At 36.4% G+C, this 72,089-nt stretch overlaps 5 protein-coding genes across 6 annotated transcripts; 2 read left to right on the top strand and 3 right to left on the bottom strand.

Moving 5' to 3' along the window:
- The first annotated feature begins 12,513 nt into the window (after nt 1–12,513).
- LOC101897165 (retinal homeobox protein Rx-B) lies at nt 12,514–20,550 on the top strand. Its single transcript, XM_005181966.4, has 3 exons — nt 12,514–12,840; nt 19,754–19,871; nt 19,931–20,550. The coding sequence occupies exons 1-3, from the start codon at nt 12,634–12,636 to the stop codon at nt 20,476–20,478; spliced, it is 873 nt and encodes a 290-aa protein (XP_005182023.2). The 5' UTR covers nt 12,514–12,633; the 3' UTR covers nt 20,479–20,550.
- Nucleotides 20,551–25,656: 5,106 nt separating this feature from the next.
- Nucleotides 25,657–42,704, bottom strand: LOC101896338 (vesicle-associated membrane protein-associated protein B/C). 2 transcript variants are annotated; one of them, XM_005181961.4, is made up of 7 exons: nt 42,581–42,704; nt 41,947–42,419; nt 28,828–28,980; nt 28,632–28,747; nt 28,395–28,550; nt 26,054–26,161; nt 25,657–25,986 (listed from the first exon to the last, which is right to left on the bottom strand). In XM_005181961.4, the coding sequence occupies exons 2-7, from the start codon at nt 42,017–42,019 to the stop codon at nt 25,831–25,833; spliced, it is 762 nt and encodes a 253-aa protein (XP_005182018.2). In that variant the 5' UTR covers nt 42,020–42,419; nt 42,581–42,704; the 3' UTR covers nt 25,657–25,830. The 2 variants fall into 2 exon arrangements, with proteins under 2 accessions (XP_005182018.2, XP_058977884.1); XM_059121901.1 differs by having other exon boundaries at nt 41,947–42,610.
- Nucleotides 42,705–44,054: 1,350 nt separating this feature from the next.
- Nucleotides 44,055–48,569, bottom strand: LOC101896167 (uncharacterized). Its single transcript, XM_005181960.4, has 4 exons — nt 48,270–48,569; nt 46,193–48,211; nt 44,801–44,967; nt 44,055–44,740 (listed from the first exon to the last, which is right to left on the bottom strand). Exons 1-4 carry the CDS (start codon nt 48,409–48,411, stop codon nt 44,291–44,293), a joined length of 2,778 nt encoding a protein of 925 aa, XP_005182017.3. The 5' UTR covers nt 48,412–48,569; the 3' UTR covers nt 44,055–44,290.
- A 2,601-nt stretch (nt 48,570–51,170) lies between these two features.
- On the top strand, nt 51,171–61,003 carry LOC101896007 (N-acetylneuraminate 9-O-acetyltransferase). Its single transcript, XM_005181959.4, has 4 exons — nt 51,171–51,686; nt 51,763–51,859; nt 54,268–55,020; nt 57,410–61,003. Exons 1-4 carry the CDS (start codon nt 51,419–51,421, stop codon nt 58,890–58,892), a joined length of 2,601 nt encoding a protein of 866 aa, XP_005182016.2. The 5' UTR covers nt 51,171–51,418; the 3' UTR covers nt 58,893–61,003.
- A 1,502-nt stretch (nt 61,004–62,505) lies between these two features.
- LOC131802207 (uncharacterized) lies at nt 62,506–67,381 on the bottom strand. Its single transcript, XM_059121900.1, has 2 exons — nt 65,850–67,381; nt 62,506–62,596 (listed from the first exon to the last, which is right to left on the bottom strand). The coding sequence occupies exons 1-2, from the start codon at nt 66,355–66,357 to the stop codon at nt 62,592–62,594; spliced, it is 513 nt and encodes a 170-aa protein (XP_058977883.1). The 5' UTR covers nt 66,358–67,381; the 3' UTR covers nt 62,506–62,591.
- Nucleotides 67,382–72,089: the final 4,708 nt, after the last annotated feature.

Below are 72,089 nucleotides of genomic sequence, written 5' to 3'. Positions count from 1 at the left end.
AAATTTCAAACTTTTACAACATTGGTTCGCTGGGAAATGACAAGGAAGGCAATGACAAGAACAAATTACAATGTTTGTCATACATACATATACACCTGTCAACTGGCGTTGTTGTGGATGGGTATAATATCGTTGTTGCTTCAGTTAACTTTTGTTGAAGAAAACAGTGATTTTCATAGCGGATTCCAATGTCAACCAAACAGAAGTGATCCAACTTGCATTAAGAATCCTTGTTTGGATCATGAGAGCTCATATTTGATATTCATATAAAATTAAATAATTATTCAAATTCGTAACTCATTTCACCACTGTGCAAATATGATGTGATATACATTAAAATGTGCAACATGAACAGCAACGACAACAACAGCACATGTTGAGGTGTGTGTTTGTGTACTTTTTCCATTGGATTGGTGGGACAATGTAAATGTAAATTAAAATACATTTACACCAGAACAAAACGAAAACAAGAATGTTCATGTATGTTGGTGTGTGTGTGTGTGCTTGAGAGTGATTACAAATCACATAACATCATCATCTTAACATTAACAAGAGTAACAACAATAAGGACGACACCAAACGACACAAATGCCAACAATGGGCCAACTCACGGTGGAGCGCTAATTTCAGCACATCAGCCATACATATTTCAAATCAAAGAGCTAGGCAGCCCGACTGACTGACAGACAGACTGACTTGGATTTGGTTTGGTTGTTGAACATCACCACCTTCCTTATCCACCAAAATGCTTGCTCTGCTTTTCCCACTTGTCACTGGAGAACATTGAAATGGTTGTTACTTACACTCAAGGATGTGGGTATTTTTTGTGACGCCATCATAATGCAGTGAATGTCCTCGCTCCTCTCTCTCTCTCGTAAATGGTTCACGATAATCATGATACTGTTAATGCAACAGCAGTAAGCCGCTTGAATTGTGCATGATTATCTCATGATACTTATTGTCGTGATTCGAGTTGTGTCTGTGTGTATATGCGTGTTACAAGACGATGAGCCAGAAGAATGTCATCGTCATTAGAATAAAAAACGCCTTCGGGCATTCATATGGGGTTAAGTAGAAAGAATAACATTTTTTGTGCTGAGCTCGCGAAGCCTAAAGCAGCCAAATCGAATGCCATAAGCAGCAAAATTAATCTTTCGTTGGTTGCTGCTGCTACTGATTATTTGTTGACTTGTAACTTCTCCTTCTACCATCACCTTTGCACTATTATCTCGCAGATGGAAGATTGTGAGACGATGGAGGATGGATATTGTTTGTAATAACTTTTGTTCTTTTGGAAAAGTAATGAAACTTTTTTAGAGAAAAATTAATAAAATACAACAAAATGCAGAAGGTATATATCATTTGAAACGGCCAATTTGGACAAATTATTTGAGTCGATATGGCTGGTGCACATGATAACTCTCGAAGATAATATCCCATTTTTTTTCAAATTTTTCACATCGTAATATTATTATCAAGCTTACATCGAGTTCAGAGATGGGCAACATGCGTCCACTCCTTTCGGTACCTCCTCCACAAAAAATCTAAATTCTCTCAGAAAATAATTTGCCTCATATAAAAACAAGTAAGCAAAGGCTATAGTCGTGCGGGGCCGACTATGTGATACCCTACAACACCACAATATGATAGAAGCCCCCTTATGTCCAAATCCATTTTGGGAGATTTCGTTTTTGAAATTATGCTGTTAGTTGTTGTCGTCCATTTACAGCTGAATATAATCCAATGGTCATCCACAATGCTAGACTTGTTTCTTGTCCTTAACTCTCTTCTCAGGCGTGTCGATTTGCTTCAATTGTATGATCAGGAACATCTTTCTGTTTTGGTTCATTTGAACCCCTAAATATTTTGCGATCATCTCCAAAAGCAAGAGGCCCCTCTGTTTCTCCAAATCTAGACTAGTCTATATGATTTTCTTGTCTACGATATTTGGCTATATTCGTCCACGAAATCAGCATAAAAAAGCCAGAAGTTCGCCTTTTGTGTATTTCGAGTATCGCCTGTAAGTAATGTTGGTATTTTTTCACACAAAAGTACCGCTGTCTACCCGCTGTCCTAAACTTTAACTTCATGCGAGATTTCGTGTTCTTTGGTTTATATTTGTGACCTTAATAACGGCTGCAAAATCAGGAATATTGTTAATTGTGGGTCCATTTCAACCTCTAAATATATAGCGGACATCTTTTAAATAGACAATATCTTTTGTGTTAAAAGAATTCAATATTTTTCATTAAACCGCGAATATTTTAAATCCCGGCGAAATCACGAAGCCATGATAAGGTTACTTCTGACCTTTACATTGATGTTAACATCCAACAAATCGGATATATAGCAAAATATGTGCGATATATATGTCTATCAAAGAAGATATGCTTGAAAGATCTCTTATATGTCGAGAACGGCTGAACTGATTTCGACAGTTCTCATTAATTCAGAATGGCCACTAGGCAGGAAACATAAAACGTCTAAAAAAACGCATAAAAATATCTCTCTAAAGATGAAAATATTGATTTTGTAAAATTTTCTCATATTTTTTTCAATTTTGTCATATTTTTGGCATATTTTCATTTTGAATTAAACATTTGGTAATATTTCTACAGCTAACAAAACTAAGTAGTTGGGATATCAGGCTATCATATACAGATCGCATTTATGGCCCGATCCTTACGAAATTTTGCATTTTGCTTTTTGGAGATGATCGTCATATATTTAGGGGTTGAAATGGACCTAAAAACTGCAAAATTGTCAGGAGGTCGTAATTATCGCCCGATCCTCACGCACATTTGAATGGAGGTTACCGGACATTGCAAAAGCCAAGCAGTTTGGGATGGCCATCCAAAAATATTCAATGTGTGAAGGAGTTTGCCAACTTTTGTAGACAAAATACGAAAATTCCATTCCAGTGACTTTTTGGAGAATTAACAAATACAGGAAAGACGCACTTCTGACTATTTCGTTAACACTGATTTCGCTGAAGAATATAGTCAAATGTCTGTATCTCATATAGATGCGTTTCAGTCAAAAACCAATAATAAATGTTAATCTTTTGCCACTTCTGAGAGATTATTGGTCTTTGGGAAATATTGGTTCCAGATCTAGGAAGACCATTTACGTGCAACATCTACCAATAAATTGGAAATTAGCAAATTAGTTTAAGTTGCTATTATTCGAAAATTAGAGAACGAAACGAAACCATCAAATTTTCTTTTATTATTTGTCACAATATCTTGTGGAATTCTTTTGAGTATCTCGCCTATGTAAACTGTATCGTGTTGTAGGGTATTCAACGGTCGGCCCCGCTCGACTGTAGCCTTTGCTTACTTGTTTTCTATACTTTTCTTCAAAAAAAAAAATAAATAAATAAATAAAATAAAATCCGTTAAAAATTCTGTTAAAATCTTAAAAATACCGAATGTAGCCGTTATATTAGCGTCTATAAGACGACGTGGACCTGTATAGGCAACTTTTGTCATAAGCCATTACACGTACAATATTCAAATGCGAAACTTGTAAAAAAATTCAGGCAAATAATGTCGCTAAAATAATCAAAAAATCGGGAGGTGCCGTTATATGGGGGCCATACTTTGTGGGGTCTAAAATGTATATTTCGAGGCGACATACTATGGTGGAAGTTATAAAAGTGCTATATCTAAACATGAAAAGTCGCTTTAACTATGACTCAAACATGACCTGTAAACTAGCCTTTAATGGCTAATTTGTTTCAATACATTAATTTTTGTACTAAAACGAAGTCAGTGGTATTTATTTTATTTTGAAATTACATTTTAAATATGTTATTACTTTTTCTAATTTGAATTTCCTCAATTTACATATTAAAAGATGAATATCCATTTAAATATCTCTTCCACTTTGTTACTCAAGGATCTAATTCCACCATATTCACAATCACCATTATGAGAGCTTATTAAGTGATGAGATTGAAATGTCCACACCCCTTGGGATTTTAGGGGAGGAGTGTGTAACAATTAAAAATGGAGTTTCTTTGCAAAGGCAAAACAAAACAAAAAAGCAGGATGACAGTTGTCGACAGTGTTGTGAGCAAAGTTAATAAAAAGAAAGAATCTTGTAATGAATTCGTAACAATAGTAATACGACAGCAACAACAACAGCAACACGAAAACATCATGGAAGCGAAATGAAAAATATGAAGCCACCAATGAGATTTCCATCCACTTTGTAACACAGGGACATACACACACATACAAACAAACAAATAGGCAAACACATACAGTAACAAAACGAAATATAAGAACAGCAACAACAACAACGTATAATGAAATCTGAAAATATATAACTCAAAACACAGGTAGAACAATGGCAAAATATTCGAAACAATGCCTGTTAGTGAGGATGGTTATGCTGAGGATGATGACGTCTTTTCCCTTTGCATTCTCTTGATTCGCATAGACAGTGTTTTTAAGACGGATGAATAATGCAGCCAATTTTTTATAAAAAATATCTTCCGAAAGTCTCTTGAAAGGAGGCTTTTCTCCACATAGAAGATCGTCATTAAATGTTCTTTACAAAACAGACTTTCTGGAGACATTCTCTCTTAGAAGACGGTCTATATAAAACAGATTCTGAAAGTCTTCTTTAAAACAAGGTTTTTTATTCATAAGAATACTCGGATTAGAGGTTTACTATACATATAATATTCCCTGGGAGTCTTTTCTCTCAATAAAACCTTTTCTGGAAGATTTCCTTACATGGAAGACGTACTGGAGGCCTTTCTTTACGTAAAAGACTTTCTGCGGATTTACTCAACACAGAATACTTCCCGGAGACCTTCTTTACATAGAGGTCTTCTCTATATAAAACACTATTTAGAGATCTTTCCTAGGTGAAAGACTTTCTTGGAGGTTTCTTTACCCAGAAGATCTTATTCTTCTTCGTCTTCTTCTTCGCCTTCTCTAAATAAAAGACTTTATGAAACCCTTTTTATATCCTCCACCATACAAGGTATATTATACACATACCAAAGTATATATTCTTGATCAGGGCAACATTCTAAGACGATTTAGCCCTGTCCGTTTGTTGTAATCACACTAGAGTCAAATCGAATAAAGATAGGAAGGTACAATTTTGGAAGACAATTGTCTATATAGGTCCACGATATCGTATAGCCCCCATACAACGGTACCCACCGATATTCGGTATTTTTATTATTTTAGGGACATTATTCGCCGGAGTTGTTTTAAATTATTTATAGTTCGTAAGGGGAACTACAGTCTATGATAGAAACTTGTGTATACAGGTCAAAGTCTTCGTATAAGCCCCATATATCGGTACCTCCATCTGTTCGGTATTTTGACGGTTTTAGGTCGAATATTCACCGAAATTGTTTAAAATATCTTATATGTGTATATATGTTCCTAATAGGTACCAAAGCCTGTGACATTAAATTGTCTATGCAGGTACAGGTCTTCTTAGAGCCCCCACGTAACGGTACCTTCCTATATTCTGTATTTTGATGATTTTGCGACATTATTAAGTGGAATTGTTTCATATTTCGTATTTGAAGTTTCTAATGGGTACTACAGTCTATGCCAGAAAATTGTCTATGCAGGCCCACGTTCAGGTATAGCCCCCCCCCATTATTGGTACCTTCCTATATGCCGTATTTTGATGATTTTAGCTATATTATTTACAGGATTTTTTTCAAGTTTCGTATTTGAATATTGCAACGACCTATGACGAAAATTGCCTATGAGGGTCCACGTGTTCGTGTAGACCCCAACGGCTATATTTGGTATTTTTAAGATTTGAACAGAATTTTTAACGAATTTTATTTTTTGAAAATTATGAAATGGTGGAGACTATTCAAAGTTCGGCCCGTTTTACTTCTTTAAATAGAAGACCTTCTGGAGTTCTTAAATACAAAAGGAACCTTTTGGAAATCTTTTCTGCATAAAATACTTTCTGAAGCTCTGTAAAAATGTCTGTTCTACTTAGAAGGTCTTGTAATGGTTTTCTCTACACTGAAGACCTCCTATAGATCTTTATAGGAGACCTTTTGGAGATATTTTCTACATAAAAGGCCTTCTGGATTTCTTTTCTACATGAGATACCTTTTAAAGGTATTTTCTATATAGAAGACCTTCTGGAGGTCTTTCTTTGAGCTTCTCTACACAGAAAACCTATTGGGGGTTTTCAGTATACATAAGACGTTCTGGATTCAGAGAAGATCTTCAGGAAACCATTTGGATATTTTCTTTACATTGAAGACCTTCTGAAGGCATCCTGCACATATGTATAATACATTCTAAATGTCTTTTTAAGGTTAAATATCTTCTGTTGGTCTTCTTCTCTATATGAGACACATTTTTGAAGTCTTTCCTAGGTTTTAAAACTTCAGGACATTTACTCTACATAGAAGACATCTCTACTTCAGCCGACGTTCTGTACATAGAACTTTCTATAGGCCTTCTTCACATAGAGGACCCTCTAGAGTTTTCCCTACATTAAAGACATTCTGTAGGTATTTTTTACTTGAAGATCTGATTTTCTCTATATAGAATGCCTCATGGAGGTCTTTTCTATACAGGACATCTTTTGGAGATATAGGAGATTTCCACATAGAAGACCTTTTGGGAGATCTTGTGTACACAGAAGATCTTCTGGAGGCAGAGAAGTTCCCCGGGAAACTTTCTGGAGGCAGAAAAAACTGTCTTTGCCTCTGAAGATTTTCTCTACATAGAAGACCTTCTAAGGGTCTCCTGAACAAAGAAGGCCTTTTTCAGGTTGAATGTTTTCTGGTGGTATTATCTACGTAAAAAATCTTCCGAAGGACTTCTCTACAAAAAATATCTGTTAGAGGTTTTCTCTACATAGAATACTTTCTGGATATAACATAATCTGGAGGTCTTTTGCTGGATAGAAGGCCTTTTGGATATCTTTTCCATATTAATGATATTTTATATATCTTCTCTACATAAAATACCTTCTTGAGATATTACCTACATAAAGTCCTCAAATATAGAATACATTCGAGATGTATTCTCTAAATAGGTCTTCTCTTCATAATTGATATTCTGAAGTTCCTCTCTGCTTCGAAGATCTTCTTTGCTTGGGAAGCAATTTTATATATTTTCTACATAGAACAAACGTTAGAGGTCCTGTCTGAAGAACTTCTCTAAATAGAAAATCTTCCCAATACAGAAAATCGTCAGAGGGTCTTCAATCCATAGAATATGCTCTGGAGGACTATTTATGAAATTCCACTTCATTTTATGTAAACAGATCCTTAGGCTAAAACCTGTTTTGAGCAAGTGTTCTACAATGTACCATTACTTTTTTATTTTCAATATTATCTTCTTCAATTCACAGTACACTGTTGCATATCCGACTCTCATAAATTTCTGCCACTGATTTTCTGTGATTGTTGTTGCATCTACTGTTGCTGTGCTCTGCTCTGTTTTGTTTTGTGAGCATTGTATTGTTGTGTTGTTATTAAACGAATGAAGGGATGTAATTTTCTCATTTGCACGTTGACTATAGATTTTCACAACCCCTTGCCAAGCCAACCACCACGACCACCACCACTCCTCTTCTTTTAACACTAACTAACACCAACAAAATGTTTGCACTCACACTCAGGCATTTCGTATGGCAGCTGGGATGAATATGTTATCCTTGTATTGTTGTCAAGGCTTCATAGCTTTCGGAAGGGTGGTGGGTGGTAGCGCTTGCGCTAAAATTATATTTATTTATTATTTTAAGAGCAGCAGCAACAACATCCTCAGCCATGGCAAACAAGCCAGCCATCCAGCCAGCTAACCATTCATCATCGTTCTCATCGTCGTCGTCAACGTCATCATCGGGTTGTTTTGTTTTTGTATTATTCTTTTAGCTGATTCCATTTAAAAAGTAGAATAGGCGGAGCGGTGTCTCTGCCTGCTGCTGCTGTTGTTGTTGCTGCTGTTGTGTAGATTTATGCTTTTATACATTTATAAGTAAAGCCAATCATAACTGAGTAAAAACAAAATTATAAACGAACAAACAAAATACCAGCAGCAGCAACAACAACAACTACAGCTAGGACTAAATGGATGAAGGTGGGTATAAAGTAAAATGAAAAGAAATAGGAAGAAAAAGCATGGGCTAAAGGATTTTAAAGGAAAGGGAGTATAGGGAAAGAAAGGATGGTCGGATATAGTCACAACAACAAAACAAATATTTTTAATGTTCCTGTGTTGCAGTTATTGTTGTTGTTAAATTATCATTATTGTTCTTGTGTGTTGTTGTAGAAAATACCTTATTTGTATTATTAGTTTTTTGTGTTTATTTCATATATTATTATGTCATTGTTGTTGCTTGGATGTTCTGATTAAATGTGGAAGCATCATCATATTGCAAAAAAACATAAGTCACGGACGGGATGAAAAATATTTTCCAAGAGGACATATTTCACTTTCAGTGAATGTTTATACATTTTGAAAATCTGTGAATATTTTCTATAAGAGGACTTTTGACATATAATATATTCTGTAGAATTTCTCTACATGACCGGATGACCCTCAGTAGGACATCTCGAAAAGCGACACTGATTGAGATCTTTTCTATATAGAGATTCCCCTGGAGATTTTCTCTACAAAGAAGATATTCTGGAGGTCTTCTTTATTTAGAAAACCTTCTGTAGATCTTCTCTACAAAGTAGACCTTCTAAAGTTCTTCTCTGGAATTTTTAAAGTTATTTCTATTTCATAGAAGCCCCTCTAAATATTAATTTCTAAATAAAATACTTTCTTGGAGTTTCCCAACATAGCAGATCCCCTTTATACAGACTACATTGTAGATATCTTCTTGAGAGGACTTCTGGAGGTCGTTATTTACAAAAAAGATTTTCAAAATCTACAAATAAAGTCAATAAATCTGAAAGACCTGTGAATATTTTCTTCAAGAGGACCTTATTAAGAGAAATAACTTCAGGTCTTCCTTATGAAACTCATTTTCTTTATGGATAAAAATAAGGTCCCCTATTTGGGGTCTTCTGTAAAAATACCTTCAAGACATATGGAATGTCATAAAAAGTAGTTTAGCCTTCAAAAAGAAGACCTTCCTCTTTAAAATAGTAATACATCTGGGTTTAATATAAGAAGTCATCTGGGTATATGATCCATCTGGATGTATTTGTGGGAGCATTTGACCATAAGAAGATCTTCAGGGTTTCTTCAATAAAATTCTTAAACTTTTTTATATATCGGTCCACTCCTTGTAGTACCTCCACCACAACCGGTCAACATTTTGAATAATTATAATTCCGATAAAATGTCAGATAAGAGTACGATTGTCTTCAAGTTTTGTACATCTCACTATTTTAATCAACACAAGATCTGGTATGCAGATGAAATACATCGAACAGTTCCTTCTGGTACCACCCCATAAAGGGTCATAATTTTAAATAATTACAGGGTGAGATAAAAAACTGCAACAAAGTCAAACGCAATATTTTTTAATTTTTTTTTTAAATTTTATCAAATAAAAGCATAAATTCATCAGAATTTAGAATAAGTTTAGATTAGTTCGAATTGTTCAACTTTGGTACGAATTATGGCCTTCAAACTGCCAATGAAACCGTTACACGCTGCCCGAATGTTGCTCTGCGGTATTTTGGCCCATTCCCTGCGAAGGGCTTGCTTGAAGTGATCGACACTTTGGAATTTGTTAGTGCCAACCTTGCTTTCCAAAATACTCCAGACACAATAGTCCAACGGATTGGTATCAGGAGATTTTAGTGGCCATTGTGCTCTGGAAATTAAGCGAGGAACCTCATTTTGTAAACATTCTTGTGTGGCGCGTGCTGAGTTCGATGGTGCTGAATCCTGTTGGAATGTCCAAGGTATGCGGCCAAAATGTTTGCTTGCCTAAGGCTTTAATCCACCCTCCAGAATATTTTCGCGATAATATTCAGCATTTATTGTGATGCCACGGTCGATTAGTACGAGCGGAGAGCGACCATCGGCTGTTATGGCGGCCCACACCATCACCATGGCCGGCGCTTGAGTTCTGGTGGGCAACCGATGGTGCTCATTTTCAGCTGACATCATTGGTAAGTAAACACGATAATTTTATTTGTTTACAAACTGCTGGACAACGAATGTTTTCTCATCGAAGAGAACAAAATTCGGCAGTTTACCACTTTCGGCCAAGCGGGAATTCTTTAGCTCTTTTGTTCTATTGCTCTATTTTCTTTCTGTTGCAGTGTAAGTTCTTTCGCTTTTTGGAATATCAATGGCTTTACCCCGAGCTCATTTTTCAATATTTGCCGAATGAAATATTCTGATATGTTCAGCTCACAAGCCATTTTTCGGCCACTGCGACGCGGGTTTCGATCAAGTCGATTCTTTATAAAATTCTCACAAAAATGCTTTTTTTATAATTTTTAACAGCTGTCGGACTGGTTGCAGTTGTTTCATCCCACCGTGCATTATATAAAAAGAGGTTCGGATGTTCCATGAGATCTTCTATAAAAAAACCGTCGAATCTTCACTAAGAAGACCTTTATGATCTTCAAGATATTGGGCCTTCTACAAGGAAATTACTTTTAAGACTACCTTTCAGCTATCCATCAGAAAGTCATCCAATCTTAAATTAGCAATCCTTTGGAGCTTGTACAAAAAGATAATCGGGCCTTTTAAAAGAAAAATAAGAAATCTTTGGGACTTCTATATTTATATATTTCGAGTTGCCTGTAAAAAAAACCTATCTGGTCTTCTGCAGCAAGGAAAATTGTGGAGCTTCTATGGAAGACCTTTATGTCTTTTCTTTCCAGTCTTTGTCGGATCTCTACAAGAAAACCTTTGGACCTTTTATCACAAACCTTTCCGGTGTCCTACAAAGCATAGTTCATAGAAACGTCTTCTATAAAAAGTTTTCTGTATGGTGTCCAAATGGCCTTTTTAGAAAGAAAAAATAGTGTTCTGAAGGGCGATCGTTGGTCTTGTATAGAATGGCAAATAATTTTCTATTGGAAGACCTTATGAGAAAGTAAGCCATATTTGTATTCTATAGCAAGTAATTTAGTATTCTATAGGAGAAAAATCATCTGATCTTCTATAGAAAGACCACCTGGTATTCTAAAGAACAACCAAAGAAAAATCATCAAGTCTTCCAGAGGAAGACTACCGGTTATTTTATAGGACGACCGCCTGATGTTCTAGGAGAAGACTACCTGGTATTTAAAAAATAACCACTTGGTCTAAGACCATGGAAAACCCTTGGTACGTATTCTATGGAAGGTCTTTTCGTCTTCTGTGGGAACATAGTTGTATCTCCTATTTGCAGGTCCTTTTATATATAACTCGAACTAAGATTCCTTGGAATCTTCGAATTTTGTTATATAGTGTCTGATAACAATACGAGAATTACTTTGGTCAAAAATTGTAACCCTCAAGCGAGTCATCAAAGAGGTCTTTTTGGTCCATTTATTTCAAAATATGGTAAGAAAAACTCACTTAAACTGGATCTTAACACTTCGATACTGAAAGAAAATAATTTGTAATAAAATTCCACTATAGGTCTTCAAGTCTCGTACAGATAGGAGTCGACTGTATGTTATTTTTTAATGGAATATCTTCTTTTATTTCGCGTCAACAGCTCCTTTCATAGACTGAAACCCCTGCAAGGTCTTCTATATGTATATGGGTGTCTTCCACAATAAAACTTTTAATTCTGTTTCATATCGGAAATCCGACTGGTCTTCTGTAGAAAGCACCCGGTATTCCTTGACAATTCTTCCTTGTACTCTACAATGGAAAAAAATTTAATATCATTCATTCATACTTAAAAGAGAGCCTCATGTCACTGCTGCAGAGAAAAATATGAGAGAACGGGAGAGAAGTAAGCAAAGAAGGATGCGGGGCGCAAATTTTAATTGGTTGCAAAATAAAATGAGCAAAACAAAAATACTGTCAAGCAACGTGGAAGGCAAATGAAAACAGAGAACACACAACATCATGCTCAGCCATGCATCTACCTAGTTAAACCTTCCATCCATCCAACCAACCGGCCACCCACCCGGCCAGTCAACCAGGCAGGAAAGCAGCTACCCAGCCAGCCACCTCAGACAAGAGGATAACAGAATAAATTTGCATATGGCGCGCAAATTCTAAAGGCCTGAATTGCTTTGTAATCGTTCATTGTTCGTGTGCATTTCGGAATGCGGTTGCTGCGCTGCTGCCGCTGTTGCTGACTAAAGCTCATGATGATACCACTACTGCTACTAATAATCACATACACGAAGCCAAAAGCCCATCAGAGCAAGGACAATAGCCGAACAATAACAGAAAACCCGAAAGGACGACGACGACAACAACAACGATGATGATGATGATGATGAGGTTCTTGTTGTTGTTGGCTCTGGCATATGCAAATACAAACACGACTGGAACAAAACGACATCGTCGTCGTCGTCATAATATTAGCAAAATAATAAAAAGGCAAACCATATTAAGGCCTAAGAACAGTTACGTGGCGAGCGTGTCAAGTGTTAGATGTCGTAAAAGGAACGGTTGAAGCGCCAACACAAACACGGGAAGAAACGTCTAACTGAGAATAGTTAATAAAAAAACTAAGAATTTTTTTTAGTCACTTACCATGGCTGGACCATTTCTATCACCTTTACCCGGTGATCTTTTAACGGAATATATGTTCGGTCGGCGACGACAACGGCGTAATCGCACAACTTTTACCCCGCAACAGTTACAAGAATTGGAAGCGCTATTTCAAAAGACCCACTATCCGGATGTATTTTTACGCGAAGAAGTCGCTTTGCGTATTAGTTTAAGTGAAGCTCGTGTTCAGGTGATTGTCTTTCTTCTGTGTTTTTGAAATATACAATTAAAATAAAAAAATGAAACAATCGACAATGTCTATTTTGTTTTCAAGTGAAGTCAGACCATCGATCCACAGCTACAGCCATTGTTTCATCTTCGAAAATAAAAATAGGATCCCGAGAAAAATCCATTATATTAACCCGAAACAGTGTGTACTTCGAAAACTAAATTGTATGTCCGTACAGCATAAATGAAATAAAGATCCGTACAGCATAATCGTGTTAATCAGATCAATGCAGTCTTTTTTTTCTAAGAAAGGACATTGATATGTTAAATCCTAATTTACACCTCAAAATGGTTCACAGCCGTTATATTGAACTGAAATTGGATACATATAGTTTTTCCTTTAAAGTGTCAAAATCAAATCACGGATCTCAAATGAAATTTAAAACAAGTAAAAGCGATGTAAGTTCGGCCAGGCCGAACTTTGAATACCCTCCACCATTTGGAACGAATTTGGCAATTTTCAAAAAAATAAAATCCGTTAAAAATTCTATTAAAATCTTAAAATACCGAAGTTGGCGTATATTATGGTCTATACGGCGACGTGGACCTGCATAGACTTTTTTCACAAGCTATTACAATATTCTTGAAAGAAAAAAACTGTTCATAATGTAGCTAAAATCATCAAAATACCGAATATAGGGAGGTACCATGGTGGCTATAAAACGTGGACCTGCACATACAATTTTCTGGCATAGGCTGTAGTATCCATTACGAACTTCAAATACAAAATGTGAAACAATTCCGGTAAATAATGTCTCTAAAATCATCAAAATACCGAATATCGGGGGTACCGTTATATGGGGGCTATACGAAGACGTGGACCAGCACAGACAATTTTCTGTCATAGGCAGTAGTATTCATTACGAACTTCAAATATTAAATTTGAAACAATTCCGGTAAATAATGTCGCTAAAATCATCATAATACCGAATATCGGGAGGTACCGTTATATGGGGGCTATACGAAGACGTGGACCTACATGGCCCATTTTCAATACCAAAAGTCCTGCAGACATAATATACATTTGAGTAGAATTTTATCAACCTACTTGTTAAAAGCTTAACAAGAATGTAAAGGCTATTGTCGTGAGGGGCCGACCATGTGATACCCTACAACACTACAATATGTTAGAAGCCCCCTTATGTAGCATTTTGACCATGCAAATGACCAATATTTACGCACTCCGTCGTGTTATTAGTGGTTGTGGTCCATTTTACAGCTAATTATAATCCAATGGTCCAAAAACATGCTAGACTTCTTCGCTGCCCTTAACCCTCTTCTCAAGCGTGTCGATTGGCTGCAACAGTGTGATCAGGAAATTTTTTCTGTATTTGGTTCATTTGAACCCCTAAATATTTTGCGATCATCTCCAAAAGCAAGGGACCCCTTTGTATCTCCAAATTGAGACTAATCTATATGATTTGCTTGTCTACGATATTTGGCTATATTCGTCAACGAAATCAACATAAAAAGCCAGAGGTTCGCCTTTTGTGTATTTGGGATATCGCCTGCAAGTAATGTTTTTATTTTTTCACACAAAAGTAGTGGTCCATTCTAGTCGCTGTCCTAAACTCTAACTTCGTACGATATTTCTTATCCTTTGGTTTCTATTTGTGACCTTTATAACGGCTGCAAAATCAGGAACATTTTTAGTTGTTGCTCCATTTCAACTAAATATATTGCGGACATCTTTGAAAGCAATAGGCCTAGCTCTCCCCTTGTGAAAATTTTCGTGAGGATCGGACGATAATTGCAATCTGTATATAATAACCCCAACCTGTGTTGTAATGTGAAAAAATATTACAAAATGTACACTTGAATATTTGTCAAAATCGGTCAAGCCATTCTTGAGATATAAGCATTCTAGCTAACATGCCCTTCTTTTATATTTACACATTGTATAAATTTCGCTATATATCTGATATATTTATTATCGGCATCTACGTAACAGTCATGATTAACCTGTTCGTCTATTTGTGATTTCGCCGGGATTAAAAATAATCCCGGTTTAATGGAAAATTTGATTTTATTTAACACAAATGTCATGGCCTTTTTCTCCCACTAAATATTACCCGATGACCATCAAAATTGGAAGGCTTCTGCCCAGCCCTAAGCTCTAGAACCATGCTTACTTCCGCTTCGATTGATCTGTAATTGCGACCTGTAGAGCAGCTACAAAAACAGGAAATGTTTTTTGGTCCATTTCAACCTCTAGATTTTATGCGATCATCTCCAAAAGCAATAGGGTTCTATTCAGGCCCTATCCCCACCTTCATTCTAAGTTTCGTGAAGATCGGGCCATAATTGCGACCTGTAGAGTGATTACAAATTAACATGGACAGACGGACATACATAGCTAGATAGTCTCAGCTCGGCGAAACAGGAAGATCTATATATACTTCCCTATGTGGGAAACCAATATTTCGAGGTGTTACATAATTTTTGGCCCAATCTAACTTAAAATACCCCCAACACATAGTATTGTAGGGTATAAAAATCCCGAATTTAGCCGTTGGACCTGCATCATCAAAATACCGAATGTAAGGAAGTACTATGTTATGGGGGCTATACCAAAACGTGGACCTGCTCACACAAATTTCTGTCATATGCTATAGTATCCATTACGAACTTCAAATACCAAATATCGGGAGGCACCGTTATATGGGGACTATACGAAGACGTGGATCTGCACACACAATTTTCTGTCATAGGCTGTAGTATCCATTACGGACATCAAATACCAAATTTGAAGCAATTCCGGTGAATTATGTCGCTAAAATCATCAAAATACCAAATATCGGGAGGTACCGTTATATGGGTGGACCTGCAAAGACAATTTTCTGTCTTAGGCATTAGTATCCAGTACAAACTTCTAATACCAAACTTGAAACAATTCCGTTGAATAATGTCGATAAATTCATCAAAATGCCGAATATCGGGAGGTACCGTTATATGGTAAATCGACATAGAATTTTTGCTGATCAACAATATATGTACTTTGTGAGGTCTAAAATGTATATTTCGAGGTGTTACAACAATGATGGAGTGTATAAAAAATGGATTTTAACATAACTGATATTTTTAAGTGATCCCAAAATTTTTTTGTTATGTGACTTCAGGCATCATATTGTTTGCATCAGACAGAAATATTGCCCAGGTAGCCCAAATCCTTTAGACAAAGGGATTAAATATTTCCATATTATCTGTCAAAGTATTCCATTTCTTCTAACACTGACAAAGACATTGGGATGTTGAAAATTTAAAGAAAATCTGTAAATCTAATTTAGTCAAAGTTTTTACCTTGTGTGTGGATCTCAGAATGAGAGAAATATTTAGATACATCAAGTTTGAATAGAATCGCTGACTTGTATCGCAAGTTATGAGATATATGAGTATTTACAATTTTTGATTCTTTGTACGGGAGGTACCAGAAGCGGTAGGCCTATATCTATTATCTACACACCAAACCTTGTGTTACAAATTGTATTGAGATGTGTGAAGTTTTAAGAGATTCGGAGACTTATTTTGTATTACGTTTGTTTGTTTGTAATTTATAGACTCAAAAACTGCTGAAGATATTTTCCTGAAAAGTTCTATATATACTACAGCATTGCCTGAAAGGAACATAGGCTACATACATTTTTAAAATTTCACTTGGAACTGGAGATATATCATCAGAATCGGAGGTACCTCCAAAAAAATTAGTTTTTGAATGCCCATATCTACAGATTTTGAATGTGTAACAGAAATCGGTACAAAAGTGAATTTTCCAAATTATATTGGAATCGGTTCAGATTTGGATATAGTTCTCGTGATGCACAAAAGCGATATGTACGTCCGATTCCAGAAAATATATTTGCCAAATTATATCGAAATCGTTCCGGATTTGGATACAGTTCCTATATAAATTCTTCTGCCGATTTCATGTATTTGATGCACCCTATGCATTTCCAATCTCCAAACATGGATCGATATAACCTATATTTCACACCAATCATATGAAGATTAATACATGTAATGATTTCTTCCAATGTTCGATATTCGATGACAATTTACGCCGCACACACAATTATCTGTCATAGGCTGTAGTATTCATAACGAACTACAAATACAAAATTTGAAGCCATTCCGATAAATAATGTAGCTAAAATCATCAAAATACCAAATATCGGGAAGTATCGTGATATGGGGGCTACACGAAGACGTGGACCTGCACAGACAATTTTCTGTCCTAGCCTTTAGTACCAGTACAAACTTTTAATACAATATTTGAAACAATTCCGGTGAATAAATGTCGCTAAATATCGGGAGGTACCGTTATATGGGGGCTATACGAAGACGTGGACCTGCACAGACAATTTTCTGCCTTAGGCTGTAGTATCTATTGCAAACTTCAAATACCAAATTTTAAACAATTCCGGTTAATAATGTCGTTAAAATCATCAAAATACCGAATATCGGGAGGTACCGTTATGTGGACCTGCACAGGCAATTTTCTGTCTTAGGCTGTAGTATCCATTTCTAACTTCAAATACCAAATTTGAAACAATTCTGGTTAATAATGTCGCTAAAAAAAGTAACATAGGCTATATACATTTTTAAAATTTCACATGGAACTAGAGATATAGCATCAGAATCGGAGGTACCTCCAAAAAAATTAGTTTTTGAATGCCCGTATCTACAGATTTAGAATGTGTAACAGAAATCGGTACAAAAGTAAATTTGCCAAATTATATTGGAATCGGTTTAGATTTGGATATAGTTCTCGTGATGCACAATACACGATATGTACCTCCGATTCCAATGAAATTCGGAATGAGTGACGGGATTTGATCAGAAAATAAATTTGCCAAATTATATTGAAATCGGTCCGGATTTGGATACTGTTTCCATATAAATTCTTCTGCCGATTTAATGTATTTGATGCATCAAACACGTTATACATTTCCCATCTCCAAACATTGATCGATATAACCTATATTCCACACCAATCATATGAAGATTAATACATGTATTGATTTCTTCCAATGTTCGATATTGTGACAATTTACGCCGCATATTCTATAGGCTCTGTTGAAAATGCAGTATTTGGAGTTCGTAATGTCTCCGGAAACAGAATATTGTCTCAAGGTGATAATGCATAAACAGCTTGTTGGAATGGCAGCCATTTTAATGACAAATTACAAAGGAAAACGACGAAAGGATCAGGCCAGATAGGCGTTGAAAAAAATTTCTAAAAATAATGAATGAATCGTGACAATGCCGAAAAGTTCTTTAAAAACCTCCAAGAAATATCAGGAAGCCGTATAAAAGACAAACGTATGAAATTAACAAATATTGAAATAAATCGAAGACATGCTTCACATAATCATGATTCAGAAAAAAATAAAGACTTATATTACGATTCAAAAAAAAAATTAATTAACTGGCAAAATATATGCCTCACAGAAAGAAAGTAGCAATACTGAGCAAAAACGTGAAAATCCTGTTAACAATAATGATATAAAATAACAGTGTGGTTATCTTGTTCTCAAATTTTTAGATGAATTTCTAAAAAACAAACAACTAAAAAAGCTCCAGCATTTGGAACGAAATTGGCAATTTTCAAAAAAAAAATAAATAAAATAAAAAGATCTGTGGAAATCTTAAAAATACCGAATGTAGCCATTATATTAGAGTCTATACGACGACGTGGACCTGCAATAGAATATTCAAATGCAAAAATTTTAAAAAAATCAGTGAACAATATCACTAAAATTATCAAAATGCCGAATATCGGGAGGTACCGTTATATGGGGGCTATACGAAGACGTTAACCTGCACAGACAATTTTCTGTCATAGACTGTAGTATCCATTACATACTTCAAATACCAGATTTGAAACAATTCCGGTGAAAAAATAGAGAGGTACCATTATATGGGGTTATACGAAGACGTAGACCTACATGGTTCATTTTCTGTCCTAGGATTAAGTATCCATTAAAAACTTCAAACATTAAATTTGAAACAATTCCGGTAAATAAAGTCGCTAAAATCATCAAAATACCGAATATCGGGGGTACGGTTATATGGGGGCTATACGAAGACGTGGGCCTGTACAAACAATTTTCTGTCTTAGGATGAAGTATCCATTAAGAACTTTAAATACCAATTTTGAAACAATTCTGGTAAATAATGTCGCTAAAATCGTCAAAATACCGCATATCGGGAGGTACCGTTATATGGGGGCTATACGAAGACGTGGACCTACATGGCCCATTTTCAATACCAAAAGTCCTACAGACATAATATACATATGAGTAAAATTTTATCAACCTACTTCATTTCGTTCGGAAACCAGAGTGATTTCCACAGACGGACACACGGAAGGACATCGCTAAATCGACATAGAATTTTATGCTGATCAAGAATATATATACTTTCTGGGGTCAAAAATGTATATTTCGGGGTGTTACAAACGGAATGATAAACTTAATATACCCTCCATACGATGGTGAAGGGTATAAAAATATTCCCCCGATGTTTGCAATGAAATATTGCAGAAAATACACTTTGTATGCATTTTTTAAAATATCAAATTGGGCGAATTTTTTCACCTTATTTTATCGAGATATAAACTTTTAAAATGGCGATACACGAGTCTAATGTATTAGCTCTCCATTCTCCCTTTTCTGCTGTTTCCGGTAATTTTGGAAAATAGATATAAACAAGTTATTTTTCTTCCAAAACGCCAACGCCGACGGTGTGGAAACTTTTTCCCCGTTAAGGAATAAAGTAAACTGCATTTGTTAATATATTTGTTGAGATTATTTTTTGGTTTTATAAGATACATTTATTTCATCTAATACCTCGAATACTTATTATTTTACTCGCAGGTATGGTTTCAAAATCGTCGAGCCAAGTGGCGTAAGCAGGCGCGTCTTCAGCTACTCCAAGATGCCTGGCGAATGAGATGTTTAAGCTTGGGACAACCACCTGTTATGGGACAAAGTGGTAAGTATACAACTTCATTAATTATTTCAGACAATGAAACCCTTCTTATTTTATTCTAGGCACACCAATACCCAACGGGGCATCGCTAAATGGCCCCATGCCACCGGGATTAGATGCTGCCCCCGAAAACCTCTCGAATTCGGCAATGTCCAAAGAAACTCCCAACGGGACAATGGGTAATGGCTCACCACCACCCACATCGCAACACAACAATATGACAATGATGCATCCGGCTGAAAGTGGGCTGGCCAATAAATCAAATGCTAGTGGGGGAAATGAAAAAACCTATACCGAACTTAAACTCTACAAAGATCATCATCTGCAAAATCAACATTTAACACAGGCGCTGCATGCCCACATGCAACATGATCCCCGGCTAATAGCTGCACTCGATCACAATTCGGATGATGGATCGGATGGTTCGGATTCCGAAGAAATTGATTTGACCTCAGGATCATGTATAGATTTCTCAAATAAACATCAAAATGTGGTCATGAGTAATGCAACAACAGTAGCAGCGTCATCGAGTCCTGCAGGACAACAACCACAGCAGCAGCAACAACAATTACAACAACCACATTTGATAACCAGCAATGGAGTGCATTGAATGCGTAATATTATTTGAAAAAAAATTGAAAATCTAAGGAAAACAAATGAAACAATAAAATATGCAATAAAATAATTAAAATATGCTCTAAAACTTAATCAATTATTTCAGTATCCATTGCCGTAGTGTGAAATTGGAAAGAGATAATTATACCATTGGGCTCAGTCTGTAGTCTATATCCGTTGGTACTTCATGCCGGGGAATAATATGTGTGCCCATGGTAAATTACAATTCTTCTTCTCTTATTTTGAGTGTCCGGAGATTTGTTTTTGTGCAAGCAATTTGAAAACATTTTCATATTGGAATTAGAAAGCCTTTTTTATTATCTTTTATGGAAGACAAAGTTGAAACATCGAAAATTCTTCTTTCATGCAACTCCTCTTTAGACGAACAAATTGCTTTCTTCTTTCAAATCAGCTCAAAGGAGAATAAAACTACCTTACTCTCTCGGGAAAAAGTTGCTTCAAAATTCCTGAAGGAAAAGTATTCATACAGACCTAATGTTAACAAGTAAAAGAGCCGGGCCGAACTTTGAATACCCTTCACCCTTTGGAACGAATTTGGCAATTCTCAAAAACAATAAAATCCATTAAAAATTCTGTTAAAATCTTCAAAATACCGAATGTAGACGTTATATTAAGGTAGCCGTTATACAAATTTTGTCATAAGCCAATAGAATATTCAAATGCGAAACTTGAAAATAAAAAACAGTGAATAATGTCGCTAAAATCATGAAAATATCGAATGTCGGGATGTACCGTTATATGGGGGCTATATGAAGGCGTGAACCCGCACAGACAATTTACTGTCTTAAGATGTACTATCCATTACGAACTTCAAATTCCAAATTTGAAACAATTCCGGTAAATATTGTCACTAAAATCATCAAAATGACGAATTCTCAATGCCATAAGTCCTGCAGACATTCGAGTAAAATTTTATCAATCTACTTCATTTCGTTCGGAAGCTAGACAGTTTTCCACAGAAGGACAGACGGACGGACTGCAGATCAAGAATATATATACTTTGTGGGGTATAAAATGTATATTTCGAGGTGTTACAAACGGAATGACAAACTTAATCTACCCTCCATACTATGGTGGGGGCTATATGAAGACGTGAACCTGCACAGACAATTTACTGTCTTAAGATGTACTATCCATTACGGACTTCAAATTCCAAATTTGAAACAATTCCGGACCTAATGTTAACAAATAAAATCATCAAAATACCGTACCGTTCTCAATGCCAAAAGTCCTTCAGACATTCGAGTAAAATTTTATCAATCTACTTCATTTCGTTCGGAAGCTAGAGAGTTTTCCACAGAAGGACAGACGGACGGACATCGCTAAATCGACATAGAATGATATGCTGATCAAGAATATATATACTTTGTGGGGTATAAAATGTATATTTCGAGGTGTTACAAACGGAATGACAAACTTAATCTACCCTCCATACTATGGTGGACTTGTAAGTAAATCAATGAGATCTTCATATTGATTTTTACGGACGGACATCGATGTACATTTATGGAGACGAAAGATACTCAAATAGCATATAGTCTCCCACGAACGCTTGAAGGAATTAAATATCTATTACAGGCTTCTTATACATATCTGATTCTATTAAAATAATATTCACATACCTTCATCTTCACTACAGCATTTCCAATTTTGAACGTGATTCCAGCACACTTCTTTGAAACGATTCCCACATAAAGTGCAAAATCAAAACAACATGCAGCAGCAATCATATATTTCTTCATGTTAAACACCTTTAGTCAATAATTCCCAAACGTTCACCGGTATTCAAGCAAAAGCAACACATTTTCAATTAGTTTTCCGTTAATATGGCTAAAAAATTGTTGGATACGTATCAACAAACCAAATCAACTTCCTCCACTTTAATTTTTACTGATGCTCCAACGATTTTTTCCGTTTAAGACACCTTCTTCTCTTCCTTTTATTCTCATTGATATGCAAGGTGAAATGATTCCCTCACTTTGTGATTTAACCGTTCACAATATTACTTGCCGCCGAAATATTGATATTAGTGAGGAGACTTCTGAACGAATGTCTTATACATGATGCTCTATTGTTAAGCATTTTTTGAATACTTGTTAAAATATTTTTTAGTTTCAATAACAGCCTAAAAATTCAGCTTCCTTTATTGTTTAATTTTTGCTGTGGGCGATGCTTCAATTTCCTTCCTTCTTTTTCTTCTTTCTCTTTGATATGCAAAGTGACATGATTCCCTGATGTTGTGATTCAATCATTCACAATAACATTGCCGCCGAAATACTAATTTTAGTGAGGAACTCTCAACGTCCTCTTTTCTTCTTTACACAAAAGCTTAAAAATCAATTAGCTTTTTTTAATTTTTGCTATAGAATTCTCTTAAATTTCTGTTGTTCAACAACTTCTTACCTCTTTATTTGTAATTGATATGCAAAGTAAAATGATTCCCCCACATTGTGATTTAACCACTCACAATAATATTTGCCGCCTAAATATTATGGGTTAATGAATATATAGACCACAGAATGTTGTTTTTTTTCTCCAGATGGCTCTCAGCTCGCTTTTGCATTGTCAAAATGCCGGTTGTACCCGATTTCAAAAACACTTTTAACAGATTTGAACTGGATTTATGGCATTGTCATCATGTAATGTATTCCTACATTTTATTAGTTAGTGGCTTCAGTATTTCGACTATACTCATGAAACGACAAAATAGGCATCCGCTAACTTAAATTTTTTCAATGATAAGCGGTGAGAGCATTACATGTTGCCAAGGAATATATTCATTTCTCTGCATCCTCTTCTCTCAGGCCAAGTATAGTGAGATGACTCCCTGTTACTGTAAAAAAGGAGATAGCAACTCGCAACAAATGTGGAAATGACGTTTTAAATTGTTTTTATTTGTATTATCATATTTCATTTAAATATTTTTCGTACATAATTACAAGAAAATCTTAAATATTTCTTCATCATTTCTCATAGTATTATAATTAGTACTAATACAATTTCTCTTCATGTTGTTGTGGTTGCTTTCAAATGAATTTTTAACTTTTCCTTTCGTTTTTGCTTCCGAGCAGTGAAACAATCAGAGAAAGACATGGAAAACATAAAAAAACATAAGACAAAGGCAGTTAATCTACATAAAAAACCAAAAAAAAATGTTTCGAGTAGTTCTTTGTCGTTTATCATAGTTATTTGTTTATTTTTTAGTGGTTTTGTTTGTTTTTTTTTTTAATCTCTTTTTTTTCTTTCTTAGCTTTATATTTTTAGTTTAAGTATGAATTAACAAAACAAAAAAGACGCTTCGTTCGATCGTTTCTTTTTGCAATTATTTTTCTTTATTTTTTATTGTGTTTTCTTTTGCTTTTTTAGTTGTTTTTGTATGCAGGTGTTGTTGGTTTTTTTGTCTTTTTGCTCTTTGTTGTCTGTCTGCAAGTTGAAATGGAAATTATTTTTAATTACACACAGTTGTTTTTTGTTTATTATTTCATTTTTAAACTTTTATTAATTTTTATTGTTTTATGTAATGGTACGGTAGATTATCTGTTTGAAATTAAAATCTAAATGAGAAATTTTTAAAAGCCAAAACAAAACATTTTTCCTTTATTAATAAAAATCTATGTTTATGTTTTCGTTTTAAATGTCCAGCAGCATAAATTACATTAAAAAAATTTAATAAATTATTTATATTTATATGAATGAAATGCAATAAGGATTTAAACACAAAATGAAGGGAAAGTAGAAACATAAGGAGAATAACATATAGCTTTATACCAAAGAGACAAAAAAAATTAAATTAAAAAAACACCCTAACATAGATGCGTATTTTAAAAACAAGAGCATTAATAAAGCTTAGAACTAAACAATAATAGAATTTGAAAGGGGAAGTAAAAAAATAACATTCCGAAAAGACGTAAATACCCGTTCTGTACCTCATGAACTATGTGCAATGAATGATTAGAATGGAGCCATAAACTAGGGAAACTCACAATTTTATTTCAAGGAAAACTATTTTTTCTGCCACACTTTTTTACATCTGAGATGAAAGTGATGCCGGCATTTGGAATAGTTTCTAAAATGTCAACCATGTTCTGACCACATCTTTAAATTTTATTGTAAAATATGTCTTTTTCTAAATTTGAAAATTTCAAGAGATATTTGCAAATAGAAGAGACAAACTAAGTTCTTTGTATAGTAGTGCTATACAGAGAACATAGTTTATTCGCAACAAAATGTTTCGATTCTAACCTCACTTTCATACAGATGCATTGAACTTTTGAAAAACGAGCCTTTAATTTGCCGGGAATAGGAAGGAAAGATTATTAATTTTTGATATAAAATCAAGATGAAATCATTTGTCATAACCTCACTTTGAAAAATGTTTATATTGTAAAGCTTACTCGAAAACTAAAAAGGTTTTCTCTGTTCAAAGCTCCATTATGTTACTACCAACCAAATGCGAATCAGGATAGCGGAGGTTCACAAACTGTACCAGGGAGAATATTGGCCAACATAATTAAAACTATATAAAATTGAATTAACTTTCGGTCTGGTGGCTAGCTTTCTATTGAATTTGATTTCTATGATAACATTTAACATTTGTTTGTAGTGATTCATTGGTAGTTTTTTTTTATTAGTTCATATTTGTTTTTAAGCTCAAGTTTTATTGTGTAACGGAATAACTAGAGAGTAAATGCTTGGAAACGGAAAATGAATGAAGAATTCATGATCAATTGGAAATTATGTATGTATATATAAGATGATATTAAGATTTTTGGAGGTAGAGAGAGAGAGCTTCTAAAAAGGATAAACATATCAAAACAAAACAAAATTAATCAATGCAAAGGGGCAGCAGCAATAGAATGAAATTTTCTAAATGGTATGGATCCAAAAAACGCACTGAACAACTTCGATTTAGATTTTTGAAAACTATATGAGATTTACTTTTCTTTTTTACAAGCAATGTCCTGATTGCTGCTAAGAGTTGTATGATTTATACTTTCATTTTAGTTTCTTATTCTATTCAATGTTTGCCGCCTTTCTTTTTTCTTGTGTTATCTCTTATTCTCCATCTAAACGAATTTGAATTCACATTTGTTTGCAGATTGTTTTTGTTTTTCTTCCTTATATTTCTTGTAATTTTTTGTTTTACTTTTAGTTTACTTTTTTGTTTTTTTTTCTTTTTTAGTTATTATAGTTTTCGTGTATTATATAATATGCAGCTTTTTGTTGGTTTTTTTGTTTCTGTACTGCTAGCAAAAGACAAAAAGAAAAACATAACACTGTTGTTGTTGTTTGTTTGTTTGTTGTTGTTAAGACTCTAATTAGTTGTTCAGAATACAAATTTGCCGAAAAGAATACCAAGAATTGCAGCGGCAAAAGCGAGCGCTATATAGAACATGGGAATTTGCTTTTCAGCTATGACAGGAGCATAGGGTTCACCGACCGTGGGCTTGGATGCTGTGGATCGAACTCGCATAGCTTGTTCCTAAAAAAAAAAAACAATTGAGAATTTGTTTAGTTATTATTTCTATTAAAATGTTATCATATCTTACCTTCAGATTAACATTCTCTTTTCTCAATTTGGTGTTCTCCTCACGCAACTGTCTAAGTTCATTCGCCAGAGATTCTGACTGTTTAGAAGTATCCAGATTTGAAGTTTGCTATAATGTAAAATACGCAAATACTGTTTAGTAAAAATCTTAAAATATATATGTTAAAGAAATGTTTAAGTTTCAAGATGAAAAGAAGCTTAAATGAAATGGAACAGAGCTACAATTTCCTCAAAATTAAATCAAACTTCTGGAAATCATGGAAAATTTCGTGCAATCCTAAAACCAAGTGATAAAAAAGAGAGTTGGATGTCTATTTCGCTTACTTTGAGCGTTTTGTTTTAAAAAAATATTGAACTCTATTAGGGGGGTGTACCAGAAAAAAAGGTCCGACCTCTACCATCTTTCTTGTGTTGATGGAAATATTGAGATGTACCAAGCCTGAATGGAGTCGGATGTTAATTTCGCGTTTTATGAGCTTCATGGAAACTCAAAATGTTGACCCTTTGTGGGGGGAGGAGTGGGGGAGGAGTGGACCGATATATTCCATCTTCACACCAGACCTTGGGTTAAAAAAATATTGTGATGTTTGCAATTTCAAGAGCACCGGGTGCTTATTTCGGATTTTATGATCTTTTTGGTTATTTAAAACTTTGACCCTTTGTGGGGGAGGACCCGAAAGAAAGGTCCGATCTCTACCATCTTTATAACAGATCTTGTGTTGTTGGAAATATTGAGATGTACCAAGTCTGAATGGAATCGGATGGTTATTTCGTGCCTTTTGAGCTTCATGAATATTCAAAATTTTGACCCTTTGTGGGGAAGATACCAGAAGGAGTGGACCGATATATTCCATCTTCACGCCAGACCTTGGGTTAATGAAAATATTGTGATGTGTGTATTTTTAAGACAACCGGATTCTTACATCCCATTTTATAAGTGTCAAAATTATACAAAATGCTGACCCTTTGTGGTTGAGATACTTGATGACGGTCCACTCCATATTGTCCATTTTCCCACCTGACCTAGCACTGACACAAATATTAGGATTTGCAAAGTTTAAGAAAAACCGGATTATGCGTTCCCTTTCTGTGCCGTAAATTATTTTTTGAAAATGTTGACATTTTGTGGGAGGAGGTACCAGAAGGAGTGGACCGATATTGTCCATCTCCGAACTCGATTAAGTTTGACAATAACATTTTGATGTACTCCTTCGAGAGTTATCGTGACGGACGGACGGACGGACATCGCTAGATCGACTTCAAACGTCCTGAAACGGATTTGATCTAAATAAACCTAGGGTCTAAAACTGTTATTTCGATGAGGCACGTTTTGACCGTATCAAATTTAAAAACCTCCTACTTTGGATAAAGATTTTTTTATATAAAAGTATCTGAATTCAACGTTCTCCACTTTCCAATAAGACCGTCCACAAATACCAATAAGACCGTTTGGATAATGCTGTTAAACTTTTCAAAAAACCATAAAGTGAGTGAGGCCGTAGTATGGGGGTCATACCAAAACGGGAACCTCCAAATATTCTTAAATACCAAATTTTGAAACAATTTCGAGGGTAAATGTGACTAGGATTATCAAAATACCGAGTTATCGGTGACTTGGACCTAAATTTTCAATGTTCTGTCGACGGAACTAGAATCCATTATTAACTACAAATACCAATATTTAGACAAATCCGTGGGAAAATGTATCCAATAATAATCAAAATAGTGAATATCCGGTGATACCATTATATGGGGGCTATACGAAAGCGTGGACCTATACATAATATGTTCCGCCGTGGAAAAATTGTTAAAAAAATCATCAAAATACCGAATATCGGGAGGTACCTTTATATGGCGGCTATATCAAAACGTAGACCTATACATAAAAAGTTTCGCCACTAGAGTTAGAATCCATTATGTTCTGCCAAATTTTTAAGCTGTACGTCAAATAATGTGGGTTGTATCGTGATTTCAACAGACAAACGGACGGGGTCTACGACGAATATTTAGGGATGTTAGAAACGGAATGACAAAGTTAATATACCCTCCCCTTTTCAAGATGGAGGGCATAAAAATATCAAGAACTGTAGGACATTTTCAGTTGAAAACTATTCCAAACTATTCCAATAATCCAGTGCAATTCTTAAAAAACGATACAATGTGTTTCATAGTCGAGTAGTAGATCGACTGGCTCTATCGGCATATTGACTATGCAATAAGAGGAAATGGCAAAACCAACATTCCTTTCTCTATATATTCATTAGCCTATGGTATCACAACTTCGAACGGTTCCGATTCAGATAATGGCAACCACCAATAGTAATAGTAAAATGTACATTTACCTTTTCTTCATTTTTAACTTGAGGAGGTGAGGACGATTGCTCAGTTTTGACAACACTAACAGCAGCTGATGCATCACCACGATTATCTTCTACGGGCATTTCAAAGACGCACTTTAATTTGGCATCCATGAAATTTTCTGGTGGCAACTCCTTCCACTGTAATAAGAAAACAAAAACAACAAATTAATATATAGTTATATATAAAGCACCCTCTCAAGGCATATAATAAATATTTACAATATTGAAAAGGGTAGAATATTCCCCGTCTTCATTTTCTGGCACTAGAACACTTTGGACCATGAACTTGTGTTTATTCTTTTCAGATGGATCGAAATTGAAGGGCTGTAAGCAAACTGTAAATAAGAGAAAGAAGAATCAATTTAAATTGATTTGACCTATTATATTCTACTATTCTTTAATTGTAATTACTCACTTTCAACCGAAGCTGATTCACGTGCTCGAATAATACCAAAATTTGGACGCACACAATAACGTTTTGGAGCGGTCGTTTTAATTTTAAATAGAATGTCATTATCCGATGGATTAGTTAGATTTAAGTTGGTTGTCACTGTTTTAGTAAATGGACCTGTAATTGGAAAATAAAAAATACAATAAAAATGTAAATTTAGTTTGGTAAAATGAAAAAGATTAGGAAATGTTTGGAAATGAAATATATTGTTTTGTAGATGAAACATATTTTCTTTATAAATTGAAAATATATTTATTTATTTCTTTATAAATTGAAAATATAGCAGAAAGATTTTTAAAATTTAAGCCAAGAACTGCTCATTTGTCCTTCTATGGATAAAATGTCTTTCCAACGAATTAGACATTTCAAAGAGTATTCTCACACAATAAACTACCTTTCAAACGTTTTTTTTCTTGATAGAAGATCATTCAATCCGACGAAGATCTTTCGATCGATCTTCTATGAATATAGCTCTAAATGAATGAAAATATTTCAAAAAAAGTTTTCAAGATAAAATAATACCCTAACCACCTTGTGGTGTAGGGTATAAATAATAAAATAAAGGTTTTTAAATTAAGGACATTTCTTCAGTTCATTGAAAATTTTTCTCTTTACATGAAATAAATATAAAATTGGAAATAAGCTGTTCCATTGGGATACCTCTGACTAATTTTGTTCATATTAGAAAGAATAAAAGCGAGAACAAACGAAAAGAATCAAAGGAGGAAAGGAGCTCAGACTAATTTATCCGTTCAAATTCGTCTTTAGTAGTATTATGGACTAACTCCAAATTCAGGAAGGTAGCGACCTGTATATGTTGCATCCATAAAGATACAGGAGTTAGGTGAACATGTTTTTGCTGGACAGTTAAAGAGGTGCCGTGTCTTATGTGGGTCTGTGCCAAATGCTGGGTAGGGGTTCTGGCCATGCCCACTACAAATTGAGCCGGCTGCACCATCCGGATCTCAATTGTCCCAAAACAACTCGGTTTTGTCGAGGCAGTTCTCATTTTTCAGTTGCGATGGTAGGGGGATGATATCGTACGGCATTCGCTCTGTATTCCTCCATGACTTTTGTGACCGCGTCTGAATGAATACCATACTTGATAGACCTGTTGATCTAAATATGATAAAGATCATGAAGGTTTTTTAGCTGCCTGGGTGGATTTGTAATAGGCCCTTCAAAGGTACGAAGGCTTGGACTTCTTAAAGATTTGTAATAGGTTCTTCAAAGGTACGAAGGCGAGGACTTATTAAAGATTTGTAATAGGTTCTTCAAAGGTACGAAGGCGTGGACTTTTTAAAGATTTGTAATAGGCTCTTCAAAGGTCCGAAGGCGTGCATGTTTTTAAAATTTTGTTAGACTCTTCCAAGGTCTTAAGACGTGGACTTTTTTAAGTTTTTTTTTTTTTTTTGACTCTTCCAAGGTCTTAAGACGTGGACTTTTTTAAGATTTTTTTAGACTCTTCCAAGGTCTTAAGACGTGGATTTTTCGATATTTATCTTTCTAAAAAATTTTTAAGCGCTTCCAGTAAGAATTTTTTTTTATATATTTTAGACTCTTCAAAGGCGAGGATTTTTTAAAGATTTTTTCTTCCAATTCCCGAAGGCAAGGACTTTTTAAAGATTTTTTTCATAAAGATGCAAAGACGTGGACTATTTAAAGATTTTTTAAACTCTTCCAAGCTCCAAAGTCGTGGACTTTTTGACAATTTTTAGACTCTTCCAAGTCCCAAAGTCGAGGGCTTTTCAAATATTTTTTAGACTCTTCCAGGACCTAAACTTTGATTGTTCTAGACTCTTCCAAGCCCCGAAAATTTGGAACTATTTAAAGATTTTTTAGACTCCCAAGGACTCAAGGACCCAATTCGTGGACTTTTTATTTTTTTTAGACTCTTCCAGGGCCCCAAATCTTGGACTTTTTAAATATTTTTTTTAGGCTTTTCCAGGACCCCAAAGCTTAAAGCATTTAAAGATTTTTCTAGACTCTTCCAGGACCCCAAAGCGAAAAGCTTTTAACGATTTCCCTAGACCCTTTCCAGGCCCGAAAGCGTGGCCCTTTGTAAAGATATTTTAGACTCTTCCAAGGCCCCAAGGCGTGGACATTTTTAAGATTTTTTCAAGACGCGAAGGCGTAGACTGTTTTAACGCCAATTTTATACTCCACCTCGCGAAAATTATTAAATACGTCTCCATTAGAATAAGGAAGCTTGAAATATTGAAAGATGTTGATCGCTCATAGTTTTCATGGAATTTTTTTTGAGAATTAAGCCCATAAATATTTTTTTGTTATTTTTTTATTTTCTAATATTTTTTATTTTTATTTATTTTTTTTATCGTCGTCATAGAACTTTCTAACAAAAGTCTTCAAACATTAAACCGTACTTTAAGCCCAAAAGAAAACATAGAATAATAATTTCATTTAATAGCTATACCTCAAAAGAGACAAAAACATCGTTCATTTATCTAAATTGTATTACTTAACTCAATTTGCATTAGAATTTATGGCATTTTGTTGCAAATTGATGTTAAACAACCTCCTACCTCGCCGCCTCACTACTATTCAGTGGCAACACAAAAATTCCAAACAACCAACGAAACACTTCGTCGCCGTCGCCGTTGTCTTCGTCTACTCTTGCTGAATGAATACAACACAAAAACAAAAATGATACTCGAAAAAAAAACTAAAGTATGTCCTTCATTTCCGAAACACACAAAAGAACCACTTGATGAAAAGTGGGACAAGTTTACAATGACTGAATGAGCAAGTGACTGACTGACTGATTGAATGAATGAATAAACGAATAATAAAAAAAGCGTAAAAATGTCTTAGACCAAAAAGACACAGAAAAAAAACAAAGACAAGGAGTTTAGTCAACTATTCGTACAACAAATGGCTATAAATAAAACCAAACAAAAAAAGTGAAGAACAAAAATTGAACCAAACATAGTTCGCCGCCACACAAACACTGACAGGGGGAACACGTCATTCTTTTGATTTGCACAAGAGCAATATACGGAACAGTTGTCTTCGATATGTGTGACGTCGTATTGATGGGGTATTTGTTTAAAATCGAAACTAGAAATAATAAAAGTACAACAATTTGTTTGTTAGCTTTTGTGGGAAAAATTTTCGAATTTTTAGGATTTGCCAGAGCAAATAAATAATTTGTTTATGTTAGATTTAAAGGAAAAAAAAGAACTAACGATGAGTTTTACGTTCGTGACATGTTTCATTTTGCAAGTTAAGACAGGCGACAAGAAGAACCGCCATAGACCCCAATCATAACACATCCCACTGCACCGTCACAGCCACCACCACCCCACATTTCGCCAACCAGAAGCAACTCAAAAACCAAGAATTTCGCATAAAACAGCAACAAAAACAGAACGACCCAAATGAGAAATATTCATGCATGCAATATTAACATGAAAACGTTTGTCTGAGGTGAAACTATTTTGAGTAGATGGGTGGGTGGGTAGTTTGGGGTGTGTGGTAACAGACTTAGAGGTTAGGTTGTTGTTAGTTATTTCGTTAGATTAGTATAACTGCGTTAGAAATGCGCAGTGGGCAGCTGATTGGGGAGACAACACCGCGTTGAGAAGGGGGAGTTGTAAACTAAAACAAAAGGAAGCTCTACATCCAAAGCATGGACAAAATGAGTGTGTGTGGTGATAAAGCTACTCATTTTGCCATCCTGCCGCCAGTCATATTTACCCAACTAACTAATAGCTAGGTAGCGAAAAGAAGCAAATTATTACCGTAAAACTGTTATGTATGTGTTGGAAATTTTCCTAATCACCCACACAAAAGTGAAAGTTGGAATAAAAATTGAGAACTTCTTTTTTTTGCGAGAAATGCAAGCAAAATTGTAATGACAACTTACAGGTCATCTACATTATACCTGCTGTATAAATCCTTATGGTCTTGGAAATTAGGATATAATGGTCTATTTTTGCAGATAGAAGCACTTTATATGGTGTTCTATGAAAAGAAGTGCTTTTGATTAATCCTTTATGAAAAAAGGCAATTCTTCTTATTCTGTTTACTATTCAGGTTGGGAGCTATACCAAAATGTGAACCTACATAGGCAATATCCTTTTACATGGTTTGTTGTCTATACCATCAAAATCAAAATATCAAAATACCTATGGTCAATATTCTACTAACTGCTATCGGACACGTCCACAGGTTGTGGATAGTGAAACGCCCATTAGACATACTGTGCAGCTCCAAATTAAATAAGCAGCGGGTCTGAGGAAAGAGGCTCATCTTAAATAACCGAATAACCATAATGCTGTTCGACGGCATAGCCTGGCAAGTACTCGGTAACTAAACCGAATATTCTTTGAGACGAACAGTTATAAACTAAGCTAAGTCCGTACTCTGACTACATACCAGTCCATTCACATTTCGATGACGCATGGAAGACGGTAATAATAAATCCTCTCCTTCTACCAAAACACAAATAACTCATCTTCGACTGACGCTGGTGTGGTCGCCTTGGCAACCTCACTCAAAAATCAAGTCAAGTGCGCAGAATTCCTCCACTCTGCATGACGACATGCAGAACTAAACGGAAGGAAAATTAGGAAAGAGACAATGCCGTTAAAAATTGCAGCGTTTCCCATATTACAGCGGATGATGGACCCAACTTAGACCGTGTCAAACAGCATTGCCAGTGATGTCTGGGGAATCCCCTCGACTGACGAGGAAGAGGGCATAAATACTACGGATATCCATGTTGAACCTGCAAGATAATTCCTTGATGAAACTAAGCTCGCTGACTTGACAATTTTCGGTGAATCCAAAACTACATCGTCGGTTAGCACCGATAAGCCACTGCTCTCCTGGCAATAGGCGCTTGGCATGTTAAAGGAGAAAAGGGTCTTCTCTGAACGCCAAAAGTGCCAAATCAATAGAGGCAAAGAACAAGAAAGCTTATCGACGGTCAATTAATTACTGCAGTCGATATGTTGATGGGAATCCGTCCAAACTCAGTGATAAGGAATTACAGCTTACCAGGACGAACCTGTTGTTTGTTAGAAAGTTTAAGAGGAAATACACCAACGCAACTAGAAGAGAACTTCGCAACAAATCCAAAGTGCCAAATCCATAGAGGCAAATGACAAGGAAGCTTATCGGTGTGCAGTTAACCCATTAGTGGGCAGTGTCCCTTATAAGGGACTCTCACATTTTCCACTGTAGCACTTCCAATGCTCGTTTTTTTGTAAACAAGTAGGCTATGCCATTACTGACACTTCAACGAATTATGTTCTATCCCATTCGTTTAATTTCTTTCGAGTTGCGTGTTGTATTTTGTGCAAAATATGGAAAACCAATTTCTGAAAAAACAAAAATCTCGAGCTGGGTAAGTAAAATTTCAATAAAGTTATGATTCTGTGAATATTTATGATTGTGTTTGTATTGTTATTTTTAAGTAAGTGTAATAAACTAGTTTATGCCCAAAAAATAAAATAAATTGTTGTGACACGTGCATAAAGTGACTATGAATGCAACGTCCCCTTAGAGGGACACTGCGCCCGTAGTACAATTGTAATCCACTGATTGAGTAATAAATCTTATATGTGCAGACTTACAGTTTCTGAAATACTTAATGAATTGGATGCTATTGGCGATAATGAGTTGCACGATATTGAAATTTACGCGACCCCACCAATAGATGGTGCAGATACCGCTCTAGAATCAGGCAAAAAATAGTGGTGGCCCATATTTGCATATTTGCTTGATGCGTCAGTAGTGAATGCATGGCTGTTAATGAAGAAGTTACATCCCAATGATCCGGCATGTTCAACTCTTCTAAATTTTCGCCGTTATATTGCAACATCATGTCTGGAATCGTATGGTACCCCAGCATCAAGAGGTTTGCGCAATAGCAATGTCACTGCAGATACAAGATATGATGGCAGAAACCACATTATTGAATATTCAAAAACAGATAAACGGTGTGGATTATGCGGCAAAAAGTCTAATTTTATTTGTCAGAAGTGTGACAAAGGTCTCCACCCTAAAAATTGCTTTAAGGAATATCATAAGCCAAGTGTACCCAATGCGCAGCGTCCCTTATAAGGGACGGCCCATAACTCCAAAACCATAAGCTTTTTTGAATAAATTGTTTTTAAAACAAATTAACTAGACCATTTTTATTTGTAATTGGTGTAAATCGCTTAAAGGTAGTGCCCAGGGAACTTCGTCCACTAATGGGTTAATTACTACAGTCGATATGTTGATGAGGATACGTCCAAAGTCACTGATAAGGAATTACAGCTTATCAGGACAAGCATGAAATACGTTAGAAATTTTAATAAGCAGGATCCCAAATTATAGAACAGTAGTGAAACCTGTCGAAGTCTTTGAAAGTGTGACGACTGCGGGAAGTTCCTGTACATTTGGAAACATGGTCTTGAAGGAGACAGGTCCTAAGCAGTTTTCTAAAAAGATTACTCCTCCTGAACCATTCAATTCAAAGGAAGGTAGGCTTCGGCAAAGTGCAGTTTCCAAAAAAAATTCGGGAAAGAAGACAAAGCCCCAAAGCAATAGTGATTAAGGTAAAGAAACAGTTGGGCGGAGCAAAGTTAACCAATAATTTAGCCATGAAGATCGGATAGAAGAACACACCGCTGCTGAAGACCCAACTTCATCAAAGGAACCAGCCTTTGTAGACGATCAGATACTTGTTAGAACTTCGGATAAGAGAAACTTCCGATAAGCAGGAGCCCCATTCATAGAACAGCAGTGAAATATGTCGAAGTCTTTAAAAATGTGACGACCGCGGAAAGTTCCTGTTCATCTGCAAACGTTGTCTTTAAGGAGACAGGACCTAAAAAGACTACTACAATAATTTAGGCATGACGAGAGGGCGGATGAACACGCCGTCTGTTGAAGTGACAACATCGTCTTAGAAGTCTTTGCAGACGACCAAATTCCCCTCACAGCCAGTGTCAGCGAAGAGGATGACGTCAATTTGAGGTGCGGTTCGGCCGTGAGTGATCTACAGGGAGTTATAACCTGTGACAATAAGGAATCTGTTGACTTCATTTTTTTTCGCAGATAATGACCTTGAATTTCGTTGGGAAAATTGTGCGCTGTGCCCAACGTTAACTCCTAAAATGGAGTTAAAGGAGACCCTTAAATCTCGTTGAAATTCCGAATGTTGGACTCGAACAGATAGGGCCGCAGAAGTTTTGCTTCCCGCAGCTGTGGGCTACTCTACCCCACCGTAATTTTGGGTATTTCATCGAAATATTATTCAGGCTCATAGAGACGAGGAACTAGACACACGATTTTATTTTTCAAAAATGGAGCCTATCTGGGCTTATGTCAGAGAGTACTTACCACTGATACTTAAGATCCATACACGCTAGAAGTGAGTGGAGCTATGGAACCACACTTCCACAAAGCTCTCTGCTCTACACAGATATATCAAAAATCAGTGGTTTGAAGTCATACTTTCCCTATTCCTCTCTCTTGTTCTACCCCTCTTTACTTTCCCAACTAACAAGTGATCTTGGACTGGAGACTGAGTGATTTTTTTTTATTTTCGATTTTCGGTGGATTCTTTGAGTACGAAGATTATTAAGTATTTCCATATAAATACTTCTGCATAAAGTGTTTCTTGTATTTTGTAAGTTTTTTTTTTAATAAATTAGTATTAGGTCTAAAATAAAATAATATTATTTAGTCTTGGTGGAAACACAATTTGCCCTTTGAACCAAAAACAAATTACAAAAACTTTGAAAGCTGCAGAAGCGAAAAACTTTCTAACAAATAATATCCACTACAAGTGTAAACAGGTGGTTGTTATCAATTTGTTTGTAACTAAATTCCAACAACAAATTGTGTGGAAGGAAATACGAAAACTTATACATCATTTTGGACAAACGTCCTTCATACTTAACATAAAACAAGACATTATTTTTGTGTAATCTGGGTGAGCCACAAAACAAAATCTAATACTTCGTTCCTTACCAACATCACTAGGCTGATGACAAGCTGGTCAGGCCAGGCCATCTAGGTGTGAATGTATAGACACTTTGTTTAATTAAATTTCATAGTTAAGACTTCTTGGCCACAAGCAATTTTGTTAGTTTGTTTCATGATTATGGTGGTTTTGTAATGGCATGTTGTGAGTGTGACGGCGCTGTGTGATATAAAGATGTTTTATGGTTGGTTGCATAGAGGTGAGGAGGACGATGATGATGATACTTTACACTCTATTCCAAGAATTAAGTTACGAACAAAGTTTCTTCTTGTTATAATTTTTCTTTGGCACAATTTGAAGATATGTTTAAAATAGAGAGAAGACTACGAAATAAAAAGTAGACAAGAAATAATCGATATTTTTGCAATTTCTGTGTGTGCCTCATACAATGGATGGTTGGATGGATGGAGGGAAGCCTTAAAAGATCATAAAATAAAACGTGAAACATAAAGATACATAATTACATAATTGTGGTTATGTAACAAACAATGCAGCAGCAAGTTACCGCATAAAAAAAGATGGAAGCACTGAGGTAAAAGGGAACATTATAGATTATTTCTTAACAGGAACTATTAATGAAGTTTTATGATAAAACTCAATTTGTTCTACGTGTATGAGATTTGAAGACATAAAATCAAACCAAAGTTAAAATTGTAATACATCCTGTAATTTCAACCTTTTCAAGAAAGAATATAGAAAAATCAGTTAGTAATATTGGAAGGAAACGGTAACGATTTTCAATAAGTTATTTAAGTTCCTTCAACAAATGGGATGTATATACATTTTGTAAATGGCTGAAAACTATAATAACGGAAAACTTTTCCACAAAAGTCTGATTACTTACTACTCATGTTGTCCTCATACGACACTTGGCGAAAATTCGGAACAATTCCGGTGAATAATGTCTCTAGTATCATCAAAATACCGAATAAAGTGAGGTACCGTTGTATGGGGGCTATACTAAGATGTGGACCTACATAGACATTTTTCCGTCATGGGTTGTAATACCCATTACGAACTTCAAAAACTCAATTCCGGTGAATAATGTTACAAAAATTCTGGAAATACCAAATATATTGGAGTAGCGTTATATGGGTGCTATACTTAAACGTAGACCTACAAAGACAATTCTCTTCCAGGGGTTAAGTACTCAGAAAGAACTCCTTGTGTGGATTTTCAGACAATTCCATTTAAAAATGTGGGTAAAATCATCGAAATACCGAATATCGGTAGGTACAGTTATATAGGGAGGATATACGATATCGTGGACCGAGATAGCCCATCTTCGAATTTAAACTGCCTGCGTACAAAAGACTGATCTGTGCAAAATTTAAGCTTCCTATCTTAATTAATTTTGACGAACAGGACTAAATCGTCTTAGAATTTTACGCTGAATTTGAAACTTTATTCCGTGAAGAAATGTTGCTAATTTAATCAAAATGCCGAATGTCGGGCTGTACCGTTAAAATAGACATAGAAAGATGTACCGTACAGTTTCTAAATAACCCAGAACCGGCGGGGGTTGTTGATCTGTTCATGAGGGATATACGACCTAGAGGATCGTCATCCGCAATCAGAAGGAAGAAGTTAGGATTGTGGAGTCTAATAAGGCTTTACCAACTATCAATTAGCAACAGAGGGCGTCAAATCGGGCTCAAACATGAAAATGCTGAGACCGGTCACGTAGACTTCTGCAGCGCCTGGATATTGAGGGACATCATCTATATCATCAGATGGAAAACCTCAGACTTCGTCGTGGAAGTTAAAGCGAAATGAAGCAAAACAACGATGAGTCAACCTTTTAACACCTACAGAGAAGACTTTTCATACGATGAATCACCACAATTGTGTATGTTTAACCACAAATGAAATTATTTATGCTGGTGATACATACGGAACTTTTTTTCTGATATTTCATAATTTGGGTTCATAAAATATCGGATTCGCAAGCGCCTCGTAGAGAGCTTCATTAGAGTAACACCTAACTTAGTTCTGTTGTATGTTTAACGTATGTTATGCCTAACCTCCAGTATAACCGCACCACTAAAATTATCATCACAGGTTTGTGGAGATATTATGGCAATCAGGAAGGCTTAGATGTGAGCATATCAGGACCTTGAACTATATATGACTATATTCCGCACTAACAGTGCTCAGAACTGTAGACTTAGACTGGGTGCTGGGGATAGAAACATTTTAGGGTATGAAATCGAAAAATGGAAAAAGTCGTCCTTTAAGCTTTGTTGGGTTCCTGGCCATTGCCTCATCTATGGCAATGATTCAGCGGATGAATTGGCATGACCTGTTTCCGAATCAGTCAACCCGGAGATAGAGAACTCAATGAAGCCAGCCTTGTGCCACTTCTCCCGAGTGATATATAAACATTACTCTGGGAGATTTCAACAAAAACAGGCTAAATGGAAGGGATTGCTAAAAAATTTGGAGTAATCGAACGATGACAACAGTAAATACTGAAGGCTTTGTCAAGAGGAGATGGAAACTGAGACGACAGAGCACTTACTTTGCCACTGTCCAACTCTTTTCGGTGTTAGACAAAGGCTTATGGTTAAATAAATCCTAAAATATCACATCAGTGGAATAGACTGCTTCATACTGTGTGGGGATAAGGAGTAATTAGTACATTTGTAAGGTTGCTCCATGCTGAGCAGTAAGAGATACCAACTATTTGGAAGATGTTATAACAAAGAGACCAACCTGCTTATCGAACGAAGATCCCATTATCTGAAATCGGAAATTTATGCAACTATAATATATGATATGTTATTTCTTTATCCCTTTCTCTTGGGACTCACTCCACTCAAGCGATTGGAAAAAAATGGGCCAAAAAGAAGCTCGATTTGATGGATATTTCGGTAGTATGGACTAAATATTGAATGAGAGAATGTGTTCGCCGATGTTTCAATAAAACTCTTTATTTGAATCCATTTAAATAATCCATCGATCGAGCTCTTTACAGGAACGCTATCTGCATTTCAGTGCTACTTTCTTCTACAAAGAACGAACAAAATGTATCTAATGGACTGATGATAAAGGGGAATTTAAGTTGATCGCACGTCCCATAACCAAGTTTAATCCGAATTTGTAGGACTTTACAGTTACATTGGTAGCTATATATGAATACCAAAAACCTAGAACAGAATATATGGAATATTGTGGGCCAAAAATTTGCCACTAGGAGGATTGACCCCTGTTGTTACGATATCATAACAAAATACCTAGTTTATGTTAATTTGGATTTTGCCCTGTCTACACTTCTTTATGAGGATGTTACAAACTCAGTCAGAGATGGCTTAACTATAGTTTGGTAAAAACTCTTAAATCTAAGGATCCCCTTTTATTGGAAAGCTTATGAAAATAGTTATCCAACAAGTGGTCACGTGATGTACCCGGATTTTATATAAAAAACCCAAAAAGTCGAAAAAGGGTCTATTATGGGCGGGCAACCGGATGGAAAATCCATATCTCTGGACCCGAAAAAGATATTAGCTCAGCATTTTGGAAAGGTAAGAGTGTCAGCTATAATATGGCATCATAATTTGGAACTCCATATTGGGCCTTTTTTTTAATCCGGATAAATACCGGATAGGTGTGGCCGGTGCCAGAACCCGGACTTTCGGGTCCAAAATCTGGGTTCCTGGGTCCGTCCCCCAAGAAAATCGTGTGTTACAAAATCAGCTGAGATGCTTTTTGAAACCATTTTGGAAGGGGCCACCAGACAAAAAAAAAAGATGATTTCGATCTGTTTATTTTTTCACCTGCAATATGCATAGAATAAATATTGTTGTTTAATGTTTTCTGATAGACCGTATTAGTCCAACAATGTTACCTGAAGCAATTTAATGAATTGCAATTCCAGTGATTCAGAGCTGTGTATTTTGATTATTTCACATTGCTTATCATTCTGATACTGCCTATTAAAATGATTAACATCTAATTCATCATGTTATGGCCCTTTTAAGATATTGCGAGAATATAACTTTTTATCAGCTTGGAATGTATGAATTTTCAATTATGTACTGTAACTTCTAATGGCCGCCAGCTGGCTAGGCCATGACTATTATTGCACATATTAATATTAAGCTTATCACTTCTAAAAAAAAAAAACAATCAATGTCACATAAAAATAACCAAAGTTGGTAGTAGCACACCATTATCATCACCGCCGCCGCCTTCGTTGTCGCACTTGATAAAGTTATGACATTCAATGTGGAAGGAACAATAGAATGGAAGAATGTCAAAGTTCGCTTTTAGCCAGAGACTGCAAAATATAGGCAAGGATGGATGGCAAAAGCACAAATAAAAAAGGCAATTGCAGCAATTGAAAATGAAAAAAAAAAATTAAATATGGAAAATGATTTGCTATTTTTTTCTTGTTTGTAGTTAAAACAAACAAACAAAAGCAACAGAATGCTAATTCAAAGCAAAAGGCAGAAAAAGTTTAAAGTGCGAAAAGCAACACAATAGAGCAAAGATTTTTTTTTGATAAATATAATACAAAAGGAAATTTGTATAACGTTGGCCAGACAAATTTCACTTCAAAAAAGCAGAACAGAACGCCCATTATCATCATGTTCTAATTCTAGACAGAAGAAGAGAATTTTGTCTGAACTGTTTATGAAACCACAAATTATTTTTGGGTAAGCGTAAAGAAAACTATACACAAGGCGACGCACAACAAAACAAACTTATGTATGCATTGGGGAAGGGAACCAGCCAGCCTGCCAGGCAACATACGCACTTTCTAAAATAATACGGGCAAATATTGTCACTCAAATACAGAAATCCCTTTTCCCAGCCGTATCCATTGGAAGTCCCAAAAAAACGGTTAGTCATTTTCGCGGAATATCAATCAAGGCATTTCTAATGCACGCACACACACAAGCTCATACATATTTTTTTGTGTCTCATTAGCCATTTCGTTTTTCTTTGCCATGTTTTCTGACTTCCTCTCCTTTCTTCTTCACAACTAACAAATATTGAAGAAATTACATATTATGGGTGGTTGGTTGGATGGATGGATGATTGTAATAATTATTACAGCACCAACAAACATTACTTACCACGGAAGCGCAGTTCGCTTGGTGGGTCAATGATCAGCTTTGCTTTTAACTGGGCCTCTGTAAATGCAAGCATGTTTGTGATTTGCTGCTGCTACTGCTTCTGTTGATTGCCTGCCTTGCTACTTATTTTGGAACTTCCACTCAACAAAATTGTTGTTGTTATATTTGTATTTTCTTTGCAAAAAGAATTAAATTTAAAAACGACCGTTTTCTTTCGTTTTCGTTGCTGCTTGTATTTCTCTTCTGCTTTTCTTATGATTTTTTGGTTTTCTTGCTCTTCCTCTTGTTCGGTATTTCGTTTTTTTTTTTTGCCAACCAACCTTCGCTTTCGATGATGACTGCACGGGAATTTTTTCTTTTATGTGCGGAACGAAAAATTATGTCGACCGATTTTTAATTTCTTTTTCTCACGCCGGCGTTTTTTTGCTGTTTTTGCAAAGCGAGTAGTGTCAAACTCTCTGCTTTATTTTATTCTGCGATTAAAAACAACAAAATAAATTAAAAACTTGCAAAAATATATTTTATTTGAAAAATTTCGTTTCTTGCTTTATATTTTCTGTTGGAAAACACACACAGAAGAAAACTTCCTCAGGATATTTTTCCTGAATATTTGTGAAAAAAAATTTTTGCGAACCTTCCTGCCTCCGTTAACGATGACACGATGACGATTTACAACCAGAGTTGCCGCTGTACAATGTTTTACGCATTATTTGATGTTCTACCACTATTTTTTGACAGCTCGAAATGAAATTTGAGCACGATATATATTGAGATTAATAATTAAGTTTAATAATTTTGCGTTGGACTATATTTACATTGCTTTATACCATTGGACTATATACAGGGTGAGATAAAAAAAACTGCAACAAAGTCAAACGCCATACTTTTGACATTTTCTTTAAAATTTATTGAATGAAAGCAAAAAATGTCGGAAATAGCATTAAATTTTAGAATAAGTTTAGATTTGTTCGAATTAGTCACCTTTGGCACTGGGAAGCGGGTTTCGATCAAGTCGCATCTTTACTTTTCGAACCATTTCTGCTGATGTTGTTCCATGGTAGAAGAATATAGGTAGACGCGTCGACACAGCTGCTGGGACAATGAACTGTCAAACCAATTTTGGAATTGAAAATGTTGAATGAAAAATTATTTAAATTTGTAAAAATTGTTGAAAAACGCGAATTTTAATAGCCTCCGAATGACGTAGTATAAGAAAACATATAAAAATCTACTTATATTTGAAAAAACATTTAAATTTTTTTGACATATCAATGATCCCAAGCGTTGATGCATCTACCTGTATTCTTCCGCCATGTGTTGCTCATTCCTTCCGTCCACTTCCTTGACGTCGGGCTACGCTACCAGTTTTTTTCTGGAAAATTCTCATCAAAATGCTTTTGCACGCTTGTAAGCTATATAATAAGCTGTCACTAGAATAATTTTAACTGCTGTCCGATGAGTGGCTTAGAAATGACAGCAGTCTGAAGTTGGTTTCAGTGGCTGCATTATTCTCGAAATTGAATTGTGTCTCTAAATTGTCTAAATCTAGTATGATGTAAACGTCTTAATATAACACGTATTGTCCCTTAAATAAAACCAACGGCAACACTATTTTATGCATTTCTCTTCTTTTCAGTTATTTGTCGACTTATCTCTTTCGCACTGCTTGCCACTGCACATGTATGAGCGAAAAAGAGATAATATATTCAAATAAAGAATAAGAACATAATAAAAGAACAAAACGGGATAAAAATGTCCCATCGATAAAATTAACCAGTATTTTTGATGCATTGTTTTTTGATAATTTTTCTTTCCTCCTGCATTCGTTGTTCAAAGCAGGGTTGCCAATGCAGTCGTAGGGTTATTTTAAATGAGACGACTGACGTATGGCGCATAAAAAGCAACACTGTGATAAAACGCGCTAAATTGAAAATTAATTATTTACATAATTCCATTCTAAGCAGTGAAGTCATCCCATTTTTAAATTGATATTGTACCACTGGAAATGTGCCTTTTCCATAGATTACCATGGATGGTCATTTGAAATGAATTCGAATACATGAACCAAATTAACCCATAAAGTACCATTTTCTTTTAATAAAACAACATTCTGTTATAGATATTGTTGAGAATATAACAAAAACAAGCAAAAAATTCAATACTTTTATTAAAAGTACCCTAATACTATTTCGATTACATGTGTGAGAGATGGTGTAAAAATCTAAATCTGAAGAGAAGAAATCACAAACAAATAAATACTTATTTCAAGGAACTGGAACTCTACATATATGGTAATATACCCTAATTGTTGTAGTATCATTTCCAAACTCGTTCGTATTCTCGTTTAAGACATTTCCGTGACCAATGCCTTAAGTTTATCCGTAAATATTTGCCTGGCACTACACTCCTTCATGGTATCGACATATTTCTGGATATTCTTAGATATATTTTCCTCCAAGGGTCGCCCACACTTTCGTACAATATCCAATAGCAACGATTCGAAACTCATGAAGGTCTCTTCATAGATTTGTTCCGGTGCTGAGGAGATAATTTTCAATACTTTAATCTCTAACTTTTCGATTGCCTTATTGTCGTCTTCGATTTGTGGTAGCAGAAATCTTTGAACAATATTGGCATAGTTTGCCAAACAATGGCGATAATTGTTGATGGCATTTGGATTTTCGGTTTCATTGACCACACCACATAGTATTATCATGACATCGGAGATGTGTGGCAGTAGGCGTTCGCTGCGTGCCAGCCATTCGGTTTCTTTCATGGTACATCGAACGTAATTCTAAAAATGGAGAAAAACAATTTTGAGTTTAAATTTTATCATATTTTGATTGACACTTACAATAATGAGAAACATTTCAGCCTCCGATTTATCTTCGATATCGAGTCGAATTAGAAACCGATCAAATTCGATGGGTATTTGATCTGGGGTCATGGAATATTTTTGAAAATAGTACTGAGTCAATGGTTTGTATGAATCTTTGATAACTTTGGTTATCCATTTGCGATCTGAAAAAGAAAAGTTTTTTTTTTTTTTTTTTTTAAATAAGTCTTAAAACTATTTTTGAGAAAAAGATTTTTAAAATCTACAAATTTTGAAATATTTAGGAAAAAGTTTTTGAAAAAAAAATCGATTTTTAAAAAAGACTTTTTGAGGAATTTAAAAATCAACGATTTTTGAAAAAAAATTAAAATCCAATATTTTTGAAAATATTTTCAAAAACCCACGATTTTTGACGAAAATATTTCCAAAATTTATGATTTTAGAAAAAACAGAAAACAAAAATCGATGATTTTTAAAAAGATAGGATATAAAAAACAATATTTCAGAAATCACGAGTTTTGAAAGAAATATTTCAAAAATATACAATTTTTTTAAATGTCCTCGATTTTTTTTAAATCAAATTTTTTTGAAAAATTATTTAAAATGTATTTTAAAAATGCACAATTTTTGTGAAATGTATACATTTTTTTAATTGAAACTTGTTGAAAAAAATTCAAAACCCATGATTTTTGACCTAAAATATTTTAAAAATCTAAAATTTTTTAAAAAAAGCCTCGATTTTAGAAAATTTTCAAAGAACCAAGGTTTTTCAAAAAAAAAAAAAAAATCCAATGTATTTGTAATTCGACATTTTTTCAAAAGTAATAAAAAATATTTTAAAAATCAAGAATTTTTTAAAAAGTTTTTAAACAACTAACGATTTTTGAAGAAAATATTTTAAAAATTCACAAATTTTTAAATATTTAAGGCATGTAAGTTTTTTGAAAACAAAATGCGCGATTTTTAAAGAAATAATAAAAAATATCCACGATTTAAAAAAATAACATCCAATATATTTGAAAAAAATATTTCATAAACCCATGATTTTTGAAGAAAATATTTTCAAAATTAACGATTTTTGAAAAAAAAAATAAATAAAAATTTATAACTTTTTAAAAGATAAGAGATAAAAAACTATATTTCAAAACTCAGGATGTTTGAAAGAAGTATTTCAAAAATTTACATTTTTTTAAAAAGTCCATTATTATTTTATCAAGGATTTTTGATATTTACAATTTATTTTAAAAACCCTCAATTTTTGAGAAATATATATTTTTTAAATAAATCCTTTTGAGAGGACAATTGTTAAAATTCAGGATTTTTGAAAAGATATCTCAAAAAAATATTTTTAAAATCCAAGATATTTGAAAAGAAATTGCTGATTTTAAAAATCCCCCAATATATTCTTACCCTTCTCCGTTGCATTCGGTAGAAATTTCTTTGACGTCTTCTGTATAAACTGTATACACTCTCGTACGATTTCATCTCGGACATCGGTGTAGGTTATCAAATCCCATCTAGCCTTGTCCATAATTTGGGCCGCCATCAGTAGAACGGGAGCAGTTATTTCACCGAAATTTAAAGGTTTTGTGGATTGAGTCTCACCATAACTGTTGATTAAATTCAAACATTTCACCAATGGCAATAGATAGGTGAATTGTTGATTATCCAAAAATTGATTAACTTGTTTGTGAATGATTTGTTTAAGGAATTCCGTCTTGTTATCCGGATAGTAGAGTGTGAAATAAATTTCACACAATAGGGCTGGAAAATAACGTTGCTCCAGCGAGGATAAGTCGTTGAAGGCCGCCATTAGCTGTGGTCTAAAATAACTGTTCGACAATGGACGACAACGCTTTACTGCCTTGCAATAGCTCTCGATGTGCTGCAAATTGTGACAGGCACATTCAAAGAAATTTTGCCATACCAGCTGGGCTTGTTCGAAGGTTAAGAGTAGAAATTGTTGCAGATCAAATTCATTGGCATCTGTATCACATTTATTAAAGAACTCCGTACTGCGATTGGCAACATCCGAACGGGCAAACAAGGTTGATTCATAGCCAAACAATTTACATTGATAATTGAGGACATCTAAGATTTGATCTTCATTGAAATTCTCCATGGCCAGTAGAACCAATTCGGATAGTTCCTCATAATCTTCCGGATCTATATCCATATTTTCTATATTCGGTTTGGTATCAATATGCGAATCATTTAAATCCTCATTGTGATTGCGAATAATTTCAAGTTTTATAAAATCCAAGACTTGTTTGCAATGCTCAACATTCATTAGTTTGATGTTTTGTTTTATGGCTAGCAAACATTCGTCGTTACCCAGGGCCACAACGGTGCGATTGATTAGCTCATTGAACCAGGCGCGTCTCACTTTATATTCCAGCGATTTATCATCGAGGGCATTTAATATATCTCCTATGCGAGCTTCTTGTACCGTTTCCTCCAAAGTTCGAGGACGTATTTCTATGACCTTTAATTGCTGTTGGACATCGTGACCAAATGCCGGATTTTTCAACATTCTCTCGCCCACACGATAGGCCATTTCACCCACAACTTCCTGGAGGGTTTGTTTTTCATTCAAATCGATTTCAACCCAGTATATGAATATATCAATTTTCACCAAAAGCACATTGTTCTGTAGGGCATTGAGTAAAGCTGTTATAATTTTCATCTGTTGCTCTTTCAACTCTTTGCTCTGAGCCGTAGAGACATTGCCATTTTCTTTTTTACACGGCTGTTGGCAAATATCATATTCCGGCCAATTTTCTAAGGGATTGGCCAAGTCTGCATTCTCATAGACATCAAAGGCGTACAAGACCATTTCCAGCAAATGCTTCAAAGCAAAGCCGGAATATTTATACATTTTTTTCTTACTGAAATTGGAAAACTTTTCAGCATCAGGTGTGTAAAACAAACGTAGCAAATTCATGGCATAATCATAAAGTTTGTTATAGATAATACGTTTATCCACACTATCCATTATCCTTAGTTCCGAGCGTGTTATTGAAATAAATATGGCTTTCAAAAGTTGTTCTACCTTCGCGAGAACCTCAAAAGCATCATCGATATATTTGAGAGAATCGGTGGCTGGCTCAAAATATTGAAATGAGAACCAACAAGGAGAATACGATAGCATTTCATTAAAATATCGATCGAAATGTAACTCCCACACCAAGGTAACTAGCATAAATTTCGGCAACAATGGGCATATCTCCAGGACGTGGACAATGTTTTGGTCACTCCGCAAATCATATTTGTAAGTGGCATCTGTGTTGAACATTAAGAACATTAAAATTTTCCTTAGAATATGAGATTTTTCTGGCAAAGGTTTTTTAGTTTCCTTATCCACCAATCCCGCCTCGCTTAGGTAGTCTTGCAGGCGTCTCACCAATTCATTGATAAATGCCTCATTCCCTTAAAAAAATGAACGAAAAAAATTATTTTTTGATATAAAAATGCCACTGCCTCTTACCTCCTCGAAAATAGACCTTATTGAACGGTTTTACATGTTTGTTACAATGTTCCAGCACTGATTTAATGCCATTGAATTCTTCACAATATTCCATAACTGTTTCACTTTTCAATTTTTCCAAAGTCTTGAATAGGTCACGCATTTGTTAATTTTTATACAATTCAATATTTCGTTGCAAATTAAGAGCGCAAAACTGGCTGAAAATTCCAAAGGACCTTCTTTGTTTGGTTGCAATTTTGCAGTGTTTGCCCTGTTTTTGGCACATGTAAACAACTTCCTTCCCGGCATATTAGGGTTGCCAAGTTGTATATTATTTGTTGTTTATTGCAAACTTTACAGTTGTTAATTAAGTGGCCAAGCAATATGCCGATTTGAAGTACTCATAGCACTTGCTAACAATTTCAGGAAAACAAAAATTAGATGTTAATACAGGGTGAAATAAAAAAAAATACTGCAACAAAGTCAAACGCCATAATTTTTATAATTTTTTTTTTTAATTTTATTGAATGAAAAAAAAAGTCGGAAATAGCATCAAATTTTAGAATAAGTTTAGATTTGTTCGAATTGCTCATCTTGGGCACGAATTACGACCTTCAAACGGCCAATGTTGACCTGCTGCCCGAATGTTGACCTGGCCCTTCCGGGCGAAACGCTTGCTTGAGGTGGTCGACACCTTGGTATTTTTTAGTGCCAACCTTGCTTTCCAAAAGACTCCAGACACAATAGTGCAACGGATTGGAGATTTCGGTGGCCATAGTGTGCTGAAAATGAAGAATGTAACCATTCTTGGATGGCGCGTACTGATTGCGATTGTGCTGAGTCCGGTTGGAATGTCCAAGGTCTGCGGCCAAACTGTTTGCGTACATAAGCCTTCATTACACCCTCTAGAATATTTTCGCGATAATATTCGGCATTTATTCTGATACCACGGTCGATTAATACGATTCCACGGTTGATTAATCATTTTGTTTGTTTACAAACGTCTGGACAACGAATGTTTTCTCATCGGAGAAACCCAAATTCGGCAGTCCGCCGAAAAAAAACTGACAAATCAATTTTGGAATATAAAATTTTGAATGAAAAATTATTTAAATTTGTAAAAAAAATTAAAAATGAATTTCTGGTGGGCTTCGTATAAGAACACATATAAAAACCTTTCTCGAAGTTCCATGGTTTGACAGTGTAGTTCGTTTGTAAGACTATTATTGGTTAAATTAAAGGCAAAACTGAATATGTTTGACAGTGAAAGAAAACACGGAATGTGAGTAAGCTGTTTAGACCAGTGTTGTCAAAAAGATAATAGCTTGAAAATCACCCTTTATAATTTGAGGTTAACTTGATTTTATTACCGAGGTAACTTTGATTTAATGCTGCAATGCTAGAGGTTTTAACCTACGTAAGCACACAAATGCATTTCAAGTCATTTCTTTCTTATACGACGTCAATCGGAGGTTATTATGTTATGCGTTTTTCAACAATTGTTACAAATTTGGAAAATTTTTCATTCAAAAACTTCAATTCAAAAATTGCTTTGACAGTTCATTGTCCCCGCAGCTGTGTCGACACGTCTTCCTGTATTCTTCTACCATGAAAAGCCTGATGAAATCATCAGTTTTTTGGTAGGGTAATTATTGTGAAATTATTTTGACGTCTTTCATCCAGATCAAAGCTTGGGAAAATTAATGTTTCAACATTTTTAAAATGTTTTTTTTTTTTTCAAATTTAAGTAGATTTTTATATAAGTATTTTAGTAAACGATATTTATCGGAAATTTTTGTATTATGTGGCGTTTCCACTGCACTTGATTCGCTCTCTATTCGTTGTTTGACCCTTAACTATGAAAAAACTACCTAATTCTTCACACAAAATTTCCTGAGCGAACACTCATATTTGTACGTTGTTCAAATCAAATCACTCTCAGAACAACGAAAAAATTTGTCCCATCCCTAAAAAATGAGAGCATTTATCGAAAAAATAAATTATGACATTTAAAAATTATAAATAGAATAATTTAATGAAATTTTAAAAATTTTTGGGAAGACTGAAAATTATGAATGAAAACTACAATGTTGAATGGCGTATGTACATTCAAACGAAAGTAAATTTTGTTTTCTCTCTCATTCGAGGTACGCATTTGGTCCACGAGTTAAAATTTCTACAGAAAACTGCAAACAAAATAGTCAATATTTTCAAAATGTTTCTATCGGCAGAAAAAATATTTGACAAGTGTCTCTTCAGCAGAATTTAAATATGGAAAAACACAAAAATATGTTCAAAATGTCAACATTTACACAAAAAGTTGAAAACGTGAATGAAAATTGTAAAATTAATGATATAATAAATCTTTGGGAGAAAAACAATAATTTCTTACATTCATATTAGTGAGAATTTCATGTATTTTCGTATACATTCCCTTTAAAATCAACAAACAATTTTTTTGAAAAAAGGAATTATTTTACTATGAATTACGAATCGTGCCGTATGAACGGGTTAATTCGTGTACCTAATTCTGAGAGCGAACAACGTTGTTCGGTTTCCAATGGAAACATGCTATTATGCGTTTTTCAAAAATTTTTACAAAGTGGAATAATTTTTCATTATTCATAGGGTCATTATTGTGGAATAATTTTGACGTCTTTGCTCAGCGTTTCTACTTTTCATTCCCGTTCAATTATTCTTTTTCTGCATATAACAAAAAATTTTGACAATTCGATCTGCAACTAATTATTATTATATTTCGCCTACATGAAATTTATAGTTAATAATTTTATTGATTAAAATTTTTATTTTATTTTAATCCACCGGCCCAGATAAAACAGCTGTTATGGTGAAATGCCCTCATATTTAGTTATTTCTTGTAGAATGGCAACCCTATTGCACGTTAATTTGACATTACGCCTATGCCTGGCACTTCGTAAACAAAACGGTGGGGTGAAGGGTGGTCGAAAGGTTGGGCAAACAACAAAAAACGAAAGAAATTTTTTCACAAGCCACAGCGGACACAATCAATCAAGCAGCAGCAAGCACAAAATAACAAAAAACTTGAAACATTTTCTGTTACTTCTTTTCGATTGGAAAACGTAGAAAACGCTTATTAAAATGCTTTAATTTCGACACAAAAAGACAACAATACCCAAACGGAATTTCCCATGCATCAATATACGCTAGCAATGAGTGAAGAGCTCGAATTAAATCATCTGCAAAATGATGCTGATGCTGCAATTGGTGCGGATGGCGGTGGAGGCGATGTTATCGGTGTTGGTATTGGCGGTCCAGAAATAGTTCCCACAACCAGCAGTAGCAATTCCAAAGCTGAGTATTTTATACAACAATTAAATTCGAATAATTTCAAGAAGTTGGCCCTATGTATGGTCCTGGGTTTTATTGTTTATCACGGCATACTCAATTGGCAATATGGTGAGGGCCCAAAAGAAAAAAAGCCGACGGCAATTCAAATGCAGTTTTGTTATCATATTGCATTTTCTACTTTCAGGAAGTGATTCCTGCCAGTGGCTCCTGTCGAAGGGACGTTTTAAGGGCAACAATGAGTGGCAGCCCTACGGCTGTATGGTACATAAGTATAGTCAAACGTAAGTTTTTTTTTTTATCTTATATTATCTGACGCGCGTTTAGTATTTTCTTGCCCAAGGTCTTTAGTTGTTCATATCTAATGCTCGGCAGTGATTCATGTAGTATAATGAAATTTGTGTGTGATTTCGTGTGTTTCTTCATTTTAAAGGGGATTACAATGTTCTGGCTTGCTTGCTGATAAGAAACCCCCCGAAATGAATAAGGTACCGGCATGAATAATAATTAGTGGCAACAAGCAAATTATTTGTGTATTTATGTTCAACAAATTACCACAGAGTGAACACAGCGCTGTTCACTGGAGTGCAAATGTTTGTTGTCTTTACAGGGTCATTGACATGAAGTTTATTGCTGCTGTAATGGAATTGCTTCTTAAATGCGATACACTTACAATGACTTATCAATCCCTAGGCTATGGTGTTGCCGGCTGCATTTTTTGACAATGTATAAACAATGAAATTGGCAAAGCAATTTCCTTTCATGTCCCTGTTTGATACAGTACCAACACTACGTTCAAAATTTTTTTAAATCTAAAACTAAAGAACCTTTTAATATCCTCCAACACCAATCAAAGGCCTTCAATGTAAAGAAGGAACATGAGACTGAATGTGATGCCCGCTTTAGGTTTTAGAATGATCTAACATTTTACTTGAAGATATAACAAGCTTCAACGTTATATGGCTTCATTCTGATCGTAGGATGCAAAAAAGCGTTTGTATCAGTGAAAAATATCTGTTAAATAATTGGTGGACTTAGGTCCACGATTTAGAAAAATTTGTCTAGATATTTGATATAGGATGTGTGAAATATGAAGAGAACCGGATTCTTATTTCGTATTTCATAATCGTTTTGGTTTTTCAAAATGTTGACCCTTTGTGGGGGAAGTACCAAAAGAAATGTTCCGATCTCTACCATCTTAATAGCAGATCTTGTGTTGGTAGAAATATGGAAATGTTTCACGTCTGAGTGGTATTGGATGTTTCACGTTTTATGAACTTCATGGATATTCAACATTTTGACCCTTTGTGGGGGAGGTACCGGAAGGAATGTACCGATACATCCCATCTTCGCAGCAGATCTTGTGTTAGTAGAACCGGATGCTAATTTCGGATTTTAAAATCGTTTTGGTTTTTTCAAAATATTGACCCTTTGTGGGGGAGGTACTAGAAGGAATGATTCGATCTCTACCATCTTTATAACAGATTTTGTCCTGATGGAAATATTGAGATGTACTTAGTCTGAGTGGAATTGGATATTAATTTCGCTTTTTATAAGCTTCATGGATACTCAAAATTTTGACCCTTTGTGGGTGAGGTACCAGAAGGAATGGACCGATATATCCCATCTTCACAGCAGATCTTGTGTTAATAAAAATAATGGGATGTGTGAAATATAAAGAGAACCGGATGTTTATTTCGGATGTTATAATCGTTTTGGTTATTCAAAACATTGGCCCTTCGTGGGGGAGGTACCAGAAGTAATGGTCCGATCACTAACATCTTTATAACAGATTTTTCTTTTTATAAAAATGTGGAGATGTGCCACATCTGAATGGAATCGGATGTTAATTTCTCGTTTTATGAGCTTCATGGATACTCAAAATTTTGACTCTTTTTTGGGAGGTACCAGAAGGAATGGACCATCTTCACAACAGACCTTAGGTTAATAAAAATATTGTGATTTGTGTAATTTGAAGACAATCGGACTCGTGCATCACATTTTATAAGAGTTTTAATTATTCAAAATTTTAACCCTTTGCGGGGGAGATACTTGATGGATTTGACCGATATTGTCCATTGTCCACCTGACTTAGCATCGATTAAAATATTAAAATTTGCAAAGTTGGAGCAAAATCGGATTATCCTTTCTCTTACTGTAAAATATTTTCTTTTAAAAGTTCGACGTTTTGTGGGGGAGGTACCACTAGTGGACCGATATTGCCCATCTCTGAACTTGATCTTAGTTTTATAATAATATTACGACGTACCAAGTTTGGATCAAATCGGATACTCCATCCAAGAGTTATCGTACGCACCAACAAGCCATACAGACAGACGAACGGACGTACATCGCTAGATCGACTGCAAATGCTCTGAAACGGATTTGGTCCAAAGAGACCTGGGGTCTAAAACCGTTATATCGATGAGGCACGTTTTGGCCGTATCAAATGATATATACCCTCTATAGGAACGTGGATGATGGTATAATCACCCTTTTGATACTTTGCGATTATAATTTATAAGGCTTGGTATTTGTTACGAGAAACTCTGCAAAATATGCAAAAAATTAAATATATCATATAGTGAACCCTTAGGTATTTTTCTCCTTTCGTCTGGTTCTTCATTAAAATAACTTCTTGCCAAAATTTTAATTTCCGAATTTCATATATTTCTAAAATTTCCCATTTCAGAGACACCCGACGATGTTTACGTTATCTCGCATTTTGGGGCTATAAAAATCATTTTATATTCATTGGCGATTATTCGGTGCACGAGGTCTATAAAGAGTTCATAAATCATTTGCATCCAACGGACGATGCCAATGATTCGCAGCTACAACAAACACCTGCCGATACAGAATTTGATGATAGCAAATTGAAAATGCGTGTCACCTATATTTATGCCAACGAAGTGTCTGAGGCTTTGCTGGAGACCCTATCGAAACTGCAAGATACCAAAGAGGTGCGTGCCGTTTTCATTGTGGGTTTTACATATCGGAACTTTTTAAAAGGCAATGTCACCGATGATTTGCTGAAACAATATCAAACGAATTTAACACGACTCGTTATGCCATTCGATCAATTGGTGGCCGGAAAATCAACAGTGCTGTGGAAACTACAGGATCGTGTCAATGAAGAGAAATTAATCGATTCATGGAAATTGATTAAAAATGAAGATATCGATCGTTTAAATCGTATTGCACGCAGTGTTTTTCGTTATACAGATGCCACGGTGTGGGAAGCGGCATGGCAAATATCAAATGGTTTGGTGGACACCGCCATTGATGGGTATAAACTGTGTACACTGGGTCTGAAACATTATACCCAGCTGTTGCTGAACATGTACTGTAACGATAACATGAACTATAATGATGGCAGTTGCTGCAGCAGTGCTGAGCCGTATACCGTATTGCAAATTGTTACCTATGCTGTGTTTGGAGTATGGTGAGTATTTTTCTATAGAGCTTCGTAATATTATAGTTGTATTTAGTTGAGTATTTTAGTTATCAAATGTAAGTATTAGGTGTTTGCCCTCCTTGTCGATTTTGCACAAATAGCACCCAATTTCTTATGGGAATGGATTCGAATCAACAGAATTTGATGTTCGTAATAGAGGACAGTAACGGACTTCTAGTAGTTGGGTTCGTCAAAAGACTACACAAAGTACCTTGACATTTGTCCTAAGCTTTGCAGGGTTGGTGAATACCGTGAACAGTCAGCATTGAGGGATATCTTGAAAATTTCGTGCAAAGCCGAATAAGGCCAGAGTGCTACAGATTGCCGATTGATAAATCACGTTAGTTATCTACCCACCACTTAAATCGCTGGACTCTCCTTAACCAAGAAAAGCTAATTGGCTTGAATTCAGAAAGTGCACCAATCTTCGCATAGAAAACTGCCAAAAACTTCTGATGTTCGTGTTGCTGAAGGGGATTTTTCGTGACATAATCCTAACTGGAGCGGTTCTGGCAAAAAAAAAGAGATAAAGGGTCTGCGGTCAACGCTCAACACGAGTTATAAATACCGTCACAGAGCCCAGCCGAAGAAGGCGAAAGCGCCACAGTTCGCCGACTGATAAATTACGTTAGTTGTCTACCCACTACTCCAAACACATCTGATGTTCGGGTGGCTGAAAAGGATTTTCGTGACATCATATCAGCTACGGCGGCTCAAGCGAAGGAACGTCATGAAGATCTGCAATTCTCCGCTATTGATCCCATAGTGAGGAAAGATCACCGGAAGACCGTGCGAAAAGGGATTGCAGGGCCTTAGTCCAAATCTATGTCCTTTGAGAAAATACCATCCGAATCTCTTAAACAGCCAAAGTGTTGGGCCCTGAAGGAATCTCAATGGTAAAGCTGAAACCCCAGAATAAGGCAGGAGTCGAGCACCTTATCAAAGTTGCTTGATACACAAAACCAGACCAATGTGTCGGAAAAAATTCGTTCAGGACAGTTTCACATCTGTTTTCAATAGCAAAACCTCTAGAGTAGGAAGGAAAGTTTTGTCAGCAGCTGCACTTTAGTCGATGATCCAATTACACCCGTAGCATTTATTGGCAACTTTATGCTATAATACGACGCCATATAATTACCTCCTAAAGCAGATAAACCCTTATTGCCGCTCTTCCCTTAACCACGGGAAAGCAAATCTGTCTAATTATCGAAAGTTCAAAGAAGTAGCCAATACTTGGATATGATTTTATACAGACGATATATGAATGAATGAATTTTGAAACAATTTTAGAGTGGGGACAACAAAGAAAAATAATTTCAATCTATTGCAAAGCATAGAATGCGGATAAAGTTGACATCTTGTAAAGTCGGTAAGGTTTGGCTATGTGAATCAGTGTTCTGTGAAAACTAGAGATACGAAAGGGAGCAGTATTTAGGTTTGTCATAACATCGCCCTGAGATTTGTAACCGGACACCTGCTCGTAAGATCGGCGGATCATCTTTATAAGGAGTTTAAATGCAATAGGGACGAAGATACATGGTTGACCTCTCGTAAAATAGGTCAGAATTGGCTATGGAAAGCAGTGATCTTTGAAAACAAACGCTACGATTTGAGAATTGTGGCAAAACGACTTATCGTAATGTTCGTAGATCATATACATGACGAGTAGAACGTGCAGTAAAACTGATCAGCATGCGACACAGGCCCACATGACAAATAAATTCTGTGTCGTCGTGGACCCAACATATACAGGTTGCGCCCGTCATGAGTCTATAACCCGATTGAGATGAATCAAAACGGACTCAGCAGTAGATCATAGTATTATTCATACTGGTGGTATCAACAATGTCATAAATCATTTAGAAATAAATTCATTCTTGTCAATAAAAAACAGGCTAGTTTTGGTCCAAATACGTTCAGATTCTGCAAGTGGTAAAAGCCCACACACAATTCTGCTGCTCTTTTCAATTGACCTTTATTCACGCCTCTAATCTACCAAAGTAGGCGAGTTATTAAACTTCCTTGCCTAGCCTTCCTTGTCGACGTAGCTGCTGCAACAAAAACTCTCTTTTGAATGTGCATGATTACAGTCTATGGAAGTATCTGAATTTTAAATCTTGGCAATTAGCCAATGAAAAGGTATGATAATATATTAACATTTCTTATCTCACCTCCATAAAAAATATGGAAATTAGTGTTTAATCTCTCTTGTGGTTATCTTGACAAACAATTGGAAGTGAAATATTATGAAATAATTATGCATAAGTTTAAATAAGAAGTCAACTGGGCACCTTACTACTTTTAGGTAGCCTAAGTTTTTTAAGACTAAGAAAAAAATATATAAAAGTTTATATTCCAATTGTACATATCTTTACAGCATTGTTTTGGTGTGCGGCATATTCTTACGGCGCTGGTTATTGCACTTGCGTGGCCATACCCTCTACACACCGCTGAGGTCAGAACGGCCTGGCCTACATGTAGCTCCGGCAACTACAACACCCAACGCCAATATGGCCAACGGAGGATTGGCGTCTACGGGCTCTACACTCACCCTTACCCGCATCGATTATTCAACACCCATTGTGGCCATGGCCATGTTGGGCATCATCATGGCCTATTTTTATCTATGTGATCGCACAAATTTCTTTATGAAAGAAAACAAATACTATTCCGAGTTTAGTTTTTGGATACCCGTAGGTTATGTTTTTGCCTTGGGTCTATTTTTTACCGAGGATTCCCGATTTACCAAGGTCCTTAATCGTGATCAATCGGATGAGCTAAAGGGCTGGATATTGTTGGTGGTGCTTATTTATTATATGACTGGTGCTGATCGGGTGTTACCCATACACATGCACATTAAGTTGCTGTTGAGTGGTTACCTCTTTCACACTGGCTACACACATTTCTCGTATATGTGGCAGACGGGCAACTCGGGTTATGTTCGATTTTTCCAGGTTATGTTCCGTTTGAATTTCATGACAGTCATTCTGTGCTTTTGCATGAACCGTCCATATCAGTTTTATTATTTTGTGCCATTGCTATCGTTTTGGATGTGTGTGATATATTTTTTACTCTCGCTGCCGCCGCGCATTACGGCCAGCACCGTGGAGGCGAATCCCTTGCATTATTTATATTTAGTTGGGAAATTTGTGGGCTGTTTCAGTGTGGTCACCATACTCTTTATGTCGGAGGTGTTTTTTGAGCGTATCTTTGTGACACGGCCCTGGAAGGCTTTGTTTGTGACCACCGACGATGACATACACGATTGGTGGTATCAATGGAAACTGGATCGTTATACGGTCATGTTTGGCATGATCTTTGCCGCTTGTTTTCACATTGCTCAAAAGTACAGCATTTTCGATGACAACAATCATGGCAATCTCTTTGCCAGGCGTACCTCGATAACGGTCACCCTCTTGGCTGTGCTTGGTGTGGGTTTCTATACGGCATTTTCATTCCTTTGCCGCAATGAACAGAACTGTGAGGAAATACATTCGTATATTGTTTTTATACCGATTATTGGTTATATTATATTGCGGAATATATCGGGCATATTGCGTACCAGATATTCAACATTTTTCGCCTGGTTCGGGCGCATATCTCTGGAGCTGTTCATATGTCAATATCATATATGGCTGGCAGCTGATCGTCATGGTGTTTTGGTTTTGCTGCCAGGATTTCCAACACTTAATATGATTATTACATCGTTTATTTTTGTGTGTGCCTCGCACGAGGTACATCGTATTACACAAATCTTACTGCCATTTGCAGTACCCAATGACTGGAAATTAGTTACACGTAATTTTATAATATTTCTAATATTACTAATACCCATAGCTCATTCCGATGGTATGTTCTAGAGTGGTGGTTAAGGGGGACCCCTGGGGGGAAGGGGAAGATATAGTGTCGCCATTAGTGTAGTAGGATGGGGGTTAGTTTTATAGAGTAGTTACAGTAATCTGTCTCTATGGTTGATGGGTTGAGAAGAGAGAGAGTGAGAGAGAGAGAGAGTAGGGAGTAGAGAGAAGAGAGATTGGGTCAGTTTTTCTTATTATTTCCTTCAGCTAGATAACACAAAAATAAATATTATTACAAATAATAATTATACAAAACAAATCTAAACATACACATCTCTTAAACTAGACAATTAAAAACAAATCTATTACAAAAACACAAGAAAAATAACTCTGCTTAAACGTTTATTAGAAACGATTTGTAATTGAAAAACAAAAAAATGAGAATATCTATGAAATGAAACTAAGCCTAACAAGTCAATTTTAAGTATTTTTTATTAGTAAGTTCTAAACTGCTATATTATAGACTATGTAAAGAAACAAACACACACAAAGGAACTATGTATTTATTTTGTTTTTCAAATAATTTTTATTTAGCAAAGAAACATAAAACATGGCCATAAGGAATTTAAAGACGAAAATCAAATTCATAAAATTAAAGCTAAGCTTCTGGGAGCGCGTTAAAGAAAAATTAATTAAATTAAAGCTGAGCTTCTGGGAGTCCATCAAAGGAAAAAATGGAATTTACAATCCGTCTTTATACCCTACACCACATAGTGGTAAGGGCATTATGTCTTTGTGCATTTGTTTGTAACATGGAGAAGGAAGCGAGATAGACCCATAGTTATTTTTGAGGATCTCCATGGAATCACTTTCTGAGTTGATTTATCCATGCCAGTCAGTCCGTCCGTCTGTCCCTGTATTCTTGTGAACAAAATGCAGGTCGCATTTATTATCCGATTGAGATGAAATTTTGCACAAATCATTTGTTTGGCCCAAGGACGAACCCTATTGAAATTGGAGATAATCGGTAAACATTTAGATTTAGCTCCCATATATATCTTCGTCCGATTTGCCTTTTATTGTGCACTAAACGTGTTATATCAACCCGAATAGTATGGAATTTTGCACATACAACCAAATTAGGCCTGAAAATAAGTATGCCAAATGATTGATCGAAATCGGTTCAGATATAGCTATAGCTCCCATATATATTGTTCATCCGATTTGTTATTTATGTCCTCCGCAGCCGTAATATGCACTCCGTAACAACAATATTTGGGGAAATATATCAAATGCAGCTCAGAAAGACCTTTATCTGATTTCAAATTAATTGTGCTCCAAATCGGCAATACAAGTCCGAATTTAAAAGATACAAATGTTTCGGCATATTTAGTCCTATGAACTTTAAATTACAATTATAATCATAGCGTGTATGATTAAATTCTCCCATCAAATCTTTAAATTGTTATGTGGAGCTCTACTAAATTAGCAAAGTGGTGTAGAGTATCATAAAGTCGGCCCCGCCCGTCTTTAGGACTTTCTTTACTGATTTTTTGTCATGAAAATTTGTATTCCCAAAATGTAATACCCCACATTTCTTATGGTCATGTCATGGCCATACGGATTTTAAAGACGAAAATCGAATTCAAAAATTTAAAAAAGAAAAGCTAAGTTTCGGGGAGAGCGACAAAGAAAAAATGATATTCACAATCCGACATTTTTTAAAAATTTATAAAAGAAAAGTTAAGCTTCTGGGAGAGCTACAAAGAAAAAATGGCATTCACAATCCGACTTTTCTGGTCATGAACATTATTACTCCCAAGCTATAATACCCCACATTCCTTATGGCCATGTTTGCATATAGTTTTGCTTCTATTTGTTATCTTTTTCTTTCCAAAAAAGAACTTAGTAATATGCACACTTATTTATTTTCGTACTTATTAACTTAAAATTTAAAAAAAGAAAGATTGTTTATTATTTTTTATTTCTTTGTTTTCGTTTTTTTCCTTATAATTTTTATAGCTTGGCTCAAGCACAAAAGAATCAACAACAACTAATTAAAATTAAAACAAACAGAATGAAAATGCAACAAACAATAAATGCAAATTTTGAAAATATATACACAATAAAGAACGAAGAAGCTCAAAGATCAAATCACCAATAACAAAAAACAAGGTGAACAAATTTTTGATTTTCAATACTGGCGATTTAGAAAAAAAAAAAAATAAATGACGGCGTCTAAGAAGGTAAGTTTAACATTTTATTAATTTTTTTAAATACATTTTTGGTAGAAAATTTTATTGTTTTGGGAATGACTCAAGATTCTTTTTCCAAGTTAATATAGATTAGACAAATCCGGCAGGTGACGAAATGCAATTTTGTATTTTTCCAGAGGTCATACATTATGAAATATTTTTTTAAGAAATTTCCAGTAAGAGGTATTATTTTGATATCGAAGAATAATTATACTTTACTAGCAAGTGCCTGCTACTTCATCTGCGAAAAGTCCACCTTAACATTTTAGATTCGTTTCAAAAGGGTTTGTTATGCCTTTTTATATCCTCCACCATTCTATTAAGGGTATATTAACTTTGTCTTCTGTTTATAACTCGAAATATCCATGTCAGACCCAATAAAGTATATATATTCTTGATCAGCGTAAAATTCTAAGTCGATTTAGCGATCTCCGTCTGCTGTCTGTTGTAATCATGCTATCTTTGGCATGAACTGCGATAGAAGGCTAAAATTGTGGACACTTGTGTATTTTGCCAGTAAGCAGGTCCACGTTTTCATATAGCCCCCATATAAATTATCTCCCAGTTGTCGATATTTTGATGATTTTAAGAATATTTTTACCGGAATTATATCAAATTTCGCATTTAAAGTTCGTTATAGGTACTAAAGCCTATGACAAAACATTTTTTCTTGTCTTCGTATAGCTCCCATATAACGATACATCCCTAAATTCGATATTTTGATGATTTTAGGGACAAGATTAACCGGAATTGTTTTAAATTTCATAGTTGAAGTTCGTAATGGGTATTACAATGTATGACAAAACAGTGTGTATGTCTATCCACGTCTCCCAATATTCGGTATTTCGATGATTTTAGCGGCATATTTTGCCGGAATTGTTTTAAATTTTGTATTTAAAGTTCGTAATGGTTTCTACAGCCTATGGCAATATTACTTATGAAGGAAAACGTCCTCATATAGCCTCCAAATAAGAGGTTTCATTTGACAGATATTTTTTATGGATTTTTTTTGTTTTCAAAAATTTTCAAGTTCCTTTAAAGTGGTGGTGGGGGGGGGTTGTATTAAAAGTTCGGCCTGACCGAACTTACCTGCATTTTTAGTTGTTAGTACTTAAAATGCACAATATGTTTAGTTCGACGAAGTTTTTCATCGAAACGAAACTTCGTACTAAATTTTCATAGTTCTCAATATTCAAGTTTTCTTTTTTCGGAAAACGTTTACCTTTGGCAAAAAAAAAAATTCTTCAAAATCTTTCGTTTTGAAGTTTACCGAGGAGGATTTTAGTTAAACCATTCCACAATGGACCTACAACCAATTTTTCTGTCCAAAATTATTTCAACGTAAACCATGGAAGTCAACAATAACCACCTCAATATAAAATTCCAGAATTTCAGCTCAATTCCTTCAGGTAACAACAAAATTAGGTTAGGTTAGGTTAAAGGATGTGTGGTTGCGTAAAAACAACAACCACTCCACTCGGAGACCTATTGGCCCATTGTGATCATCCTAGTCTAGAAAGAAGTGGAAGTGAGATAAGAAAGATAGTTAGTGTAGAATATAGGATTTAGAAGAATTAGAGAAGCTAGTGGGTTTGCGTCCACGGTGTAATCAACGTGTCGTCCTTAGCCATTTTAGTCTTCTGGCTAATTGAAGAATGACTGCTGGTTCTGTTTCGGAGAGGTATGACAGGTCAGGCAGTAAGTGCTTACCCAGAAGCCTATGTCTTACTCCGATGAGGGTAGGACAATGACAGAGTAAGTGTTCCACCGTTTCTGTTTCTTCCTCGTCCTGACATAGCCTGCAGTATTCAGTGTCGTCACCCCCCCATTTTGAAGTCATGGCCTTTATGTTGCAATGACCTGTAATTAGGCCCACCACAAGCTTCAAGTCCAACTTCGTCATGGACAAGAGTGACCGTGATCTCCGTTCGGAGTTCACCGGCCAAATCTTTTTGGAGATGTTGCATCCCCTTCCAGATAGCCAGTTCTGTTGAAATCTTCCAAGATAGTGTTTATGCAAAACTTGAAAGAAGTGGCATAAAGGTGGCTTCACTGAGCTCTCGATCTCTAGATCTACTGACTCAGATCCGCGTCTGGCCAATTCATCAGCAGATTCATTGCCAGATATGTTGCAGTGCCCAGGGACCCAACAGAGCTTGACAGCTGACTTAAACTTTTCCAGGGCATTCTTGCACTCCAGAACAGCCATAGACTTGATTGTGAAAGAATTTAGAGCTTTTAGGGCCGCTTGACTATCGACATATATAGTCACCGGTCCATCCCGTTCGTTAATTCTATTATTCAACAGTTCTATGGCCATTCTGACAGCAAAAATTTCTGCCTGAAAAACGCTGCAATCGCTGTTTAGCCTGAAGGATCTTCGGATACTTAGGCTTTCACAGTAGACTCCAGCACCCGTTCCACTTTCCATCTTTGAACCATCAGTATAGACCGCTATACCGTCGAAAGGTGGAGTGCCACGGGACCAGATATCCCTGTTTGGTATACGGATGTCAAGTAGATCAAAGCTGAGCCTAGGGAGTATAGTCACTAGCTATAGCCTGATTACTTACGTTTTCCACATACTTAAGAATGACAGAGTGCCCGAAGGGTTGACTCCGCCATTGTCCCAATTCGTTGAGTCGCAGGGCACACCTAGCAGCTAGTTCCTCTACAAATAAGCCTAAAGGCTTTAAGTTGAGTAGGGTGTCTAGAGCGGATTGTGGCGTGCTCCTGACCGCTCCTGTAATTAGTAGCGATGCGACTCTTTGTACTTTGTCAATATTCTTGCTGAAGGTGGTTTTCCGTAGGGAATGCCACCACACAAGTCCGCCATAGGTTAGGATTGGTCGGACGACTGACTCATATATCCATCGGATAATATGGGGTTTAAGCCCCCAACTCTTTCCTATGGAGTTCTTGCAGGAATAAAGTGCAATTAAGCCCTTTTTCGCTCGCTCCTCGATATTCCTTTTCCAGCTTAACTTCTGGTCTAGAATGGTACCGAGATATTTTGCTTCCGAAGAAAGGCTTAGAGTTACACCATCCAGCATTGGGAGAGAGAGGACGGGTATTTTCCGCCTCCTTGTAAAAAGTACGAGCTCAGTTTTAGATGGGTTCACGCCTAAACCATTGCAGCGCGCCCATCTGGAGAGTTTAACCAGAGCTCCCTGCATAAGATCTGTAATAGTTTGCGGAAATCTCCCAGCAATCAGCAGGACCACATCGTCGGCGTAAGCCACGACCTTTGTTCCGCTGTGTTCCAGATCAAGTAGAATGTTATTTATCACCAGAAGCCAAAGCAGTGGTGACAAAACGCCTCCTTGTGGAGTACCCCTAGTGACCGTTTTCCTAACAGAGCACTCCCCGATGCTAGAGTTGATGATTCTGCTGCTGAGCATAACATCAATCCAATCGACGAGAAGTGGTGGCACACTAAGTCTTTCGAGAGAACTGTGAATTGCCTCTAATGTAACATTATTGAAGGCCCCCTCGATATCGAGGAAGGCCGCCAACGTGAAACATGAGCTGTTCAGGTTCTTCTCTATATAACCCACGACGTCGTGCTGCGCTGACTCAACAGATTTGCCTTTCATATAGGCGTGCTGAGCAGTGCTTAAAGAGGTCAGGGGTATTAGAGATCTGATCTCTATGTCTATTAATCTCTCTAGCGTTTTCAATAGAAACGACGAGAGACTAATAGGCCTGTAGTCTTTTGGAAGAACATGACTTGGCTTCCCAGCTTTGGGAATGTAAGTGACTGTAACTTCCCTCCACAGTAGTGGGATGTGAGAAAGACGCAAACAAGCCTTAAATATCACCTCCAGGACTGGTATTATCTCCGCCGACGCATGCTGTAGCATGGCGGGGATAATGCCATCTGGACCCGGTGACTTAAAAGGTTTGAATGAGTTAATGGCCCACAAAATCTTGGGGGTGTTAACAATACTATTAGTCAGATTCACATCTTCCGTCCCACTATGCTGACTAGACCGTGTTGCCAATCGGTCAAATACCGCATCAGAGCAGTTCGGAAAGTGAGTACTGGCTAATAGATTGAGAGTCTCTAAACCTGAGTCAGTCCAGCTACCATCAGCCCGCTTTATACTTCCAATGGATTTTGGGTCCTTTGAAAGTACTCTACGGAATCTGGAGGCTGCGTTGACATCATCTATGGACTCGGTGAAACACACCCAAGACCGTCTCTTGGCCTTCTTGATCTCACTGTTGTACTTATTGAAGGCTAGTTTATAAGCTTCCCAGTCCGTACCCAGTTTTGTCTTGTTGGCCTTATTGTATAATCGTCTGCTAGTCTTCCTGAGTTGAGCTAGGTCTTTCGACCACCAGACAGGCTGGTGCCTTTTACCCGGGAAGGTTAGCGGACAGGCTCTTTCATAGCTGCCGATCAGGATCTTTGTTAACAACTTGACGGAGTCGTCCACATCCGATGCCGAGGCCACTGGAAAATCACCAGTGGACTTAAGCATCCGTGCGGTATGCTCCGCAAATTGATTCCATCGAGCCCTTCTCGGGTTCCTATGCGGTTTTTGATTCAATCCCTCTACCGAAATTTGGAATGTTATTTTCCGGTGATCCGAGAAGGAACACTCAGTCGAAACTTTCCAGTTCAGTATAAGTGATTCATCCATGTTAGTGAGAGTGAGATCTATGACCTCCTCTCTATTCTTAATACAAAAAGTCGCCTCCTTTCCCCGGTTACAGATTTTGAGATTATGAGATAAGATAAAATCAAAAATGTACTCACCTCTGGCATTGGTGTTACTACTGCCCCATTGAGAGTGGTGAGCGTTTGCATCACATCCAATGATGAGTCCGCCTTTTCCACCCAGTACTGAGACCAGCTCCTCTACCACTTGGCCTGGTGGGTCGGGGTGCTCGAAGGGAAGGTACAGGGAGACGAGGAATAGTGTTTTGCCCGTCCTAGTCTCCAGTCTGACCGCCGTGGCGTCTCCTCCGCTGAAATTGTTAAGGAAGATTAAGTTTAAGTTTTTCTTTGCGACGATACACGTTCTAACCTTTTCCCCATTGGAGGTGGCATAGGTGATGTACCGCTCACTCCCTAGCCCAGTTACCTTATTCTTAAAAATGTAAGGTTCCTGGACCAGGGCTATGTCAACTTCAAGCTTGGAGAGGGATAGGAGAAGCTCAGCCCCAGCTGCCTTGCAGTGATGCAGATTAATCTGCACAATGCTAAGCAGCTGTGGCTTCGTTTCTCCTACTGCGACGACGGCGTTAGACGGAACCGAATCCATCCTGTGCCGAAGTGCAACTTCCCTCCACGAGCCTGAAGGTATTCCTGGCCAGCAGTATCAACAGAGACCTTTATGACCAGGCCCCCTCCCTCCGTACTTGAGCCAACTAAGCGCCAGCCGTCCGTGCAGAGATTGGGATTCTGCTTCCCCAATATTATCAGCACGCGTGCCGGGTCCACAGAGGGCGGCGGCACCCATGCTGTTAAAATCCTCCTGCAGGGGATATCCTTCAGGGATACAGCAGCAAGTGCACTTCCATCCCAAAGTTCCTGAAGGCCTGCTACTGCGGTCACGAGGAAGTTCTTTGACTCCTCATTTTCGCAGCAGATGACCTTCACTCCCTTGTAGACGGTTGCACTGCCAAACTGTAACTTGGAAGGATCCTCCCCCAGGAAAACCTGTTCCCTCAGACGGTCCTCAATGAGAAGCCACCGACTTTCACTGATTTTGCCTTCCGGCTCAGCTCGGTCGATGACCGCTACACGGAGATTGTCCGGGTACAGGGTTTGGGAGTGTTTTCTCTTTCTTGATGGCTGGCTTGAAGGTTGTGGGTTGGTGGTAGCAGGCTTCGCATTAGCAGACCTAGGGTCCACTAAGGCTGCTTGCACCGGCCTTGCCACTACCTCCCTACCAGCTACAGTTGCTGGCGTAGAAGCCGCAGTTGGCGGAGGAGGAGGTTTGCCCGTTAACGGTTTCTTTGCCTCGGGATGTGGTTCCTCCGTTGACCGTCCTCTCTTCATCGTTACCCGAGAAGAGGATTTGGCCTCCTTTGGTTCCACTGGGGCAGAATTTCCGTTAGGGGCGTCCTTCCTTTTGTTCCTCCGTTTTCCTGAGTTAGAAGTGGTGGGGGCTACACTTGCTTCCGTTGGTGGTGCAACAGCCGAAGCTGTCTTTCCACCGCCGGGAGAGGTGTTGCCCTTCACCCCAGCCCCACTAGTTGGCTTATCCTCAGACGGATTTACCTTGTTAGTGGGGGCTGTAAAGAGAGAGGCAAGGTCCTTTTCGAGTGTACATTTAGGCACTTCCGGATGGTTCTTCTCGAACTTCCTTATTGCCTTCATGTTCACCCTAATCAGGGCTTTTTCCCTCTCTGTAATTTGTAAGGGTTCGCGACCGATGAAGCTCTTACAGTACCTCACCGACCTTTTGTAACCCTTCCTTATTTTTACCTCCTTCGATCCGGAGGCATCGCGGTTGGTTGGAACTTCAGTGTCCCTTTCCACGACGCCATCCTCGATCCGGAGGTTGGTCGCATCGGTAGATACCGATGTAACCCCTTCCACAGGAGTTGACCCCCCCATGGCAGCAGATTGAGTGCTCTCTATAGTTTTTGTAGCTGTCTCACCCCTCAAAGATGAGGGTATGACGGTGACGTCAAGTTCCTCATCGGAGAGGGGTGAGTCATTCCCAAAACCGGAGGGCACACTCTCTTGGCTGAGTCTTAGAGTGGTCTTCTCTAGAAGGGCGGACAGCTGTTCACTCTGTCGCTGTATGCTTTCACATACTACGTCTCTGTACGTTTCCAGAGTCACGTCCCCGCCCGAAGTTAAAATCTTGTCCATGGCCATGTCCTGGGTCGACACCTCCGAAGAGGTGGTTGATTGGTTGTCGGTTAGTGTTTGTGTTTTTGTTGTTGCTTTTTGTTTAATTATTTTCTCCATAGGTTATCGGGACATTGGAGGTGACGAGGTCCGCCATGACATAGCCTCCATATCATGGTAAGGACTTGGCAACTAAGCCTGTTACTCGTCGAGGCGCCCAGGTATCGACGAGGCAACCGTTCTAATACAGTCGGTACCCTGACTGCAAACCTTGGAATACTGATGGGCACGGTTTACGTAACACCCCAGCATTAGGGGGTCCGTTACGGTGGACCAGGCCGTTGACTGGATAGTTTAGGGGCGCCAGTGCCGCCTCGTCGAGACCAGGGATCACGGGCACTCGGGTATTTAGTCCGAGACTCTCCCCCTAGAAACCGCTGAGCTGTCCGCGACTGCTTATTTGATTCGCAGCTGCCCGATATATCTACCGGGCGTCCCACTATCCGCAACCCGTGGACGCGTCCGGTAGCACTCAGCTATGCTTCCGCGAACGGCGGAAACAACAAAATTAGTAATATTTAGTACGCATATCCAAAACAATCTACATTTTTTCATCCTAGACACCAACAGTTAACCAAAATTAACACTTTTCGTGCAATGCTAGTACGCATTTGCAAAACAACCACCTTATCTCAACACCAGAAACCAACAGTTAAGTAAATATTCAATTTCAGAATTTTATCTCTATTCCTTCACCCAATACCAAATTGAGAAATATTTAGCACTTTTCGTACAATTATAGTGCGTATTTGCAAAACCACCATAAGATCTTAAAAAACAGATACAAACAAAGACATCAATATCAAATTTCGGGATCCCAGTTCTATCCCTCCACTTTTTATTTTTCGTACAATTAAAGTACACATTTCCAAAACCGCCTCCATGTCTCAATTCTAGATACCAACAGAGACCTCAGCATTAAATTTCAGGATTTTCTTCTCAATTCCTTTACCCAATACCAAGTTAAGTACTTTACGTAAAATTATAGCACACATTTCTTAATAGACACCAACCGTTGCATCTTTATCAAATTATAGGATTTCATAACTATTCTATCACCCAATACCAAATTTAGTAATATTTAGTACTTTTCTCAGTTACAGATACCAACAGAGACCTCAGTATAAAATTTGAGCATTCCAGCATACCCCATCACCAAATACCAAATTCAGTACAAATCTCAAACACAGATACCATCAGTAGTCTAAGTATCAAAAATAAAAACTATCAAATATTAGAACGGTATCTCTTTACCTTCACCCATTATCAAATATAGTACCATTCAGTACTTTTCGTATACTAATACTACACATTTTCAAAACCACATTCATATTTCCTGGCAATACTAAATTTAGTACTATTTAGCACTTTTAGTACAATTATAGTACACATTTCCAAAACCAACTCCAAATCTCAAATCCAGATACCAACGGAGTACCCAGTACCAAATTTAGTACAAATCTTAAAACACAGATAACATTGTAATCTGAATATAAAAATTCAGAATTGTATCTCTTTTCCGTCATTCAATACCAAATAGAGTTCTATTCAGTAATTTTTGAACAATTATAGTACACGTTTCCAAATCACCTACATATCTCAGTTACAGATACCAACAGAGACCTCAGTGTAAAATTTGAGGATTCCAGCTCCACCCCTTAACTCAGTTCCAAATTTAGTACAAATCTAAATATCAAATTTCAGAATTGTATCTCTGCCCCTTCACCCAATACCAAATAGAGTACCATTTAGTACTTTCGGTACAATTATAGTACTCATTTCCAAAATCACTACAAATGTCCTGGCTATACATTAACAGCGATCCTATTACCAAATATCAGATTTCAAGCACTATCTGTTCACCCAATGCCAGATTGTACCAAATATGGTACTGTTTAGTACTTTTCGTGCATTTGTTGTAAATATTTCCTCTTTATCAACACACAAACCTACCACCAACCACCCAACACAAAATTTCAAAATTCCAGCTTCAACAGTTCGCCCTAAACCAAAATGTTCCAAATTTAGTACCATTTGGTACAGTTCGCATACTTAGTACACATTTCCGATATGAGCTTCATATATCTAATTTACTTTCCAACCTTGATTCTCATAGCAAATTTTAAGTTTTCAGCTCTATCCGTTTAAATAATACCAAATGTTACCATTTTAGAAGTTTAGTGCCGTTTTAGAACTTTTCGCAACCTTAAAGTTCTAATTTCCACATATGTATACGGGGTGAGATAAAACAACAATACTTTTTACAATAATTTTTACATTTTTTTAAATTTTATTGAATGAAAGCAAAAAATGTCGGAAATAGCATCAAATTTTAGAATAAGTTTAGATTTGTTCGAATTGGTCAGCTTTGGTACGAATTATGACCTTCAAACGGTCAATGGAACCGTCACACGTTGCCCGAATGGAGTTCTGCGGTATTTTGGCCCATTCTCGGCGAAGCGCTTGCTTGAGGTGATCGACACTTTGGTATTTTTTTGTGCCAACCTTGCTTTCCCAAATACTCCAGACACAATAGTCCAATGGCTTGGTATCCTGAGATTTTGGTGGCCATTGTGTGCTTGAAATGAAGCGAGGAACCTCGTTTTGTAACCATTCTTGGGTGGCGCCTGCTGAGTGCGATGTTGCTGAGTCCTGTTGGAATGTCCTAGGACTGTACACAACCTCCAGAATATTTTCGCGATACCATTCGCCATTTATTCTGATGCCACGGTCGATTAATACGAGCGGAAAGCGATCATCGGCTGTTATGGCGGCCCATACCATCACCATGGCCAGTGCTTGAGTTCTGGTGGCCAACCGAAGGTGCACATTTTCAGCTGACCTCTTTAGGAAGTAAACACGATCATTCTGTTTGTTTACAAACTGCTAGACGACGAATTTTTTCTCATCGGAGAAAACCAAATTCGCCAGTTCACCACTTTTGGCCAAGCGAAGCAACTCTTTAGCTCTTTTGAGTCTATTTTCGGTGGTGATGCGGTGTAAGTTCTTGCATTTTTTGGAATTTCAATGACTTTACCACGAGCTCATTTTACAATATTTGCCCAATGGAATATTGCGATATGTTCAGCTCACGAGCAATTTTTCGGCCTTTGCGACGCGGGTTTCGATTAAGTCGCTTCATTACTTTTCAAACCATTTCTGCTGATGTTGCTGTTTTCTTCCGTCCACTTTCTTGACGTCGGGCTACGCTACCAGTATCACGGTAACGATCGATGGTACGAGACACAGAAGATCTATTCACATTTAAATGCTGGAGAGCTCTGACGATAGCCACTTGTGGTTTTCTAGCCAAATATAAAGAAATCACACTATCACGCTTGAATTCCATCACGAATAACCTTTTTTCTGGAAAATTCTCACCAAAATGCTTTTGTACGCTTGTAAACAATAAAATGAGCTGCCACTGGAATAATTTTAACAGTTGTTGGACGAGTGGCTTAGAGTTTTTTCATCTCGCCCTGTACATTTTCAATATGACCTTCATAAATCTAATTTACTTTCCAACCTTGATTATCATAGCAAATTCCAAGTTTTTTAGGTCCATCCGTTCACATAATACCAAATGGTACAATTTTAAAAGTTTAGTGCCATTCTAGGACTTTTCGCAATCCGAAAGTTCGAATTTCCATATATATATATCCTCCACTCTATCAGTGACTCTCATTCTAAATTTCAGAATTCTAGCTTATTCTGTTTGTCTAATGTAAACTATTAAATTTTTACTATACTTTAGTATTTTTTCGTTCCTTTTTAGTACAAATTTTTAAAAAGCCAGCCTTATCACACGCCTACGCACTAACACTGGCCCTCGTGCAATATTTCAAAACTCTTTTTATAGGAAGATAGATTGAGGCCATATATTTTACATTTTGTAAGGTTATTTAAGAGCATAACTTATTACCAAAGAGAATCAGAGAACTGCGCATAAATAAGAGAACACAAAAAGCTCTGTGTTCTTGCTTCTCTCTCTCTCTTTCTCTTGCAAACGAAAAGAGTTGAACAGCTGTTTTGTCGTAAACTTTCGTAAACCTTCATCATATCGTCGTTGTATATGTATGTCACACGCAAAAAAGCAACAATCAGTTGTTGCTTATATTGGCCAGTACAATG

This window comes from Musca domestica, unplaced genomic scaffold (assembly GCF_030504385.1).
Source record: "Musca domestica strain aabys unplaced genomic scaffold, Musca_domestica.polishedcontigs.V.1.1 2, whole genome shotgun sequence".
Classification (NCBI taxonomy): Eukaryota; Metazoa; Arthropoda; class Insecta; order Diptera; family Muscidae; genus Musca; species Musca domestica.
Note: the sequence above shows the minus strand (reverse complement) of the source record. Positions and strands in the feature narration are given on the sequence as shown.

Coding starts and splice junctions, on each gene's coding strand:
- LOC101897165 (XM_005181966.4), top strand. CDS start 12,634: ATGGCTGGACCATTTCTATCACCTTTACCCGGTGATCTTTTAACGGAA. Junction 12,841..19,753: donor TAAGTGAAGCTCGTGTTCAG/GTGATTGTCTTT, acceptor TTTTACTCGCAG/GTATGGTTTCAAAATCGTCG. Junction 19,872..19,930: donor ACCTGTTATGGGACAAAGTG/GTAAGTATACAA, acceptor ATTTTATTCTAG/GCACACCAATACCCAACGGG.
- LOC101896338 (XM_005181961.4), bottom strand. CDS start 42,019: ATGCTTGCATTTACAGAGGCCCAGTTAAAAGCAAAGCTGATCATTGAC. Junction 26,162..28,394: donor AAGTTAAAAATGAAGAAAAG/GTAAATGTACAT, acceptor TTTACATTATAG/CAAACTTCAAATCTGGATAC. Junction 25,987..26,053: donor AAGAGAATGTTAATCTGAAG/GTAAGATATGAT, acceptor TTTTTTTTTTAG/GAACAAGCTATGCGAGTTCG.
- LOC131802207 (XM_059121900.1), bottom strand. CDS start 66,357: ATGGATTCGGTTCCGTCTAACGCCGTCGTCGCAGTAGGAGAAACGAAG.
- LOC101896167 (XM_005181960.4), bottom strand. CDS start 48,411: ATGCGTGACCTATTCAAGACTTTGGAAAAATTGAAAAGTGAAACAGTT. Junction 44,968..46,192: donor ACCGAATGCAACGGAGAAGG/GTAAGAATATAT, acceptor TTTCTTTTTCAG/ATCGCAAATGGATAACCAAA. Junction 44,741..44,800: donor CTGAAATGTTTCTCATTATT/GTAAGTGTCAAT, acceptor CTCCATTTTTAG/AATTACGTTCGATGTACCAT.
- LOC101896007 (XM_005181959.4), top strand. CDS start 51,419: ATGCATCAATATACGCTAGCAATGAGTGAAGAGCTCGAATTAAATCAT. Junction 51,860..54,267: donor GTACATAAGTATAGTCAAAC/GTAAGTTTTTTT, acceptor TTCCCATTTCAG/AGACACCCGACGATGTTTAC. Junction 55,021..57,409: donor TATGCTGTGTTTGGAGTATG/GTGAGTATTTTT, acceptor ATATCTTTACAG/CATTGTTTTGGTGTGCGGCA.